We start from the raw sequence: 72,089 nt of genomic DNA on the forward strand, positions 1-72,089 counted from the left end.
GCAGTCAGGTGATAGACTTTTCAGTACAGACACAGAAGTCTATAAGGTTACCCTCGCTCCACAGAAATATAACAAAAAGATTAGTGTTTATGATTCAGGACATTGGATATGGTGGAGCTTTAACGTTCTGATACTTCAGTACAAGGTTTGCCCAATGAAAAGTAGGAATTGAGTATACTTAAATCAACAACGCTATGTAACGGGTTTGAACTCAGTAAAATCAAGTAATTTATATACAGAAGGAAGAAAGTAAAGGAAAGTACAGAACTCTGATGTTCTTTTGCATTGATGAGGAAATATGAGGAGAGGAAGGCATCCAACATGACTCTTAGTGGGCAACCAGACAGGACGTTCACAATCAAATTAAGTGGCTCGGAGGACAATCATATAATGATAGTATGCTGAGTAGCCTTTTGTGGAAAATTCGATCAAATGCTTCAGAAATGGAAAGAGTAAATGTAAACAATGTTTCCATGGCTTGAGTCCAGAAGCGGATGATAAAGGTGAGATCATCAGCTGTGTATCCAGAGTGCCAGAATCCATGCAACACGTCACTAATTAAATAGTGGATCTCCAGGTAGTGCAGAGTTTCGGCTGTGGAGAGTTTCTGAAAGAACCGAATGAGAGCAATTCAAGGGTAGTTACCCTGAATTGCCCTCATAGTCATCTTACCTATATCAGCTTCCTTTGGAATGTTTTTGATTTAGGCCTCTTTCCATATTTTAGATGGCAGCTAAATAGGATAAAATCAGGCGGTGAAATACGATATATGTTAATTCTGGAGTATGTTGTTATCACAGTGGAATGAATATATCATCTGATCCAGATGTCTTATTTGTGTCCAAGTTATTAAGAAATGTTCTGATTTCTTTTCGCGCAAGACTGAAATGGAATGAAGCGAGCAGCACTATTAAAGTGGAATGGACATTTGCTTTGTTCATCATTGGAGGAAATAAAAGAAAACAGTGATGCCATTAAGCCTGTCTTGTCTTTGCATATGTTACTATAGTGTCATCTATATGTCAGAGTACTAGAAACATACGCAGGCAAAAGTGGCGCCTAATAGCCTTGGCGAGGGACTGGAGGTGTCGACTGTCAATGCGACTGTGGACAGGTTTAGAGCATTCGGCACTTGCATAATTTTGTCTGGATCTGTCAACTTTCCTTTTAGAAATATTGCGAGTTTCTCTGTAGGCGGAATGTGCAATGAAGTGTTGGTCTTGGGCCACTAGTGCTATGGTGAGTATTTTTAAATGCCTTAGCACACCATTTTAAAACTCAAGGTTTCGATAGTGGTATATAACGTTCAGTGCAATTGTCTATGAAGGCCTTCATTCTGATGGAAATCTACACACCACTAGAATCTAAAGATTAGACGATTGAAGATTAGGCTAGAAATTACAGCAGATTCTCTATATGAAAGTCTCCAAGTTATATAGCTTTCGGTCTTAAGCGATTTAAAAGCAGGAGAAAAGTGTACTGAAATACATTTATTTGTCTTGTATCTTCTTAAAGTAAGTATCTTTGTAATTATGGTTGATTACAGTTTACCTTCAGGTAAAACGAGACCTCATTACGTGATACGGCCATGTTTGTATTTAATTCATATTCAAATAATTTATCTTTGGTGATGTATTACTAGTCATAACACGTAAGTATATACTTCCAGTGTTAAATATGGAAGGTCAGAAATTCCCGTTTTTGATTAACCTTTGGTAGAATGAAGAAATCAACCATGCTTGTAGCTTGTCCCAAATGTTTCTGTTTCATTACAATTGACCCTTCAAGGTAATAAAGAAAACGTTTGATCACTCCATTCTCTATTTTTTCCCGTGAATTACAGCAGTTATGTATTGTGCCACAGCCTAGCTTGTTGTGTGTGTTTGGGTGGGTGGGTGTAACTGACTGACTACCGTAGACTATCAATCTTGATGTGCGAGTGAACCCTATTTACATTAAGTTTCGTTACGTAATCGATTGCTTTTAATATAAGTGATTCTCCTTTTATACATACGTAATTTATACTAATTATGAATCGTTTTCTGTTCGAAATTCATTTCTAATACCCCAGTCTACAAGTGTAACGATATAATTTTCTTAAATAGAAAGAGCCAATAGGCTTCATTTCGGCGATATAAACATTATTTAAATTAAGAGGATATTAAATCCCACCTGGTTTCAAAACCGAATAAGAAACTCAAAGATTGGAATCAGAGAGTTTCCTGCCGAATATAGTATAATAAACTATAAAACTATCGGCGACTACTAGCGTGAGCTAATGCAAATAGTCGAAGTACGTAGTACAAACTCGGGCAACTCGCAGCAAAGGTGGTAAAGGTTTGATCGCTATTCTTGGTATTTTCGATAATGTAAAAACAAATTTCCAAGGAAATGTTTGTTGTTATTACACTATGGTGGGGGGTAACTATTCAGACCGGTTTCAGCCTTTCTTGAGGCTTCATCAGTGAGTACTACTTGCATTAGCTCACGCTAGTAGTCGCCAATAATTTTAGTTTACTATACTATATTCGGCATGAAACTCTCTGATTCCAATCTTTCAGTTTCTTATTCGGTTTTGAAATAATGTGGGATTTATTATCCTCTTAATTTAAATAATGTCTATATCGCCGAAATGAATCGTATTGGCTCTTTATATTTAAGTAACGTAATGGGTGCACCTTTTTGACAACTCGTATAGCAGAGTATATAAGTTCTTTTCGGTATACCCTTTGGTATTAATTTGGTCTAGCTACTCACTGATGAAGCCTCAATGAAGGCTGAAACCGGTGAGGGGCTCCGTAAGGATCTGCTTGTGGGATAGGTTTATGCTGGTCTCAGAGTGGGGCCACCGTTGAGATTATGGCTCTGCTTGGTGGTGGGGTGAGCTTGCCATTGGTTAGAGCCAATACTGAGAAGTTCTTCTCGGTGACGGGGTGAGCCTGTCATTGAGCGGAACAATGCCGATTTGGGAGATCTTTCGGAATAGTCTTATTTTCAAAGCCCGTTTCACTTTTACATTCAATAAAGGATGAAACTGGTCGGTAGTGACCTCCCACCATAATGTAATAACAGCATCATTTCCGAGGAAATGTGTTTTTACATTATGGAAAATCCCAAGAATAGCGAATAGAACTTTACCACCTTTGCTGCGAGTTGTCCCAGTTTGTACTACGTAGTTCGACTACTTGCATTAGCTCACGCTAGCAGTCGCCGATACTTTTATAGTTTATTATACTATATTCGGCATGAAACTGTCTGATTCCAATCTTTAAGTTTCTTATTCGGTTTTGAAACAATGTGGGATTTAATATCCAGTTAATTTTAGTAACGATATAATTAAATTAGTCATTTACATTTTAGTTCAGTTGTCAAGCACAATTTAGAAACTTGGAAATTGCTCTCGCAGATGACATATGTATTAAGTTTATCAATCAGAAGGAATTCTGAAATACATAGCCTGCGCTGAGAAGAGAGGAAAATTCCAAGTCCCTCTCTCTCTCTCTCTCTCTCTCTCCACAATATAAGCCTCTTCAGAAGGGCAGTTTCTTTTCAGAGTGCATTATGCAAGTCTCTCCAGATGGCAATTCCCTTATTTACTGAATTTCGACAACGTAATTTAATCATGAATTTTAAAACATGAAAATATAACGAAAGGTACATTAAAAGAAATGTGAAAGATCATAGCTTATTGTTCTTAAAATAAATCAAACCTTTAATCAATGGATCTGTTTCTTAATTTTGTAATGACCAATTCTTATACAGTTCTGCTTAGTATATCAAAATGGAAGTTCTTCAACGTGGTTCATATTTGAAAGATATATAATTTCATTATGACAAAGTCTTCAGCAAAAATTACCTTCGAGAAGTTGCCAAGAAAGTAACGCCATTTACTCCATACTCTGTACACTAGAAAGTAAAAGAAAAATAAAACGAAACTGTACGTTCTGTTTTCTACCCTCTCATTCTTCGCATACCAGATGAAAGCTTCGTTTTCCAGTGTTCTGTAGAACAGAAAGTTGCCAAACATCAAGCGACGCAAGGATTTCTGTCCATTTACTTTTCACCAGCAGGTTATTTTTAGTATTAACAACTGTAAGAGAAGGTGATAACTTCATTTTTAGTAGCAAAAACACGTACTGTACACCATGAATTACAAGCATTAATATTTGCTACTAAATAGTATATGTAACTAATGTTTACTTGTTCGAGGTCGGATGTAGGTCTGCCAGTGAAAACCGTTAGTAGCTAGAAGACAAAAACTGTATAGAGACAGTCTCAGACCAATTAACAGTGATAAAAATGCAAACAGAAGGTGAATCATATATATTGGCAAACATCGTATAACAAACAGATACATAAAAGTCACCATCGCTTTGTATCAGAAGTTCCGAAACTCCAGTTAAATCACAACTCGAAATCATCTTTCATAACTGCTAGAACTAACCGATAATTTCTAATAATTATACAAGTTACAGTCACTCCCTACACTTATTTAATCATTTATGGAATGGTCACTGAACGGATTCTGTCCGCATTTATTATAATTCTTGTTAGGTAATCATGCGAGCCAAATTACAACGTTAATCTAAGGGAACACAGGCAAACTTGTATCATGATTTCCTATCTCTTATAAGTTAAGTTCCTTTTAATTAATCATACATCCAATTCACTATTACTATATCTGAGTACTCTCCTTTTTCAATACATTTATTAGAAACCATAGAGACTAAATCTATTTCATATTTCACTATCTCCTAAACTGGACAACTTGCTAACGGTATTTCGCTTGGTGTGGATTCTATTAGTTAAACTGATGATCGTGTGAGTTGTGCCAGTAATATTATTTCTTAATTTAAATTTCCCTCTCAACGGAAGAAGCAAATATTAGCCTAATCGTAAATTAAGCTAATGACCAATTTAACCCAGGTGGAAGTGGATAGGGTTTTCCTCCCGAATATGTTTTCACTCAGTGAAACAGACAATCCTGCCAGAAGAATTAACAAACAAGCACACACAAACACAACTCAATAGCCTCCTAGTCTTAGTTGTTTCGTTATAATTCCAAACCATAATCCAATATCTTACCCAATCGCAAATACTTTAGTTCATTAATACTCAGTATTAAAATTCACTTAATGAAATTTGTTTGAATACTTTCAAATAACTCTGTTGATGATCCCAACACTGATTAATATGTTCCGCTTCACGTTATCGGCAAAGCGAGATCTATTTGACCATTAATCGCTTAGGAACTTCATACTTCTAAACGTTTCCACCTGTCTTTCTTTCCGTCGGTTTCTAATTCTCCTCTCACTAGGTAATTATCACAACCCAATTTGGCACGTTTTATTCAGTACCGTCTCAATAGGAATACTATCGGGTACGTTGCTGTAACCCAAATAAACTGCAATATAAATTACTTTAGTCTCTTCTCTTCGTTATATCATCACGAGTACCAGCACACTTATAACTGATTTTCCCTCAAAAGGAGTAAAGTCCCTATGACTGAAAAAGCAGCTGTTCTCAGGGATAACTGTGACACGCTTTAAAATTCGATGCAGACGAAATTTCCCTTTTGTTGCATCGACTTTTACAGAGATCGCAACTCGTAGACACGTTAATCTAACTTTGTATTAACGTTGCAAATAATCTTAAAATCCCATGTATGAAACCCCAAGGAATAAAGGTGGAACTACTACAGAAATCGGCATTGAATTGATGTCGAAATTTGTATATGATATAAGTAAATTTTAATGTGCTCAGAATCAGCCTAATTCCATCTTCAAGATCATTGGTGAAAGGGCGGTATGCTTCTGAAGTACTTCCACCTTTTTGAAAATAGCATTAATCCTATTTTCAAAAATAATCCTAAGATCCTAAGAAGGAACTAGGAACGGATTAAAGAAGATATGTGAGTTAATTTCATTGTGTGTGCTTATGATATATGAAACTGACTGAGACAGGCTGATACGTTTTTTTAAATGTTAATATAACTAGTCTAAAAATGGTTTGTTTACAGTTAGAGTTAGAATCACCAACAGAGCATTTCTAAGAAAATTGTCACCAACTGATAATTTTCTTAGAATGTTGATAAAATTATGTTGCATGATTCCGTGCATTTTCTAAATGATAAATCATTTAAGTTTCAAGCTTAATGTGGAGTTAAAAGAGAATCGTTCCCTATTGTATGATTTTATATAATTAGAATTTAGTGTAATAGATATGTTTGGTTTGTTTAAGTGTGACACCTGATCTTTAATCAATGCACTGTTTCGAAATAAACATGAACCTCTGAGCGAAGGGGTTCAATGTCAGCTATGACTGTTTACTTTTAAGAAGGGCTTTAAGATAATATTCAGAGAAAATTCTACTGGAAGTATTATTATATCTTATACCACAAGGAGAGCATTGTGGTGCAGTCGACTAATCTAAATATATTTCCAGAGTTCTCCCGGTGTAGGAAAAATTCTAAAAGTAGGGTAACGTTAATAAAGAATCGAAAGTTAAATTAGAGGATAAAGAGTTAAAATGGAAGTAGAGATAAAAGGAAGACTGATAAAAGGAAGAACAGAGTAGAGAAGATTAATTAATAATAGAAAATAAATCATATAGAGAAATATTATAATGGCGCAGCCAATTACGAAATAAGAATATACACATAAAAACGTTTAAAACGCTTTCTAATTAATTTTTTAATATAAACATAACACATATTCATTTATAATTCTCTAATGCGAAATTTATAACATTTATGGCTTGAAACAACTCTTTCAAACTTTTCATTCAGAACTACTATTCCGCTCTCAGAGGTTCATTAACAATGATTAAATGTGATTTGTTTAACTTCGACTTACAACAGAAAGCTACATATCAATCCTGCTTTTCACTATTTCAATTGCCAAATCATTCAAATTCCTTCCTCCTGTGGTGTCATCAGAGATATCGTGATTAAAGGAATAGTTTGGTCTTCGGTAGAGATGTACTATGGTCATAATATTTGCCTCATGAGTTTAAATACCTCAGAACTTCAGTAATTTTCCCTACGCTCTGCTTTATTTATATCATCTATTCTAGCTCTTGGTGAGGATAGTGTACTAACATTCCTATGATTTATCGTACATAAATTATTCCCAACCGCTTCTTCAAAGAAAATGCAAATAAAATAGAGCAATTAAACTGGAATACAAGTAGAAAAGGGTATGAAATCAGTGATCCAGCTTATTTTGAAACTTCATCAGCATCTGATGCAACTGCAAAGTCAGATATTTTCATTCGATTTATGATTATGTTATCTGTTTTCTGTTTCTCACCAGCAATCTCAAAACCTTTATTTTCATATAAATATAACAGGTTTTCAGCTGACGATTTTATAGATGACGTCATTCTCCTGTATCCGTTACACTTCCGGGGATTAATGGGATTAATTATTTTCGGAATTAATTTTTTTATTCTGAGAAATGATATCTACATTTGTTATATAATGTCTATTAATGTTATCTTTGTATAACTATAAGTGATTTTCTTCACAGGAAAAGTTGCACTTATTACAATACACTACTCGAGAGTTGTTTATTAATATCTGAATTTTTTTTTTTCGTTTAGAAATTTCTAAACAGTGTTTGTATATGAAACTTCTTTTCCTTATTTCCTTTTTATGAAAATCTCTGTATTTTAATTTTAATTATTTATTTTAATTATATCAGGTTTCTATTTAATGATCGTTTGAATTCATTTTTCATATAATCAACAGGATCACGAACATTTATGTGACTCGCCATTTTGAACAGTTCAAGAATACGTTGTGAGATAGCTTATGTTAGAGGAATGTCTGCGCACATCACCAAGATAATGAAAATTCTTGACTTTCAAGATACTTTAATATCCTCATCGAAAGATTTCTTCACATTTAAATTCTACATATGATAACTTATATTTGTGTTCCCTGTGATTATAAAATCGCTAAAGTTTAGTACTTTAGCGTATAAAAAACTGAGAGCCTAGTCATACAGAGCCTACTCTAAACTTCATAAATAGGGTTCACTAGGAGTGGGGCAAACAGAGAATACACTCTCAGAGCAGCAGCAATTTACTGATTGAAAGTCTGGGAAATTTACTGAGGAATGATATATGTGAGTAATATGAACTGGTGCGATATCCTGATGTTTTCTAAAACGTAACAGTATTAGTTAACATAGCCATCGATGTTAATTTGTGCACCATTTAAAAATCCTCAAAGTCTTCTGCCGCGTGTTTATCATTTATCCCCCACGTATGGTTATAAAAGTAATCAAATTATAATAACATTTATGCTGCTTGAATTTTTATAGGCTTTATAGATTTTATATATATATATATATATATATATATATATATATATATATATATATATATATATATATATATATATATATATATATATATATATAGCTCTGAAAATTAACATTTTCCTGAAATCGTTCATCTGCATATACTGAATATTCTGTAGAGTCAATGATATTTCGGTGTTTTTTTACGTTTGTTTCCTCCTGGATAGGAAGTGACTGAAACTGATATCTTGTATCGGAAATTTGTGAAGAGAGAAAAAGAAATAAAAATACAAAATTCCTGGAGCAAAAAAATAAGAAATTTTCAACTCATAAAAATGCAAAGTGCATAGATATCTAAAAGTAATCCTAAAAAAGAAATACATACACAATACAATTTACCTCCAAATACAAAAAAAAAAAAAAAAAAAACATTCAGATAAAAACATTTAACATTCGCTTAAAGTTATCTAGACCAAAATTTTATTCATGGAAGAAACCTAATTTGCAGCGCTACATCACCTACTTGTCACCTTTATTGACCATTTTATATATTTTAGATTCCCTTCACCAAAACATTAGTGCATATACCTTTCTGAGAATGGTTAATATATAATCCGTTGTTTTTACCCATCTGTAGCTCAGGATTTCCCTGCTCCATTTACTAATATTAATTTCAATTTTTCACTGGTCTCGAAACCCAAAACGATTCTGATTTCTTCATATTCCCTACACCTGGCTACCGGTATTTCCCATAACATTCTTCTCTCTCCCATTACTCTCCTTCTGTTATTTACCATTTCATCTTCCAAATACATCGGAGAGGTATCCTATACTTTTGATAACTAAGTTCACAGCCTAGTGCAACTCAATTCGTTTAAGAATATTTTTTTAATAATAATAATTACCTTTTCTCTGTACAATAGCAATTTCTTTTACGTTAAAGAAATGTATTGTTCTTTAATATATGTTAATGTATTGGTGGCTCGTTTCTCAAATAATTTTTCACATTACTTTGCGTTCTTTTTTTTTTTTCTAAATTTGAATTTCGATTAGAATTCCAGTAATTAATATTATGATAATTTCTCAGCAGTTGAACAAGAATAAGCAGGATAGCGCTGATAACTTAAAATCTTTAATATCCATTAATTTTTGTCTTGAGTCGTCGAATGTCGAACTGCCTGTTGAGAACATTTCTAATAAAATCTGTCTAGTAATATCAGTTCTACTTCTACAAAATCCAGTGCATTCTGCTAATGAGCTTTTAAAAGTGATTGTGGTTGGTTGGTATTATGTTAGAAGAATCTAAGCTAATACCTAATACTAATAACATTTCAGTTGTAATTTTTGGCCTCTACTCTGTACCATAGTACGTTGTTCAGGTAAAATAGATTTCTATTTTCTACGTTTTATCCTTTATGACCATCTTTTCATGTAGTTCAGCATAACCATACCAGTGCTCAAATTAACGCCGGCTAGATTTAATCTTGCAATTCCTGAATGTTAACTATCATTCCTTTCCGAATATCATATGAATGTGCCGCATGATCTCTGAATTTCATTTTTTTCTTCTTAAATATAAACCTTAATACTACTAAAGCAATCCTTGAATATATAATTCAGATTTCTTTCTCTTCCTATGAGCCCAGTCGCATCTCTCTCTCACCCTTCTCTTGTCAGACGAAGAGATCATTAACTTGTTTCTTCTGTATTCTTACTGTCATATTTTGCTCTCATTTTTTTTCAAAGCATGGTCTTTATTTCATTAACCAAGTATCTTTTCAGACACCGTCTGTATTAACTGCGATTTACCACACCGCATACCACATTTCTTCACTCACGCTGTCCGTTCTCCAATCACATTCAATTTCATTGAACACTTCTTTAATAACGGTTCCATCCATCTTGTCTCCTCCATATCTCTTTTCTGGATTATTAAATTGCAACCCAACTTCCATTTTTAGTTTGCCTCACATTTCAGTTATCATACAGACATTCCTATTACTAGTACTGATTTAACAGAAGAGGATTTTGCTTCTGAATGTGTTTATCTAACATATGCCATACCTCAATTTATTCATCATTTTGAAGAATGAATGGACGAACGAAAGTTCGTCCATTCATTCTTCAAATATATGGTGAATGTTATTATAAAATATATGGTGAATATTATTTAAGTAAAATATATGGTGAATGTTATTTAAGTTGAGGGATATTACGTCCCATATTGTTTCTTAGCCGAATAAGAAACTCAAAGCGTTTCGTGCCGAATATAGAAACTATATAAAGTTCAGCGAGTCCAAGCGTAAGAAATCGTTGGATAGTGCAGAAACTTACCCTTAAGGTAGTGCAAGCCTAGGCAACTCATAGCAAAGGTGGAGCAAGTTCCGATCACTATTCTTGATATTTTCCCATAATATTAACTTAGCTCCTAGGAGCTGTTCTACATTATGAGAGAAGGTCACTACTCAGAAGGGGTTTCAACTTTTACTGAAGTGTATTTAAGTAAATACCTCTCTAAAAAAATTAGGGCGATCCCTAGACCACTCCATAGTCGCCGAAAGACCGCCCATCTCAGCGTTGATCCACTCAGTGACAGACTCACTCCGTCACTAAGAAGAACTTCTCAGCGTTGGCGCTACCCAGTGGCGCCATATATATATATATATATATATATATATATATATATATATATATATATATATATATATATATATATATATATATATATATATATATATATATATATATATATATATATATATATATATATATATATATATGTTAAGCAATGAGATGAAGCCATCTGATTTCTCACATGGCTTCATCTCATTTATTGCTTAACAATATCTGACTAATATTCATTCTACAGATATTTTAATACATATTGTTTACTTATCTTGTACAATGATTCCATTACTCTTCTTATTCCATTACCTGAATTGCAATTGGCGACTATTAATTTCCAGTTCAACTTCAAATGTTTCATGCTAAGTATTCACGTTTTAGAAACTGCAAAAATTCCCTTTGGAAATGTTTAATTATAATACATAATGAACTCTTCTCAGTTTTTTGTAATTAGAATAATAGTAATAACACCCAGAATAACGACATTAAAACACAATACAAAAGGTAAGTTCAAAGTTCGTCATACTGTTTATTCTCCTGCTGATAAACCACACATTTATTTAACGAAATACGTGCACTGGGTTTCCTTGTATACTTCGTTCTGCCTTTTCATGTTATCCTTTATTCAATGCTTAAGTTTGTACTGCCTGCGTGAGTAGCTGAGTGGTTACCGTACCTGCTCTCCGCAGGCTGGAGAGCGGGTTCGAATGCCTCAATGGGCATGGATGTTTCGAATCCCTCAATGGGCATGGAAGTGTCATATTAATCTGTGTAGAAAGAGCATCTGCGACTTTACTACTAATTCTATCAGAAGACTTCCTCTCAAAACTCGGTGAGGTACAGGAGTGACCAAATGACGTCTGGAGACGTCAAATCACGTGAAATTTAAAATAAAATGTATCGGTATCATTAATCTACACTGGTGACTAATCTAAGGAAAAACTACATTTTAACAGTGTGTGCATAGAAATTTGTGCATAGAAAAAATGTGCCTAGAGAGTTTTTCCGGCATACTAAACAATTATATTAAGCAAAATATGTACGCTATAACTTTCGTATAAATTAAATTGCCATACGTGTTTACATTAATTTGTAAAGAAAGTTAAAGATTTCCCAAAGATCTGATTTAGGGACGAATGTACAGTGCTTACAGAAATCTACGAGGAGGGACAATTCCCTATGGAATCTGTGTACCCCGAACTGCGATTGTAGCTTTCTGAATGTCTTACCAAACTTAGCACCAAGTCGTCCAGGAGTTCTTGAGGCAAATTGCCCACGTGTACTCCTCCTTCAGAGCAGGAATAGGAATTTGCTTCTTTTCTGGTGGGGAATCAAGAAACAACGCGTCTCCGTATTGCTTTTCACACGTGCTAAATAGGGTTGAGATCTAGGATGCGTGCTGACCACTTGATTCAATTATCATCTTCGGTGGGCAAATATTTTTCCACCTCTCATATACGAGGTGGTGTTGAATTGTCATTAATAAAAATGAGTGCTTTTTGTACAGCACAACTGAACAATTGAACATGATGTTAAAGAAGTTCGTTGCAAATCTTTCACAGTCATAGTCCATTTTTCCAGCATTTGTATCTCGCCGTCCTTTAAGCACACGCCTCCTTACATCATGACACCAGCACCGCCGTAAACATCAACTTCAAGGACACTCTCGCTATGGCAAAGATTTACCATTGCGATAATACCACTTTCACGGAAGATTAATTGTAGTCTGCAATCGGAGAAAAGACAAAAACGACTCTCATCTATTAAAAGTGTATTATCACATTAGTATATTATCCAATTTTTATGGATTAAAACCCCATAAAAACATTTCGACTGGCAGACCTGCTTACTTCCAACAGAACTTGGTGAGTCATTATGTTTTGCTGTTATAATCAATGATCTGCCTTTATGCTCCACGGTGGAATGAGGGAGATCCCTCAGCAAATGTTTGAAACACATAGCTTGGTGTGAAATGCAACAGATTATAGATAAAAAGCAATTTGAGATTTCACACTCTCTCAGTCAATATCAGTTATTTTGTGGTCTTCTTCGAACTTTTCAATAATTTTTACCCGCGTGAAATCATCCATATGATATACATAAGATATTACAGGTGTGCAACTTTATTCCTTTAGGAAAAGAGTTGTATGTGCCTTTGCGCTTGATTCGAAACTTTCAATTTGTACCCACTTTCCACACTTAATCTTCAGTTGTACAAAATTCCACAAGGTGATTCCTCTGAATTTTCGGTTGTAATCTTCACAAATAGTGTTAGACCATATGTTACTGACACCATATGTATTTCTTAAACTTAGCTATAGAAAGAATTTCCACTTGGTTGTAAATAAATTAAACTTCCCAAGAAATTATACTGTTGTTTAATCCTTTATCCTAATGCGAACAGAGAAACTTGCACTTAACGTTTCTTCCCAATCAGACCACTTGTACATAAATGTTCCGCCAGAAAAAAATAGCAGACATTACTGCTAGTTACGTATACAGTGGTCGAGACCACTGTATAAATAAAAGGTTTCCTCAAAAAAAAAGTTGATACATCAGATCTCTATAACCTCATTGAGTGACTGAAGAATCACTTTAACTAATTAACTCTCGATCATTCAGAGAGACTCAGCGTCTGTTCTACTCAGTAACTCGAGCACACTCGGCTTGCGAGCAGAACCTCTAATCTCATAGCGAAATGCATCCATAGAAGGGCCGCGATAGAAGGCCACATCAATGACAGAATCTATATCAGAGATGATCATCTAATGGAATGCAATAATCGAGTCCTTTGTATAATTGAATGATCTCCTTCTAAACGCTATGCCATCCTTCAGATCACTCTAAACCTCAATGAGTTTTAACCTGAAGGAACTTTTAATATGTTAGACTCCATTAATAGCATCGGTAGGTTTTCCTGACGAAATCTGCAGAAGCCAGAGCTTCACCCAAGAAAAGCAAAAACCACCACAAACATATCATCAACATCCTCCAGCAGCCACCCACACCGCTCATAAACCGAGTCAGAGCGTCCATCGAAGGACTCGATAAGGTGATAGCAAAGGCAATAACATAAGCAGGTTACTAATGTAATGAAGTGGTCGAGACCACTTCAGTGTTTTCACAGTCATAGAAACCTGTTTCAGAGTAGGACCTCTTCAAATATTATGCGTTCCAGCAGATCACCCAATTTCAATACGTCATGCGAAAGGTTATTTAATTCATTAAACGTCGATCACTCAAATCATAATCAGCAGTGGTTCTTCTCACTGACATGCTCACTCTACCATCGACAAGATCCTCTCATCACAAGGGAAAAGCATTCACCAAAGCGTCCTAGCTTTAGCCTGTTTTAGTGAGGACCATTTACACAAACTGGATTGATCCATCACGTTACCCAGTCGATTAATTAACCGAAGGATCATAGCCACTCGTATCCCCGGGAAAAGTATCTACCGAAGAGAGATCACTTCAGCAGACTCTTCAATTATAGGCTTTCTCCAAAACTTGGGCGAACCCTATACTTCGGATCAACCCATAGCTGATCCATTCACCGAATGATCCAAATGATCATCTAAATCATTAAGCGGGGGTTCTACACAGTGAGAGGCTTATAAATAATACTGAATACATCCTTCAGGGTTGTCTCTACCCAGTGACAGGTCATCCCTCGCATTGAGCATACCTGCTCACATCCCAGGAAAAAGTATCGATCGAAGTGGCGAAGAGTTCGCTTCGGCAGACTTTCCATATGTGTTTTCTTCGGGAAGATTCTACAAAACTCGGGCGACCTCTCAGATCACTCATCCGCTAGTGATCCAAAGAATAATTTCGCTCATTACCCGGCGGTGAACTACACAGTGGCATGCTCACCCTGCCACCAAGCAAAACTCTCAGCAGTGGCTAATCCATCACAGAGCAGAGCCGTTCATATGTCTGCGAAAATCATCCACATTAGTGATCCCACTCCGTGGAACCCACTCAACCAATTTTTCCAATATACGCGTTATGGGAATGCTCAAAGAACCCAAGCGATCCTCCAGGTTTTTTCATTTCACGTGACCCAAATGATCATTTAACTCATAACAAGGCGGCCGTCAGACCACCTCAGCGGACTTCCAGATCTGCACAAAAGTACACCAGTGGAAATCAGACGTAAAAGAACACAAAGGTTGAAGTAATGCAGACTTCATATATATCCCACGAAAAAGTAGTGAAAGGCCTAAAAACCTATTACGAAAATATTGATAAATATTGATAAATGAAATTAAAAACATCAAGAAATATCCCTGATCCTATGTTAAACAAACGAATTTTAAAAATGAGATATGAACACCAGTAGGCTACTTTTATGAAGAGGCTGATGAATCCTTCGCCTTAAAACCCTTCCCATAATGTTTAGCATTATACTCACTGGAGGCTGTATGCCTTGTAAGGGATGCCAAGGCAATTAATGTGAATTCGTTAGCTTTATATACAATAAGGCTACTCGTTAAATCAATCACAAGCGAACGTTTCTTGCACTTGGATAAAAGATTAAACAATATTATACGTTCTTGGCTTCCTTAAATTTATTTTAGGTGCCTTTAAGTAAGAATGTTTACTTTGGAAGAATTTCTTCAGCAGGAGTGATGCATTTCCTACAGATTGGCTCTTTCAGCTTGCGGAATAGATCGAACTCTAGACAGCCATGTAAAGACTATATGGAGGGGTGAGTAATGTGAGGGATCTATTAAAAATGTCCTCATAAGACCAGATGCTCCAATTAAAACATCAGGAAAAAGGAATAGTTACCATCATAACTATACAATAATCATAATATCCATAATACTCACATAATATAGGCTTACAGATGATGTGACGATGGAAAGTTTTCCGTCATTCTCACTGGCTCATACAGATTTTTGTTTCTTGATGGAGTCACGAGTGAGAGAATATGAAAGAGCTTCCGACTTTTATAACTAACAAAAATCCTGAAACAATGTTTTGATTTATCTGATATCTACCACACTTATCGGCGCATAACATGTAGTTTGACTTCGTTATTTCGGGTAGGGCTAAATGAAAAATACAGATCGAAATATTACTCACACTGGAAAATGTGAACACAACAAATAATGCAAATATATTTTCTATGTTTGTTTTATCTTTAAAAACTGCAAACATTCTTCTTGAACTTCTTAATTTGATCACAATCAGTTAAGAGTTCTTGTCTCACAAATGATGGTCATCTCTACCAAGTGTCATGTAAACTCCTTCATTAAATAGTTCCACAGCATAAAGGAGGTTCCAAGACTGCTGCTGTAAATTACCGACCGATTAACATATCAGAAATCGTTGTCAAGCTCTTGGAGAAATTAGAGAAGAAAAGAATACAGGATTAGATACATGAAAATGGGATATTGTATGGGAGACAACATGGTTTTGTGAATGGTAGATCATGCCACAGTAACTTGCTCACATTTTATAACACAATGACGGCTGAACTGGATATAGGAAATGGGTTTACAGTGATTCTACTGGACTTGCCAAGGCCTTTGACAGGATACCACATGGAACTCTAATCAGTAAACTGGAGCAAATGGGGACGGATATAGGGTTGATGAGGTGAATACGAGGGTGGTTGATGGAGAGATACCAGAGAGTGGTTCAGTGGTTTATTCAGGAGTTGAGTCCAAAAGACGGCTTGTGACTAGTGGTGTGCCGCAGGGCTCTGTTCTTGGACTACTACTTTTCAATTTTTCCATCAATGATATAGGAAAGGATCTGAGAGGAAGTGTTTACTTGTTTGCTGATGATGCAAAGTTGGGTAGAGCAATTGTGAGTGCACAGGATATTAAAATTGTACAAGATGATTTGGATAGTTTGGAGGACTGGACTAGGGTAAATGGATGATGTCGATTTAATATGACAAAGCGTAAGGTTATGCATTTTGGAGTGAAAATAAAAGCAGCATTATATCATATTGGTGGAACCGTACTCCAGGAGATCGATGAGGCCAGTGATCTGGAAGTGTTGGTTGATCGGGAATTGAAGTTTAGGGGGAACATTGTAAAAGTGGCTAAATCAGCTAATCAAATCACTTGGTTTCTGAAAAATACTTTAGCAAGCAGAGACAAACAAGTTATTGTTCCGCTGTATTGAGCCTTGATAATACCCCCATCTAGACTACTGTTCCGAGATATGGGCGCCAGGGTTTCTTCTTAATAGGGAGGAGGTGGAGAGAATCCAGAGACGAGTCATCAAGATGATAGCAATTCTGTGGAATGAACTTTATGAGAACAGGTTGAAGATTTGTGGGTTGCAAAAATTGGTCGATAGGTGGAAAAGGGGTGATATGATTGAGACATTCAAATTACTGAAGGGTTTCTATAAGATTAATCCAGAAGATATTTTTGAGAATAGAACTGGTGGTGGGAGGACTAGGGGCCATACATGGAAGCTGGGCAAGAATGTGGTTAGCAAGGGTGTTAGAGCTAGGTTTTGTACTTGTAGAGTGGTGAATGAGTGGAATAAGTTGCCAGAGTATGTTCTGGGTGCTACGACCGTGAATGAATTCAAGGCGAGGTATGTAGATACTGTGAGAATGTCAAATAGTATTACTTGACATGATATTAGGGCCTCCCTCGATGAATCTGTCGACTCCTTGGAGTTACCCTGAATAATAATAATAATAATAATAATAATTATTATTATTATTATTATTATACTCTCTAATGTTAAACTATTTTATACTATCTCAATAAAAGCTACATACTTACCAAAAAAAGTGCAGAAATTTGATTTTGCAAAATCCAGAACGTTTGAATCCGAGCTACGAGGAAACATTCCAAAGAGGAAACACATGAAAATTATCGCTACATACATGGTTTCTTCGATACTTCTCAAAATGTGAGATATTAATTCAGCGTATTTTTACGCTTAACTCTTGAGGCCTTAGGCCTTTCTTACAACTTTCATCGTCATCATCATCGTCATCATCATTATCATCATACGTATCAAGGATTTAGGCCTAGTATGGCCTGTTCCGGCCTTAGAAGTCATCGTTGAATCGTTTAAGAGGACGTCCTGGTTTTCTTTTTCCTAATGGCTTGTACTTTAAGGCTTGTTTTGGTAATCTTTCTGTTTTCATTCTTTGAACGTGTTCCATCCATCTATGTTTATATTTTTTAATTTTTTCAATTACTGGTTCTTGGTTTAATTCTTTCATAATATCTTCGTTTCTTTTGTGATCAAATAGGGTATACTTTGCAGTTTTTCTCATAAACTTCATTTCTGCTGTTGTTAATCTTTGTTTGTCTTTTTGTTTTATTGTCCAGATTTCTCTTCCATACATTAAGACCGGTAGGGCTAATGTATTGTATACTTTTAGCCTGGTTTGTTTTTGAACTAGGTTTGGTTTAAATATAGAGTTAATTACTCCTGTTATTTTTAAATATTTTGCAATTTTTATGTTTATATCTTTTTCATTTTCATAAGTGATCATACATCCTAGGTAGTTAAATGAATTCACCTGTTCTAAGATCTTGTTATCTATTACTAGTTTAGTTCTTGCTGGATCTTGTCCTTTAAAGGCCATAGTTTTTGATTTTTCCGTTGATATTATCATACCATAATCTTTGGATATCTCATTTAGATTTTAAATAACTTTCTGTAAGTTATCTTCAGAATTTGTAATTATTATTTGGTCGTCTGCAAAGAGGAGAGTGTTTAAGTTAACTGTAGGTGAAAGTTTAATTCCTTGATGGAAATTTTTATTCCATTTTATTATTATTTCATTTAAGTAGATATTAAAAAGATTTGCTGAGAGGGGACATCCCTGTCGGACCGCTTGGTTTATCTCTCTTGTATATGATAGTTCATGATTTAATCTTATTTGTATTTGATTATTTTCATATATACTTGTGACAGCTTTTAGGATATTATTTGGTATTTGTATTTCTTTTAATATGTTAAATAATATGTTTCTTTTAACTTTGTCAAATGCTTTTTCAAAGTCAATAAATGCAATATGTGTTTCTAAATTATATTCTCTTCTTTTCTCTATTATTAATTTTAGGCAGAAGGCTGGGTCTATACATGATCGTCCTTTTCTAAATCCATTTTGTACCTCTAGAATAAAGTTATCGGAATATTTCATCAGTTTCTTATTTAAGATTCTGCTATATATTTTGTAACAGGAATTTAGTATACTGATACCTCTATAGTTTTTAGGATCATCTCTATTACCTTTCTTAAAGATAGGAATCACAATTGCTTTTTTCCATTCTATTGGGGGGATACCAGTTGAGTAAATTTTATTTAAAAATAATAAGAGTCTTCCTTTGAATCTTGTTTCTGCGTATTTATATAGTTCTGAACCTAGCTTATCTTCTCCAGGTGATTTCCGTTTCTTGTTTCTTTCAGGGTGATTTCTAATTCTTCTTCAGTTATTTCCATTTCATTTTCATTAATTGTTTGACAGATGTCTTTTTTAAAATATTTGTCTGTCCACAGTTCTGTGTAGTAGTAATTTAGAAATTCTTCTAATTTCAATTCAGTGTTTAATTTTATGTTTTCTTTGGTATCTGCATTTAGGTGTTTCAAAATCTTATATACATTGGGTCTTATTTTATATAAATCATGTTCTAAATTAGAAACAAATTTATTCCATGATTCTCTATGTCTTTTTCTGACTTCTCTTTTAGCTATGGCTCTTATTCTTTTATATTCTAATTCATCTTCTAATCTTTTACTGCTTAACCATTTGTGATAGGCTTCTTTTTTCTTTTTGATTATTTCTTTGATTGTATCATCCCAGATCTTCAGTTTTTTTCTTTTATTTAATTTTTTGGTCTTTCCTAAGCTTTCATTTGCTGCTGCATTTAGTATAGTTTTTATATTAAGCCATTCTATTTCTTCATTTTGTTTTATTTTATCTAGATACTGGTTAATTCTTTGTTCATATAGCCATTGTACATTTGTGTCATTCAATAGTCTAGTTTTATAAACAAATGTTTCAATTTTTCTTTCTGTTCTTGTTACTTGTAGCCATTTAGGTGGTAATCTTAATTTTATTTTAACAAGGAAGTGGTCACTGCTTATTTCATATCCTCTGTGAACTCTAACATCTAGTGAAAATTTTGATGTCTTTTCATTTAATATGAAGTAATCTAATATTGTTTTCCATCCTCTTGCTTCCCAAGTATATTTATGTATGTCTTTATGTTTATAGAAGGAATTCATTATTTTTAGGTTATCATAAACTACAAAGTCAATCAATTTTTTACCATTTCTGTTTAGAGTGTGTTCTCCATGTATTCCTATATTATTATTAATTTTTGTGTTTCCAATTCTTGCATTTAAGTCTCCTATGTAACTATTTTTATTTATTTTATTATATATGTTTTCTAGCTGATTATAAAAATCAATATTATCCTGTTCTCTTCCTTCTTCTGGGGCATATAAACCAATTATTGTTAAATAGCCTCTATCTATTTTTATTCTAGCTTCTATTATTCTTTCATTCCATTCTTACAACTTTATGTGGAACTAATAGCGATAAATATCCAGAGTATGCTGTTTAGTAACTTTTTTCCCACAGAAAAGATTACAAAAAAAAATGCTCCGGGGATTCCGTTATTCCACCAATGAAAACTCGACACAGTGACCTTCAATCATACATTCTTGAATATTCACCTTGAGTATCTGCGCTTTGTTCAAATGGCCTACTCAACTTACTTAAGATGCAAGATGATATTCTCCCGTCACATCTCTTCCTCATTTCTCTCCAACAAATTCGTATCTCTAATTGTGTGTATGAATAGTGAATAAAATAACACTAAACATATTTAGCAATAGGAATTGGATACAAGTTAATATAGCAACTCATTACTTCCTTACATTTATTGACAGATGGATATTAAATTTGTTTTAATGTTGATAAAGTGCTGTCGTCGTTTCCCTATAAGTTATTCATGCATCCCTGAATCTACTTTGATCTCTCTCTCTCTCTCTCTCTCTCTCTCTCTCTCTCTCTCTCTCTCTCTCTCTCTCTCCAACCATTGCTCTGCTATTAACAACAGGGGAGTAACAAAACTTCACATAAATTTTAACGCGCAACTGACTCATTAAAAGACGTAAATCTGTTTTAGTACAGTAATATCAGTACAATGAGTAGAATAACAGTTATAAAGTACATAATCAAACTCGAGAGACAAATGCGGAACGTTTTCAAGTTAATTCAGACCTCAGGTAAGTAGTTTGGAGGGGTTTAGCATATGTTAATGAAAGTCATCCAGCAACAACTAAGTTAATGATAACTTGAATAGAGCAAATATGTCTGTCGAGAACCCAGTTATTTTATCTGTTCTGAAGAAGTAGTTTTTCTCGGAAAGATCTGGTTCAGATCTCTTCTAATATAAGAAGATCATTTTAAGACTATAATTAAAGGTGAAATAACCGGTCTCCTACGGTTGGTGTTGAAGATTTTACTCATTGAATGTATGACTTTTCATCTGGAAACTGATTTAGCCATGCAGGACGATACATTCAATTTACACAGAAACAAATATGCCCTTTAGCTATAACCTCGATAATTACCATCTCCATTACAAGTATGACTTACGTTTCCTAACAAAACTCAAAGTTAAGATTCGTAAGCATGATTCATCTATGTTCATGCTAATTCCACTCTATAATTTGACTTGTATTCCTATCAAAGGTGACATTCATCACATATATGAATCTGCATATAAGGATGTTGACCCTTGCATCGCTTTCCATCTTTGCAAATGGGATTTCACTCTGTGCTGTTCTTTTCACCCCGTAACTGAATTACGCAATCTACTCACCCACCTCCTGTAGCTTTTCCATTTAATACACAGTTGTGATTGATATTACATTTCGCTTTCACATTTGTAAATCGTTCACTACACAAATCATCTAACCTTTCGAAATGTTTGTAGACGCTGATGCTCTACAAAGATGTCAGAATTCTCTACATTTTGCATTTCCAATACATTCTCTAAAGACCTGTTGACAAAATGGCTAATTTGAACTCAGTCCTTGCCAATCTATCCTATCTGCCTATATATTTTTTTTCATTTTTTCTGGGATTATTATAATCTCTAGTCTCTCTCTCTTACGGAGTAATATCACAAATATTTCATCTCTACCAGAATCCAAAGAATTAGATTTTCACAAAATTGATCATGTATTACGTAATATCTGAAAAAATCTTAAGTTTGTAAAATTCTCAAATACATTCAATCACTGACACACCCTCAGACATTTTGAGGGGTTCCCCTAATAACTCCATAAAAATTTGTACTTGATTCAGTACAAACGACAATATTATTAATGACACATATATCACCAATTCACTTCAGTGCACTCTCCTTTACCAAGACGTTTCAGTTTTCTTCTGCTTGATTTTTTTTAAATTGTTTCCGTGGTTACTGATCATCCCAAATTTATCACAATTTCTCTACAATTTTCTAAATCTCCTAATGCACGTGCAGCAGGAAAACACAATACGTATCAATTCCAAACTCATAGAACAAAGTTAACTTTCTATTTTTTGAGTTTTTCTTCTGCGATTAGGAACCGTTTTTCTTCTCCAATTGTCGATATTCGATTGGAATATCGACAATTGGAATTGTTGATATTCCAATCGATATTGGAATATCGACATGCTAATATCGATATTCCAATCGATATTGGAATGTCGATAAATCCAATGTTATCGACATTCCAACCATCCACTGTATTAATTTACTGTAGGATGACAACTACTACTGTTATTAGTGCTGTTAAAAAAATAATAATGATCTAAATTAATGCCAGCCAGAACTGAAAATCAGTACTAGCAACGATAGATCGCAAATATGTAGCGTAAACGAAATCCATTGGAGTAATATTTTAAGTAAGGCGCTAAAAAGGTATATGACCTGGAGCTCCGGTCTGAAAATCAATCCCAGAATCATAGCCTGAGATCGAGAAAGCTAATGCTGGAATTGCAAATAACCAAAAAATCTTCAGAAAGTAAAACATATTGTGATTCCTACTGTTACGAAATACATATTCGTGCCACAAAATTCCTAATCAGTTCATCTGTTTCCGAGAGACAGAAATGAGTCCTTTACACGGCAGACATAATTCCGTAAATTATCTATCCAGGAAAAATACAGGAATGCTTTTAACCATAAACCACACCATAATATTAGAGAACCAGTCACCTCAGATGTCGATCCTGAGGAATTAATAATAATAATAATAATAATAATAATAATTTAATTTTCATATTATGTGCAATGTTTTAAGCATGCATTCTCATTCATCTTGCTTTAAGAAAATTATTGCTAAGTTCTTCAGTATTTTGATATTATTTGTTAAATATGATCGAAAGTTTTTTTTTTCAGATGATCCTATCTGCAATTTCATAACACCTATTCTTAGTAACCTTCTTGAACTAAGGTTTTTTTTATTTTATTTTACTAGGTTAGGTAGCATGCGAGAGGAAAATTGCTTGACATTATTATATGAAACTTGCTTAACTCTGTCTCTATTACTTTTCTGCAAGAAATAAAGTAGTCTGAAAAAGATTGAATCTAGGACGCTAATCCTTTAATCATATTCTGTAGCACGAGTCAAGAGTACCCTAAGATTAAAGGGAACTGAATTAAAATCCTGAGACTTCTCGACTATAGACAGGAAAACCAGTGCAAGGGAGGGGCGTTCATAATGGAAGTCTGTTAACCAGTATGTTGAAGAAAGGCTTTCTTCACTGAAAAAAAAAGTATATTCGGAGTTTTATTCCGCAAAAGAGGCCTAACAATGAAGATTAAAATATACGTCATTCCGCTGCTAGGGGTTATATTAAATGAAATAAAGAAGATATAAGAGGTCACCGATCCAAAAACCTTGAAGGATTATGAAGAACCAGTTACTCAATATAGTTGCAAGAAAGAAATGTTTAGACGAAAGAGAGTAGAAGGAAGGTAGAAATGCCAGTCAAGTTGAATAGTGTACGAAATGCATCACTTCCTAGAAAAAATTAGCAAATCTGATAAATGATAATTAGAATGTGCGTCACTAAGCAAAACGATACTATGCAGCGTAACCGAAAAAAAATATTCACCCTTTAAAACTGAGATATCTTAAATGCCAAAATCTTTACGCTGAATATTTTTATCAGATTTCTATCCCAATAAGCTTAAAATTATGAATTCCAAAAAAGGAATAATTATCCCTGAATAATTGGTCTGGATATTTTGTCTTATTTTACCTTCAGAACAAATACACTAGGAATCTTCTAACATGAAATTTTAGATTTTTTCTAAAGATCTTTGAAGAAAGATCTTCAAAAGCATAAAATAGTAATTTCATCGAGACTGGAAGAATATTTTCAAGACCACTTCAGCTAATGGTGATTTAAAGAGCCTGTCAGAAACAGGTTTCTGATATATCTCCCAGGAAAACGAATTTTTAGCAAAGCTAATAAATTCATATGTGATTACACTCATTTACAAATATAATTTCACTTCCCTTGTTATTTTAGGCACCTCTCCAATAACTATAATTGTCCACTCAGGAAATATCACGCTTTTGTTTTTTAAAATGAGCGTTTTCAACTATTCATAAAACTCTCCAGAATGTATGCATTCTGGTGACCTTTTACTGCACCCTTCCCGAAGTGCTTAACGTTGTACTATGAAAACAAAATAAGGTTCACTTCATTGTAATATTTTCATAAATGCCTCTATGAGCTTTACGTACACAATAATATTCAGTATGTTCTCCGTAAAGTAATACAAAAAGCAAAACAAAAATAAGGAACCATCATCACCGCCACCACCATTCAATTCCTGATATGTTCCTACACCAGTGCTTATAACACTATGATGACATGCGGTATAAACGCTTAGACTTTTATAAACCTTCCTATCAAGGGTTTCCTCCAAAGCAGTCTGCTATGTATTATGTATACAATATTGTCTGAGCATATTTCAGTTTTCTGATACATTTTTAACTGATTCGATCCACGTAGGTCTTTCTCTTCCTATGGGTCTTGTTTCATCCTGGTATAAAACACGATTTGCTGCTTCTTCCTTCTCCCGTCCAGGCAAAATCATGATACCAAATTTGATTAGATCGGCTCACTCATCTTTTAAGTCAAACAGTGTTACGTTTCTTCCAATTATCTTCACATTTTCCATAACATTCTGTCGCTGATTTCATCTGTTCACTCCTCTATTTATTCTCAAACTAAGCAATAATCAATAATGATCGTGTATTTTCTTGATCACAGAACTAATGTAAATTACTATTTGGGAACATTGATGAAGTGTAAACGAATAAATATTTTAATTTAATACCGACTAGTTTCACCAAACATAAGCTGTTGGCATCTTCAGGGTACAAGCACTGAGGTTAAAACATATCACAAGAATAGATCTTAACTTTAAATTGTGAAAATTGTAGTTACAAAGTAAAATAGCATTGAACGTGAATAATACACCTATCGCCCATGTACATGATTTACTAGTTGTTGCTAAGGAACGTTCTATAGTTAGCATTAAAGTTCATTTCCTGTGTGTTCAGAGATCTAATTAGGGTTTTCCATATATCTGGAAGTATTAAACCTTGGTTCCGGTTAAGGTTATCCGTAGTGCGTGCGACAGTGGCTGCTTCTTTAAACATTCGAGAGTGGTAGTCTTCTTCTATAATGGGTACAACTTTTGTACCACTCAATGATATGGTTTGTTATGGAGAAATGTGATGACAAGCCTGATATGTCTTGTCTGTTGTTTTTAACATAACCAATGTGTTCCTTCTGTCTAATTTCGAGGCTTCTCGAAGTCTGGCCGATGTAACTTGAACCACACGTGCATTGGATATTATAGACCCCGGCATACTTATAGAAAGGATCCGTATCTTTTGGAGATCGTAGTAGTTTTTGAATTGTTTCTATGGGTTTGAATGTCACTATTATTTTGTGTAATTTGAGGAGATTAGCGACCTTTTTAGAGATACTTCTCACATACGGAACAGCGATTGTTTTAATATATTAAGTGTCTTCTTGTTCTCTTTGTGGTAGCTCAGAGAAAAGGATTTTGTTGAGGAGTCTTCGTGGGTAGTCATTCAAGGCGACGTTATTAGATATCAATGTTAATTTGTCATGGAGGTCCTTTTTATCTGTTGTAATGCGGACAGCTCTCTTCTTTAGTATGTGTACTATGCTGAGTTTGTGAGAAATGTAGATTTGCAGAAGAAAATGTAGAAGAAAAGGAGCTGAAGTGTAGAGAACGTCCTGTATTCGTAGGTTTCCTGTAGACTGATAGGTTCATAATGCCAGTAACTTGCTTCTTATTTAAGATGTTTAAGAATGGTAGTTGTTTTACGCGTTTTAGTGAAATATGTTTGTCGAGGAGTATTTCCTTTAAAATTATGATGTTTAGGTTGAGCACATTGCATATAGGTTTTTGTAAATTGTCTATTGGTTTTTAGTGAGTATACTTGAGGAAACTGTAGTGGTAGAGAATGTGCGAGCAACAAAGCCTAATTTGAGTAGGAGCTTATTATAGTACTTGGTTGCATGCAACTGCTAAAGGAATTCTGTCGCTAGTACTATGCTGCTCAATTTAGTTAATGAATCCTAATATAAGGGGAGGGTTAGCGAGGGGCCAACTACCCTTCCTGTGAAAACCCTATTGGTTACGAAACAAGCACCACAGAAGCATTGAAATTCGGGCGCCTTTGCGACAATCATTATTAATCGTTTTGGGACCTGGAATATACGTAATTTGGTGAAAGAAAGAGCTCTTTGTAATGTGACGAATGTCTTACGGCAGTATAAAATTGGACTTTGTGCTGTACAAGAGGCGCGATGGCCGGGACATCGCTCGACCCGTTCTCTTTTGTCCTCTGTCGTGGTGACGACAGAGGACCAAAAGTACTCGGAACTTCGTTTTTAGTTAGTGATAAATTTTTGTGTAATATTTTATATTTTAAACCTGTTAACAATCTGCTGTGTACTATTAGAGTTAAGGGACGTTTTCAAAATGTGTCTATTGTCAACTGTTATGCGCCTACTGAAGAGAGCTCGGAGGAAGCTAAAGATTGTTTCTACGAAGTGCTTGAGCGTACTTGTGCTAATCTACCGTCATATGACGTCAAGCTAGTAGTGAGAGATTTCAACGCGAAGCTGGCGGAGAGCGCGTGTGTGGCGGCCTTTCTTGGGTAGTTAGAGATTACATGAGGAGTGCAATGATAACGGGATCCGACTTGCGAGTTTTGCCGCCGCTACGGGATGCTTTGTAAAGAGCACTGTGTTTGCGCATAAAGAGGTCCACAAGCAGATCTGGAGATAAACGGACGGTAGAACAGCTAATCAAATAAATCATGTATTAGCGTATTGACATCAGCACACCTCCGAGATGGAGGTGTGCTGATGTCGGATGTGAGAAGTTTCAGAGGAGCAGATGGATATAGCGACACTATCTGGTAGTCTACGATTTCAGGCATAGAATTGTGGTTCAGATGCTCGCGTGTCCAGTTCCCATGCCGATAGTATGGCATGGGAACTGGACAAGTTGAAAACAGCGGAAGGCAAACGGACTGTCCATTTAGAGTTGCAGAATCGTTTTGGGGAGTTGCAGGAGGAAGAGGATGGTCTGGATGGGATGTGGGACACCATCAAAACTACGGTCGCGTTAACTGCCTCGAGAACTGTGGGAAAGAGAAAGAGGAGGAGAAAAGCATGGTTTAATAGAGAGCGTGAAGAAGCTGTAGCGAAACGAAGGGAAGCACTATTGAACTACCAAGTGGATAGTAGGAAGAAAGCTGCATATGAGAGGGTGAGAAGAGTGGTGAATACATGTCTACGTAGGGAGAAGCGGAAGTATCTTAATGAGAAAGTGGTTAGTATAGAGAGACATAGGGTGACGAATAATGAACGGGAGATGTACCGGACGATGAAATCCATGCGAGGTGCCCAGACACAAGCGGCAACCATAAGAGATGAGAGTGGAAATTAACAAAGTCAAAAGATGCTCTCACTCGGTGGCGTAGATATTTCGCGAACTTGCTGAATGTCAATGCTGGAACGTCAATATCCGAGGATTATACTCCTTATCAAACTGCTGAATCATTTATTGAAGAGCCGACATTTAGTGAGATTACTCGTGCTATCCGCATGCTGGAAAATAATAAGGGTCCAGGAGTGGACTGTATACCGGCGGAGCTCCTGAGGAATGATGGAGACGTCCTGCTGGAGCAGCTGCACCTGCTCATCTTGATGATCTGGCCAGAACAATGGCTGCCGGACGAATGAAAGGAGTCGCTGATCACCCCCGTATATACGAAAAGAGATAATACTCAACGTGGCAACTATATGGGTATCTCACTGCTGTCGACTGGCTACAAGGTGCTGTCTAACATCATGCTAATGCGCCTCACACCATATGAAGAAGAGTGCCTTGGTGACTACCAGACGGGCTTCAGGAGGAACCGTTCTACAATAGATCAACTCTTCAGACTGCGCCAAGTTTTGAAAAGTGCTGGGAATATAACCGGGAAGTTCATAATATTTTCATAGACGTTTCTAAACCCTATGCCTCAATAATACGCCCAAACATATGGCAGGTGTTAGAAGAGCTGGGAATTCGTCGAAAACTCCGAAAAATGGTGCAGGTGTGCGTAACTGGTTCGAGAGCAAGAGTAAAAGCAGAAAGTGACCTGTCGGACATGTTTCACGTATAGACCGGTGTGAAACAGGGTGATGGGCATTCTCCGATTCTCTTCCATCTAGTGTTGGAAAAAGTAATTAGAAACACAAGTGGCAGGTGGAGTTAACATGGGGGTGCAAGTTAGAATTCTTGGCTACGCGGACGACCTGAAAGTCATGGCGCATCAACGGGACGACGCAGTGGCATTGGTTACTGCTATTGAAGAAGATGCAGAAGACGTTGGCCTGAAGATAAACACCGAGAAGACAAAATACATTTTTATGAATCGTCATGCTGCTCAAGTTCCAGAGGCAGCTGCACCGTTTGAGAGGGTGAAGGTACTTAGGTACTTGGGTTCTTTCGTGACTGAAGACAACAAAGTTGAGGCTGATATCCAGAGTCCGGTAAATGCTGCGAATGTCGCCTACTATCAGATGCGTCCCCTTTTCGCTTCGCGCTTGCTGTTTTGGACTAAAAAGATGAGACTATACAAAACTTTGATCAGGCCTGTTCTCCTTTACGGTGCTAAAGGGTGGACTCTCACGGCGAGACAAGCCGATCACCTGAGAATATTCGAGAACAAGATCCTACGACGTATCTATGGAGGTCATGGTAGACGGACTCTGGAGAAGGCGGTTCAATGCTACCATACACGCTTTATACACGTCGGCAGCCGTCTTGATCGAACTGTGAGCCCAGCGTCTTCAGTGGTTGGGGCACCTGTACCGTATGGGCCCTGAAAGGACTGTGAGACAAGTGTGAGAGGCCCGACCCCGATCAGAGAGGCAGCTAGGGAGATCGAGAAGGAGATAGGCGAATTAGGAAAAGGAAGACCTGCAGGCTGCAGACCAGAAAGTGGTGGACAGTCGCAGAAGACCGTGTCCAGTGGCGACACGGTCCTCTGCGATGTGGCCCCCCCGGGCTGATAGCGCCTGGGTAACGTAAGGTGATGTATGAACAGTAGTTTGTCTTTTTCAAGTTCTAGAGTAAATTTAATAGAATGGTGAAAAAAGTTGATTTTATTAAGAAAATCAATTAGGTCATCTTTGTTGTGGTTCCATACAATGAAGATATCATCTACATATCGCCACCAAATTATTGGTTTAAGATTTATTTGAGATAGAATTTTATTTTCGAGATCCTCCACAAATAGGATAGCACGAGAAGGTGAAAGTGGGCTACTCATTGCCAGGCCAGTTAATTGTTGGTAAATAGTTTTCTTCCAAGAAAGATAGTTTGAATTTAGGCAATGATTGTACAGTGTAGTTATATCTTGCGGAAATAAAGTGCCTAAGATGTTGATAACTTACACCACTGGAAAGTTTGTAAAAAGAGAAGTGACATCTAAGCTTACAAGTAGATCGTTTTCAGATATAGTAATGTTTTTTAATTTATCCACAAAATGTTGTGAATTTCGGACACAACTCTCTGAATTATGGATATGTTGTTGTAAGAGTGTAGAGTGATGTTTAGACAATAAGTAGGTAGTTTGATTAACGCCATCTACAATGGGGCATAAAGGAATACGATCTTTGTGAACTTCTGAAACCTCATAAAGTCTTGGAGTTAGAGGGTGCATCGATTATAATTTTTTAATTAGATCTGTTGGCCAGTTGATCATATCGCGTAGAAATTTGTTTGTGTCACTGTGGTTTTTTAATGTAGGATCTTTCCTTAAGATATGGTAAACAGACATGTCCGACAGTAGATTGTTCACTTTATCCTTCCTCGTAGTCCTTGGTGTTTAATATCACAGCACTGTTACCCTTGTCTGCCTTGAGTATTATGTTATATTTCTTTCTCTTCAAATTATGAATGGTTCTTTTATCTAGAGATATTCAGACCTATAGAAACAATTCGTAAACTACTACGATCTCCAAAAGATACCGATCCTTTCTATAAGTATGCCGGGGTCTATAATATCCAATGCTCGTGTGGTTCAAGTTACATCGGCCAGACTTCGAAAAGCCTCGAGATTAGACAGAAGGAACACATTGGTTATGTTAAAAACAACAGACAAGACAAATCATGCCTGTCATCATATTTCTCCATAACAACCCATATCATTGAGTGGGACAAAAATTGTACCCCTTACACAGAGGGCGACTACCACTCTCGAATGTTTAAAGAAGCAGCCACTGTCGCACGCACTACAGATAACCTTAACAGAAACCAAGGTTTAATACTTCCAGATATATGGAAAACCCTAATTAGATCTCTGAACACACAGGAAATGAACTTTAATGCTAACTATAGAGCGCTCCTTAGCAACAACTAGTAAATTATGTACACGCGATAGGTGTATTATTCACATTCGATGCTATTTTAGTTTGCAATTACAATTTTTAGAATTTACAGTTGAGATCTATTTTTGTGATATGTTTTAACCTCAGTGCTTGTATCCTGACGACGCCATGAGATTAAGTTTGGTGAAACTAGTCGGTATTAAAAATACTTATCCGTTTACACTTGATCAATGTTAACAAATAGTTATTTACATTAAGCAATAATCAAGTTTCTGATCAAAGTTACTTAGCCATGAACAGGCGACTGAGCGTAACACAGAAGAAATATGGTACAGGAACAACTGAAGTTCTCCATTGAGAATGCAGTGGATGATTTACTGTATTTGTCTTTGTACTGCTGGTTTCATGCCACATCTGGACAGCAGTTATATAATTTAATTAAAGGATACTTGAGAACTGTATTTAAGAGTACAGCATGATAGAATGTTTGCACGTTTCAGGTCAGTATAGTACCAGTTCTCTGAAAAACGTAATCTATATGAGTGATATGTAGAAGCTGTAATAGAATACACCAAGTGTTACATCTGATTTTACTACAAACCGTCACAATTCTTCCTGCACTCTTTTACTTCTAACTCCTGATCCACAACTTAAATATAGATTATGTACTGCTTTGATATCTAATTTACACCATAGAACCGTAGCGCTTTTCAGAGTATTTCTCTTAGTGCCCATATCTTGTACTTTTGCAGAACGAAAAGAACGAAAAATCTTAAATCCCGATCCATGGTTATATTCTAAAGTGTTTTCAACTGCTTGTTCTAATGTGAGCATCTGATCCTTACAACCCTTATTTTTGATGGCCCCAGCTTTTTTTTTAAACAACTTATTATTCTATGATTTATTTAAGTTAAGGGATATTACATCCCATAGCGTTTCTTAGCCGAATAAGAAACTCAAAGAGTTTCATGCCGAATATAGTAGAAACTATATAAAGTTCGGCGATTCCAAGCGTAAGCAAATACCTGGATACTGCAGCAACTGACCCTTAAGGTAGTGCAAGCTGAGGCAACTCATGTCAAAGGTGGAGCAAGATCCGATCATTATTCTTGATATTTACCCATAATCTTTGAGTTTCTTATTCGGCTAAGAAACGATTTGGGATGTAATATCCCTTAACTTAAACAAGTTATATGTCGCCGAATGAAGCATTTGGCTCTTCACATATCTAATAGTATTCTATGATTTCTCTTATTCCTGGCATATATCAGTGCAAAAATATTATTGTATGATTTTTCTTATTCCTGGCATATATCAGTGCAAAAATATGATCTATTGCACCAGAGAAAATTACTCTATAATATTCACATTGATTATATTTTTCTTCTTAAAGATGGGCACTATGAGAGTTCCACTCCAATCCTCACTACTCCGACCTTCTCATCCGGCCTTTTAAATTTTGAAGTCGGTCACTTAAAAAATTTACCCATTCATGTTCAAATACGTCTACATAATTATTATCTACTCTAGCTAAATTTCAAGATTTCAATTTGTTAACGGCTTTATCTTCTACAGATACTACTATGGTCACCTGACTGTATTCCTCTTGAATATTTTCTGCCATTATTCTCTTACTTGTTTCATGTAGCGGTCTTTTAAATTAATTATCGAAACATTCAGAATATCGTCGTCCTCACTTTAAGAATTTCAGCTTTACAAAATATATTTATTCATCATCAGCATCACCAAATTCCTGACATATGCCACCAAGGGATGTACAGGATATGATAGTACTACATGAAAAATTTACATCGTTACTAACTTCCTATCTACAATTTTCCTCCAAATTAGTCTTTTACCTCTGAAAACTTCAAAATTTTCAGATCTTATATTGCTAACTTCTAAGGCAATTTTGTACCGTATTAATCGACCTATATCTTGATCTTCCTCTGGATCGTTTTCCTGCCAACTTGGCAGCGAACACTTGTTTTGCTAATCTTTTCTCTCCCATTCTGTTTAAGCGACCATATCACGTGAGATTAGCTCTGCTAGCGCATTCCTGGATGCTGACAATGTGAAGTTCTTTCCTAATATCCTCGTTTTCAATATGATATTGCTATTGATCCTATCTGTTCATGCCTCTAATCTTTCTCGGGACTCTCATATCTGCATTCTCTAGTCTTTGGTAGTGTTCCATTTCTTATTTAGCTCTGAGATCCATAAGTAAAAATTGGTTTGAACACTTCTTTGTATACAGCTAATTTTGTATTTTTGCTAATTTCTCTCTTATTTCATAAAATATTATTCAGTTGACTTCCTAGCAACATATTAATCAACCAGATTTTGTTGATTAATATGTTGTCTATTTCCATATTTAATTTGCCATCTTCTTTAAACATCGTGCCTGAGTAGCTGAAATGTTTTGTCCAAAATGGTTTAATATTACATCTGGTGTCAAACAAGAATGTACATTATCTTTATAGATAACAATATGAAGGAAAGTTGTATTAAACCTCATATCAAAATTGGAAATGTTAATCTCAGCTCTTTGCTTTATGAGGACGATGTTGTACTTCTAAATAAATCCGCTACAAATCTGCAATATTTCCTGATTATACTGAATCGTGATTCCTATCTTTCAGAAAGGTAATAGAGATTACCCTAAAAACTTATATAAGAATTCTAAATTCCTGTTACAAAATATATAGTAAAATTTTAAATATCAAACTAATGAAATATTCTGAAAACTTTATTTTAGAAGAACAGAGTGAGTTTAGAAGAGGACGGTTATCTATAGACCCAGCAGTTTGCCTAAAATTAATAAGAGAGAAAAGAAGAGAATACAATTTAGAAACACATATCACATTTATTGACTTTGAAAAAGAATTTGAGAAAGTTAAAAGAAGCATTTTATTTAACATATTAAATGAAAGCAAATACCAAATAATATCCTAAAAGCTATCACAAGTATATATGAAAATAATCAAATACAAATAAGATTAAATCATGAGCTATCATATACGAGAGAGATAAACCAAGGGGTCCGACAGGGATGTCCCCTCTCAGCAACTCTTTTTAATATTTACTTAAATGAAATAATAATAAAATGGAATAAAAATTTCCATCAAGGTAAACTTTCTCCTACTGTGAACTTAAACACTCTCCTTTTTGCCGACGACAAAATAATAATTACAAATTCTGATGATAACGTAAAGAAAGCTATTTTAGATCTAAATGCGATAGCCAAAGATTATGGTATGATAATATCAATGGAAAAATCAAAAACTATGGCCTTTAAAGGACAAGATCCATCAAGAACTAAAATAGTAATAAATAACAAGATTCTTAGAAGGGAGTGAATTCATTTAACTACCTACGATGTTTGATCACATATGAAAATGAAAAAGATATAAATGTAAAAATTGCAAAATATTTAAAAATAACAGGAGTAATTAACTCTATATTTAAACCAAACCTAGTTCAAAAACTGAATTGAATGTCATCAAAGATAGGAATGGATCATTACTAACAGAGGAGTTGGAAATCAAAAACAGATGGAAAGAATACTGTGAGGAACTGTACAGCAGAGTGGATAAAGAAAATGTGGAGTCCTCCCACCAAGATAATTTTGATTTGGAACCTTCTCCACTTAGGCATGAAGTTGAAAGAGCAGGTAAGCAGCTCAACAGCAATAAGGCCCCAGGTGCAGATGAAATCCCAGCAGAGTTAATTAAGGCCACAGGAGATGGAGCGATAAGAGTGTTTCATAGATTGATTACAAGGATATAGGAGACAGGATCATGGCCTATAGACTGGAAGAATTCAGTTTTCATACCACTACACAAGAAAGGTGATATGAAGGCATGCAATAATTATAGAACTATTAGTTTGATATCTCATGCAAGCAAAATTTTATTAAAGATCATGCTAAATAAGATTGAGGCCAAAGTTGAGGCAGAGATGCCTGAGGAACAAGCAGGTTTTAGGAAAGGTAGGGGCACCAGACATCAGATCCTTTGCCTTAGACAGATCATAGAAAAATATAAAGAATTCAGACTCCCTCTGGTAATGTGTTTCTTAGACTACTCTAAAGCTTTTGACTGTGTTGAGCATGTGAAACTGTGGGAGGTATTGAAAAGAATGGGTTTTCCTTAACACACTATCAGGTTGATAGCCAACTTGTATAAGTAGCAAGAAGCCACAGTAAGAACAGGTGTTGGATTGACTGACTGGCTTAAAGTTGGAAAAGGAGTTAGGCAAGGATGTTTACTTTCTCCTCACTTGTTTAGTATATATGCAGAGGACATCATGCGTGAAGCATTGGATGAGCTCAAGACAGCAATTACGATAGGAGGTAGATTGATCAGTAATCTGAGGTACGCTGATGATACAGTACCCCTTTGTATTGAAATGGAAGAAATAGGACTAATTCTTGACAAAGTTAACAAGATCAGTAATAACAGAGGACTTCAACTCAATTCTAGCAAGACAAAGATCATGGTTCTCAAAGGAAAAACAAATAGAGAAGCTCTTGAGAAAAAAATGTATCTTAATGGAAAAAGAATTGAGGAAGTCAGCAAGTTTGAGTACCTGAGATCCATTATTAATGTGAAGAATTGCTGTTCAGAAGATGTCAGAAAAACGTTAGGAATGGCTAAAACAACAGTCAGAGACCTGTCTAAAATCTGGAAGGATGGATCTATCTCCATGGGAACCAAGTTGAGGATTTTGGATGCAGTTGTGTTTCCAACAGCAACTTATGGATGCGAGAATTGGAACCTAAAGAAGTCAGATAAGAAACGGATATCTGCTTTTGAGATGTGGTGTTACAGAAGGCTGTTGAGGATATCATACATTGAAAGGTGTTCAAATGAATGGGTGTTATAAAATATTAGTAGAACTTTAAGGCTCCTTAAGGATATTGACAGAAGAAAATTAAAATATTTTGAACACATAGAAAGGATGGAAGGAGGACTTCTCAGAACAGTAATAGAAGGTAAAGTTCCTGGAAAAAGAGGCAGAGGTAGACCATCAATGAGATGGATGGATGGCATGTGTGGAGTGACTGATCTTCAGAGAGTTGAGGCTGCCAGAAGGGCAAACAATAGGACTACATGGCGAGGCTTAGTGTGGAACATCATCGAGCATCAGAGTGACCATACGGCATATGTAGATGCCCAGTGAACACAGAGAGAGAGTTCAAAAACAAACCAGACTAAAAGTATACAATACATTGGCCCTACCAGTCTTATTGTATGGAAGTGAAATCTGGACAGTCAGCAAAAGACAAACAAAGTTTAATAACAGCAGAAATGAAGTTTATGAGAAAAAGTACAAAGTGTACTCTATTTGATCACAAAAGAAACGAAGAAATTATGAAAGAATTAAACCAAAAATCAGTAATAGAAAAAATTAAAAAATATAAACATAAATGGATGGAAAACGTTCAAAGAATGAAAATGGAAAGATTCCCAAAATAAGCCTTAAAATACAAGCCATCAGGAAAAAGAAAACCAGGACATCCTCTTAAATGATTCAAAGATAACTTCTAAGGCCTACCGGCCTTAGACGTCATCTTTGAATCGTTTAAGAGGATGTCCTGGGGTTTGCGTCTGTAGGCCTAAATCCTTGATATGGATGATGATGAATTCTTATAATCTTAGTTGCGTCGGTCATAATGCAAAACAACCCAACCCACCACTAATTAGCAATTCCATCGACATTTCGTATTTCCAAAAATGTAATAATAAGAATTAGTCTACCACCACCAAAACAACTAACAACTATACTGTATCTTCCAATTGCATGCTTTTCCGAATATTAAATAGGTTTACGTGAGGCAACCGATAAGGAATAAATCTTTACTTCTGCACTGGTTGTGTAATTTAGGGTAAAAACCAACGTTTTGGTTTATGTGTGAGTGTAAATTTGCATTGTATTTCATGTTAAATGTTTGTTTGATTAGTCGAATGCTGTCATATAATCGCAAGTAATTTACTACTCAGGGCAGGCTTTGAGATATATATTCTGTTGTCATGATTATCAACAACATGAAAAAACCAACAAATATCCGTACTGCTATACGGGAAGGTACTTCATTCTTTTAGGAATCTGAAAATATATCGAAAAGAATATTTTAAGAAAATACAAGTACATATTTTACTGTTGATAAAATAAATCGAAGCCTTAAATAAATTCATGTAGTCACTACCCATTTCTAAAATAGATCTAGTTCATATACCAAAAGTACATTGGATTTCAAAAATAAAACAGAACAATGAAATTAGTGAATAATGAAATCATTTAGTAACATACATCTGTAAGATAACCTGAATTGATTTTACAAGATTTTCCCCCATAAAGAGGTGGAAGAGTTTCTTAACCCCAGAAGAACGAGTTTTTCATCAACAAAATAGGCAAACTTCACAGACGCGTGTACACGTAGTATTAAATATGCAGCTTTCATACTGTTTCAATTTGTAATTCAATTTTGTTATGAAGGATATCAAAATTAATTCTACAATAAGTTGAAAGATCTCCCGAAAACGTCTGTTTACAATACTTTGGCAAACTATTTTGAACTACATCTATCCTGCAATATTCATCATAAGCCTTCCATGTGGTACACATCTGAGAAATTTATCACTGCAGTATGGCAAGGCATGAAACCTAAAGTAGTTCTGAGAAATCACTTCTTTTTTGGACCTGTCCTTTGTACACGAACTATATCTTCGTTTAGTACTGTAACCAAAACTAAACACACACACACACACACACACACACACACACACACACACACACACACACACACACACACACACACACACACACACACACACACACACACACACACACACACACACACACACACACACACACAGTTCAAGCCAAACAAGAAGGGATATGAGGATTTTCTTCCTTTAGCTGCATCATGATTGATCCTCAGTCGAATGTCATTAACAACTGGTAGCATCGCGTACGCAATGTGTTGTCCAAATATATAGTTGTGCCTGAATAGGATATATAACTGCGGTTATAGGTAGGCTAGATCGGCTTTTATATTTTTCGGAGAGAAAAAATATTAAGTAACCGGAAAACTCCCAACACTACAGATACAGCACGATCTAAAAGCAGGTTCATTCATTCATTCATTTCGTATTGTGATTCAACGGCTGTAGCCACTTTAATGGGGAGATAGGGCACCACCTCAATCTCCCCTGCTTTTATCCGGCTCGGGACCGGCATAGCTGACAAGACAGACCTGTCGCTGGAGGATTGTCTTAGGTCTTCCTGGTTATATTATCCGAGTATGTTCACGCCACCTCAGTATATATATATATATATATATATATATATATATATATATATATATATATAATATTCATCAAACCTTGATTTTCTTCCTCAGTAAACGGCTGGTATATTCCACTGATTCGAGCCCTACCCAAGGGCCTATGAGTTGTGGAAATACTTTCTGAAAATGAATGCTGAGCCTAACAAAGCAGCCTTTTGCAGCTGCTCAATTTTTAATCCATCTAACTCGAGTGCATCTAGATGTGTTTTAAATTTTTTAGGGATGGCGCCTAAAGCACCTATTATTATGGGAACAACTTTTGTTTTCTTTTGCCAGATTCGTTCAACTTCGAATCTGGAAAATGAATGCTGAGCCTAACAAAGCAGCCTTTTGCAGCTGCTCAATTTTTAATCCATCTAACTCGAGTGCATCTAGATGTGTTTTAAATTTTTTAGGGATGGCGCCTAAAGCACCTATTATTATGGGAACAACTTTTGTTTTCTTTTGCCAGATTCGTTCAACTTCGAATCTGGAAAATCGCGATACTTTGTAATTTTTTCATTTTCTTTGTCGTCAATCCGACTATCTCCTGGTACTGATATTTCGATATATAACAGTCCGGGCTAAAGTTCTGTTGTCAGGCATCTGCGAGAGTGTGACTTCACGAGTGCGCCAGTATCTGATAGCAGAGCTAAACGAGTCCGGCAAATTGTAACTAAGGTTACTGTTATGTGATGATTTGCCAGATTCGAAGTTGAACGAATCTGGCAAAAGAAAACAAAAGTTGTTCCCATAATAACAGGTGCTTTAGGCGCCATTTAGGTTTGCTTAGAATTGATCTGAATAGATCTCTGCCTTTTTTAAACAACGCTGAAACACAGGACAACCCCAAAGGTAATATATCTCTTTACCGTACATCAGCTAGCTCTCCCAGAAACTAAGAAAACGTTTGAAAAAATTTAACATAAAAACGTGCTTTTCTACTCTTCCTAAACTCAGATCAATTCTTAGAAAACACAAACAGGCTAACAACCATCTTCAGTTTCCAGGCTGTATAAAATTACATGTGAGTGCGGGAAACCATATTATGGCCAAACTGAGAAGTCGATCCTCCTACGTAAAATAATGGTAAAAGAAAAAAAAGTTACTTAAATTATTAGGAATGTCATTGAAAGATCGACGTCTAGATAGTAGTGCGAAGATTGAAAGATCCGCGTTTAATTAATGTCTAGCTCTCAGGATCTTGGAGAGAACTAGAGGAAATAATAACTTTAAATGCTACATGTATTAATTAAAGCGGTTTACAAGTCTTGATGGAAATATAACAGATATGCTGAATTTACTTGAAGAAATATGCAAAATTGTTAATTGCGCCAATACCCTGGTTATTTATCTGGACTTTCATACACAAACTTTCCAATGAATAGAGAAGGAACTTAAACATTTGAACGGGACCACTGTACGTAAATTATTTAATAAGTAAATATTTCGTCCTACATAACTTAGGACCTCGTGAGTATCATAATTTCAAACAATACTAGGAATGGCATGTAGTTAATGTTCATGTTTACAATGGAATCCCACTATGTATGCAGTATATAGAATTAATTAATGCTATATTAATTAAATAATATATACATAAATTTATTGATTTATTTATGTATATATTTAATACATACATAAAAACATACATACATTTATTTTAGACGATTAAGGATGCCAATTTCCCAAACTTTAGGGATAGTAGGGCTTCAGCACTTTCTTTATATAAACGCTCATGTTTATATAAGGATCGGTGTAGAAGTTTTATGCTTTTCCACTGGATCAAAGGATTCAAAAGCATCTCCGAACATCTTTGAAAAATTATGAAGAAATACTTGTTGCTGCTTACAAACCAATCAACCAGATGTATAATTTGATACCTTCTCCTAAAGACAAACTCTCACCTTTGATGTTATCTGGCGTTTACGAAGTTCCATGTTCCTGTAAGTTGCATTAATACGGACAGATAGGGAGATCTATTAACAAACGCATCTCGGAACTCAAGACCATATCCCGCTTATCAAACCGCACAAATCAGGCGTAGCACAGCACGGTGTTAAAAACCCAAACCATAGGATCCAGTGGGAAAACACCACTCCTCTACATAGATCCTTATATAAACATGAGCATTTATATAAAGAAAATGCTGAAGCTCTACGTCACAGACCCAATTTGAACCTTAATTACGTTCTTACTATTCCTAAAGTTTGGGAATTTGTCATCGTAAATTTTGTAAAATAAATTTACGTATGTTATTTATTTTAATTTAATATAATTTATTTTTTTTATCAGGTATATTTTAATTTAATTCTATATCACGCTTTTGCACGCATAGTGGTATTCAATTGTGAATATGCGCTCTAACTGTATGTTAATCCTAGTATCGTTTGAAATTACTATACTGACGGTGTCCTAAGATAAGTAGGACGAAATATTTACTTATTAAATACTTTAAGTACTGTGGTCACGAGTTTATATTTAAGTTATGAATACGCTACAGGTTTTACTACATAATAAAGAGAAGATGGAAATAATTCCATTATATGTACAAGGTAAGACTAAGATTATTTCGCATCGCTCAAGCATTCATATTCATTGTGTGCATTTTGAACATTTAAATTAAATTTATGTTATTTTGAAAAACAGTTTGTCTATTTCGGCTTTAAAATTGATCAATAAAATTGAAAGTGTATATCGTGTTTATAAATTATAATTTTTTAAAGTGCCTATACATAATTTTATAACTCCTATGGTATCTTCAGTATACTGCTTTTGCCACCAGGAGGGCTGCTGCTGATTTTCTTTAAAAATGGCTTCAAGACAGTAAAAAGTCCAATGTCTTCTGTGGCTAGCAGAAACAAAATTTTCAGTTATAGTGCAGGGAATATTTAGGGCACAGTATGGAAAGAATCCACCTGATGTCAAGCTCATTAAATCAAGGAAGACAAATGTTTTAGAAACAGGTTCAGTTCATAAGGGTACAAGCAGTGGCAGACCATCGGTTTCCGAGGAGACAGTTGAGATAGTTCAAACTGCCTTCATCCGGTCACCGCAGAAGTCAATCAAAAGAGACTAGAACATCAAATGCCAAGGAGTACAGTCCACAAAGTGGTACGCAAACGTTTGAAATTCTTTGCGTACAAAGTGAAAATTGTCCAAGAGATAAAGCCAGATGATCGTCCAAGGCGATCTGAAAATCCACATGCCATAAGAGAGCACATTCGAGCTAGTCTAAATTTCAATGTGTGGTGTGCACTAATGCATCATCGAGTGATTGGCTCTTTCTTCTCTCTTGAAAAAGAAATTAATGGAAATGTGTACTTAGACATGCTCAATAATCATGCTATTCCCAAGCTACAGGAGAAGCAACCAAATGTTATCTTTCAACAGGATGGAGCCCCCACCCCCATTGGTCTCGTGAAGTTCGCCATCGTCTTAATCGAGAATTCTCGAATCACTGGATTGGCACAGATGGCCTAATCCCATGCTCCCCGAGGTCACAGGACATTACACCCCTAGAAGTTTACTGACGGTGCACATCTTGAAGTTGTTCGTTGACTTTTGTTTTTTTTTCTCCATGTCATGATTTGAAGTCTAACTTTGTGTTCTATTTCAAGTATCCACTCAAGAGTTATAACATATTATAATCAGGGTAAACATTTGTGGACGCCCTGTATAATCTTCTTATCTTGCCAAAAACTAATATGACATAAGACATAAATTTTAATCATTATAGTATTTTAGTCATTAGATTGAAATGTTTGTTTAGATTAGAAAGATTAGAACATACATGTATAACCAGTTTTATAGAATAAATGTTTCATATGTTTAAAAAAATATCTTGCAGCCTTTTCGTACATAACATAATAAACAGGTTGTTACGGTGGACAGTTAGTTCTGGATAGCTTAAGATTAGGATGTTGTATAAGTCACACTACAGCAATTTTCCTGTAGCGTAGCATGGCATATAATGGATGGTTTAAAACACCACAGAAAACATCACTTTAGACAACTCTATTGGAAGCTATTTATAATATTGTTCCTGAAGTGACGATCTAAAAACCTCAGATTCCTGTTGTTGTTGTTTTTTTCAGTCGAAAGGTTTTCGAGGAAGTGAATGATAACTTAAATCCTACATTAAAGATACTTTGCCTCCTTGGTACAGAGAAAAATTCCGTTTATCTCTCTCTCTCTCTCTCTCTCTCTCTCTCTCTCTCTCTCTCTCTCTCTCTCTCTCTCTCTCTCTCTCTCTCCACAAGATAAGTCTGTTCAGAAGAGGGAAGTTTCTTTTCAAAGGGCATTATCTAAGTCTCTCCAGAAGGCAATTGCTTCTTCGCCGACTTTTAATCATGAATTTCAAAAAAAAACAAACAAGTTATTTAATAAATATCAACAGGTTTACAAGATGAGTTCCCCTCCATAAATGTCAGTCTTGGATAAACCACTGAATAGCGATTATTAAATAAACCACTGATCAGTTGTTTATTAGATGCCCCTTCATGCATTTACTAAACATATAATGATGGTTGCGAAGATCTTACACTGAAGAAATCGATTCATCAAGTAAAGACTTTCACAAATATTTATACCTGAAATGATATTCTGATGGATTCACAGCTTGTTTAGTGCGAAGACATCAATTGGTATGTCTCTGAAACTCAGTCGGTAATGGCAATACACTCTAGTTGGAAAGATCTGTCTTTCCTGCTGAGAATATTTATAAGGCCTGTAGAAAGTTTTTTTCCTTGGATATATACTATGTTAAAGATACCAAACAATTTTATAAGCTAGGTTTAATCCTTTTTCCCAAGAAAGCAAACAGACAAGTAAGTCACGTTTGCGCCTGAACATAGTTCAAGTCTAAAGCAACTCGTGATAAAGGTGGACTAAGGGCCAATCACTTTCCTTAGTATTTTCCCCTAATGCAAAGCACATCCCCTTGTCGAGATGTATGATGCTATGCATTTAAGACAAGGCCACTACGCAGAAAGGTTTTGACCTCTATTAAGGTCTCGTCAGTGGGAGCCAGACACATAAAATGCCAAAGTTGAAGTAATGCAGAGCTTATAAATTTTACCTAAACACGTTGCCACAAGGTGCTTTGACCTTACAGTTTTTTACATTAGGTATACACCTTGGCATTTTTTGGGTCTGGTCCCAACTGACGAGATCACAATAAAGGTCGAAACCTGTCTGGGTAGTGGCCCTTGCCTTTAATGCAGAGCATCATACATCTCCGCAAGGGGATACGCTTTGCATTAGAGGAAAATACTAAGGAAAGTGATCGGACTTACTCCACCTTTACTATGAGTTACCTCAGACATGAGGATTAAAACCTAGCTTATAAAATTGCTTCGTATCTTTAACAAAATTTATAAGGCCTTTTCAACTAAAGTGAATTATTCAGTCCAATACAGAGGTGCAAATGTGGACATTAGGCCGGCCTCACAGCTTTAGTTCCGTCGGCGGTAATTCAGAACAACCCAACTCTAATTAACCAAAGCAGCTAACATTTATGAAACCAAAATATTCTTCTAATTCCTTGGGTTCTCCAGTTGTTTTCATGTTTGTGGAATTTAAAAGGATTTTCTGCGAACAAAAATTAACTACCAACCTCTATATAATTAAGACTAAGTAATTAATCTTTCGTTTTTCTAATTGGCGAAAATATAAAAATGAAAATGAGAAACAAATGGTCAATCATTTTATATAAAACAAAATAATTTGTCTTTATCTGTGTTAAGCATTACTAATTTTGTAATACCAAAAGTATTAGTAATAAATCTGCACTCATTAATGTAAAGGGTCATAGAAATAGCCTTTTTCCGTAAGATTGAAATTTCTTATTTTATTTTCAATATTGGTCTCATTAGTCCAATGCTGTTATACAATCTCAAGTTCGAGAGAAGCAGGTTTTGAAGCATACACGACTGATTTGGTGTGATCCCATAAGTAAAAGTCTAACGGCTTCAGGTCAGGTGACCGAGGTGGCCACGCAAGATTACCTCCTCTAGCGATGCAGCTGTCTGCGTGTCATCCAGAAAAATTTTCGTACCTGTGTCGCATAGTGACATGGTTCCCCATCCTGTTGGAAAATGTTTTTTTTCATAAGATTTAATCTCTTTAATTCGGAAATAAAAAACATTCTGAAGTATTACTAAATAAGATTCACCCCTGACAGTGAGCTCATCGAAAAAGAATGGCCCAATAACGCAGCAACTCCTAACCACGCACCGCACATTAACTATTAGTGAGTCTCTTTCGTGGTACCACATTTCCTGAGGCTTCTCTGCATCCCAAATGCGGCAATTGTAACGGTTAACGTTCCCACTTATGTGGAATGTTGCTTCGTCTGAAAACGTTATCATGTCAATAACATCTGTGACATTTTCCATTTTTGTCTTGATCAATTGATAGAAATCCAACCTGGCATGATAATTCTCTTCTTGTAGCATTTGAACAGTCGTAATGTTGTAAGCATGTTTATGGAGTTGTTTTGTTAGAATTCTGTGCAATGTGGTTGTTGGTACATTTAACTCAGTAGCAGTAGCAGCACTTCGCACTGATTTCTTGGGACTTTTATCAAATGCCTTTTCGATTTTGAGCACATTCGCTTTTCTTGATGAACGCCTCCCTGATCCAGTTTTTTTTTTAATTTTTTCATCCAGTTATTAAATTACTGTGGGGAGCCTCCTTATTATAATGGGCAGAGTATTTTTTTCTTATTGCTATTATGGACTTGAGTTTAGCAATAAACAGGAAGCAATTGACATTTTCTTCAACATTTTCCATGTTCAATCACACTAGTCTAAAAACATTAACAAAATGTAATAAAATAATAATATTCATTCATTAAAATTTGTAATAGTTGTACTCTCAAATGATATTTATTGCAAATCTCTAACGGTGATACTTTTTAAGCATCACAATTACAGATTCACAATAAATATCGTTTGAAAGCATAACTATTAGAATTTTTGACCCAAGAATGTTATATTATTTTCAGGCTGGTGCAATATATTTGCTGACTCCCTTTGTTCATCTGACTTGCTAGCCTGTTTTGTAGGATGAAAAAAATTGAATTTCGGAAAGAGAAATCGTAAAATACTTGTTAACTAATCTTTAGTGGAAAAGTCTTTCTTAAAGTTCTTCCCGTCATTGAAGGAATTAGATTCGAATCAAATTCTATCCAAGCAGCATCATCCGAACCGACTGAGAACAAAGCAAATATAGAATCGTGAATTCAGATTGAGAGTAGTTTGTCTGATTATAGCAAAAGTTCTTATTAAAATATATTAATATATCCATATTTCTTTTAAAAAGTATAAAAATCAACATGAAAATCAATCAGAAAAACAGGCTGAACAACATCATCATCATAATCATTATCATGACAAGGGAACCGCTGTCCATCTTTGGCTTCTGACACTTTATTGCAATCATCGATTTACCTAGGCAATGATGAATACTATTTAATTATTCTTATTTTAATTAAGATTGGATTTTTTAATATAAGATATTTTATTTAATAGAAAAATGTCTCTCTCTCGCTCGCTCTTCATCTAGTTGCTCATGCTACCGTAAAATAAAGAAAAGGTTTTCTTTTTTTAAAGATGAGAGACAAACATGAAGTATATCAATATTTCAAGGTAGGATTTATCAGTTTCTCATCGGAATAAAGCTGTAGACACTCAGTAACAGCGTAAGTGTCTATAGCAGGAAAAATAAAAAAAATAAAAAAATGAGGAAAATAAAACTAAAATCCCGCACGCACATCAGAGAAGATTCGGAAGGCCATTTTCCATTAATAAATATTCTTCAAACTGGTTCTTGTAGATGTTTCGAAACAGAAACCGCTCCCAGAATTAGTCTGATAGTACTTCTCAATGGCAAAATTAATTAGTTGAATATCATTATCACTTCAAATTGATATGAAAAAATATCTTTGTCTTCTCCTTATTATTATTATTATTATTATTATTATTATTATTATGTGATACTTCCAGGAGTCCAAATAAATGTATGTGTGTGTGTGTGTGTGTGTGTGTGTGTGTGTATGTGTGTGTGTGTGTTGGCAAATTCTTTTTCCTCAGGCGATTTCACCATGTGCCATTTTAAGATAAAACTCTGCGAAATTGTGTGAACAGAAGATGCAGTAATTTAACTTCTAAAACTGCAAAATTAGGAAATTCAGGAAATCTGCTTTAAAGAAAAAACATGGAACTTTTTCAAGGTACATTTGATAGACAGAGATCAAGATGATGAGCTTATTTCTTTCTTTCTTTTTTTCTTTCGTGAGAAATAGATAAAAAAATAACTAGATTGGTTGTGTGAGTGAATACCATCTCGGTGCACCATCTAAAAACCGGTGGGATTATAGCGATTTTCGTTAAACCGTCTACATTACAGGCCTGCTTATTCGAGTTCTGAATTGGTTAAATTAAGAACTCCAATATTACTGTCATTTATTCCCTTATGAATGTGTTCTGAACCTTGTTTACTGGGCACTTGTGTTGTTTTTTTGTAACAGCACTATCCGTCATTAAAGACTTCAAAACGTGCAGTTGAGAAATCAAAGAAGAAATATTATTAATGCCATTATTAACATTTATTTAATAATATAAAACAGTAATTCAATTTTGAAAACAAAACCCAGTTACTTTTTGTAACTAAAAAAATCAAATCAAATATAGTCGAACAAAATAGTAGGAAGGTAACTTGCTTCTAATATGCTGACACTAAGAAATTTAAGATCAACAGTTGACAGAAAAATACTTAAGATCTAACACATTTTGGGAATTATTAGACTAAAACCCAACCGGCCAACACGTATACTGTATGTACGTCTAGGTTACCATGGATGCGAAATGCATATTACAACCTAAAATTTTAATACCACTGATATTACATTGAAATATATGATGGATACGAAATGTAGAGTAGTGATGTATTTTGTCGATATTGACGGCGACGTGGTTAAATCTGGTTTTTATTAACTGGAAAATAGAACATCACTATTCGTTTTAGAATTAATCGTAAATAAGAAATCAATTAATATATCTTGTGTCAACATCGTTAACATAGTAAATAATCTTATCCGTTTTCTAGCAAACAGGTTGTGGGTTGAATTTTTTACCATGGCATGGGTGTTTGTGAATGTATTAAAAAACCAGCACTATTTCCTCATCTCTTGAGGAAATTCAACTACCACGTTTAAGACAACTGCCTTTGGTGGGATTCCGGGTGAAAAAACGCCCATCCTTTGTATGAGACCGGTTAACTCACCTATCGCTGAAAGAGACCAGATAAAGGTTCCTCAGGTGTCACGGACGGGAATCGAACTCCGAACTTTCCGATCAAAGAGTTTTGTCTATACCGACCGAGCTTCAGAGACTCATCAATTTCAGTAAATTCCTACTCTCCAAATATTCTTCTTGGGGTTTCTAGCAATTTGATTTACATATCTCTAAAACAGCTTTTAGAGTTTGGACAAATTAATCGATAAATTTCCTGAGATAAAATTGTTTTGCAATTTTCTTTTCAGTTATTGAAGAATTTTCAAAGTGAATCCGTTTACAAGAATCGTAAAGGTTCTTTTATTCATCTTAAATCACACTGTCATACTTATTAAATATCACTTGCATTGAATAATTACTGAGAAATACCAGTGGCAGTTAATAAGAATAACTATAAGATTAGAAAAAAAAATTATATATTACGTTACTGTAAATTGTTTCCATTATTAGCTTCAAGGGGATAAAGAAGCTGTGAAAAGAAGAGTTACATAGATTATATCGGGATTATGGAATTCAGATTATGAGGAAAGATTGAAAGTATGTGAATTACAGACTCTGGTTAATAAGAGAAAGATGGGTGATATGATAGAGGTCCATAAACCTTTGAATGGGCGTTATAGGATATCGTATGATGAACCTTTTAGTAATATAGAAGGTGGGGAGAGAACAAGAGGCATCCATGGAAGTTAAGTTTGTTCGCAGTGAAGAAAAGGATAAGAGCTAGAATTTTCTCACTGAGCAGTGAGTGAGTGAGTGCATTCATTGCCTTTAGGGATAGTGGGGCATCTAGTGTGAACGAAATTAAGATAATATATGGCAGTTGCACACTTAATGCTCGGATATGTTCTGCGAACCATGCTTGCATAAATAATGTCATACGGGGCGTTGCCGTGCTTTACAGATCACTCTGGCCACATAGTAATCCTGTAGAACAATATATTTTCTGGAACAATCACCAGGTAAGAATTGAGAGTAAAGGTGTGTTCAATGGGAATACGAGGTCCCAGTGATGTCCCATAGACATCACTAGGACCTCATATCCCCCGTATGAAATTCTCAGAATTCTATTCTGAGAAAAAAAAACAATTAATCAGGTGGATAACAGATTCAGGAGAATGAAGTTATTTAGAGAATTCGTAGTTTAATAGCAGTTATATTTATCAGAGAATAAGTGTTTCAGGATTGTAAGTGAGAAACAGAGGATAGATAATTAAAATCATAATTCGAATGAAAATATTGGACTTTGAGATTTAATCAGTTTCTCACGAGAATTCAAAATAAAGTGCGTCATCGTTTTGACGGCCTTTTCTACTTGGATCAGATTTAAGTCTTGTATTAAAATTGCAATTCTTTGTAAGAGGAGGTTGGGAATATTTTATGTAATAAATCATGTTACTACAATGTCATTTCCCACAGCTACAGTAAGTGATATAAATAAAGCAGAACATAAGGAAAATTACTGAAGTTCTGAGGTGCCTAAATGCATGACGAAATATTATGATCGAGCCTCTCTAATGAATAGCAAAATATTGCTTTTAATTACGATCTCTCTCTCTCTCTCTCTCTCTCTCTCTAATGACACCACAGGAAGAAGGAAGTTAAATACTTTAACAGCCTGCACAGTGATAAGTCGGGGTGATAAGTATCCTGGTGTTGTAAGCAGATCAAGGTCAGGGTTAAAGAAACCACATTTAATCATCGTCACTTCAATGCAGCACTACTCAGCAAATACTAAACGTTTTTCGGAAAATGCATCGCACAAGATGGCGGTCAAGGTGAGCACTGATAAGAAAAAAATCATTATACATAAAATTTAACCACATACTCATTAAGCTATTAATAAACAACTTTTTCTTGCTATAAAATGCATATTTTCCTTTGTGAATTCTTTCTTTTATTTCCATGTCACATTTTCCATTTTCTTGTATTATACTACCAAGGTATTTGTATTGTCTCAGTTGCTCTACACTTTCTCCATTCATCATCACCTTGATACTTCCTGGTGTCCTCGAGACTCTCATCACTTTTTTTTCTTTTTGTTTTCTTTGTTTGACCTGGACATACAGGACAGCAAAACTAGAAATTTAATGACTATGCATCATGCATTACATCCCCGAAGGGATGATGAGAACAGGTGGGCGGGGTCTGCTGCAAGTGAGACATACTGAAAAAACATAATTCAGTATGAAACATAAGTGAGAACACCATGCCAGCCATTTTTGATAGCTATAGAACCTATGTAGAAGATATGTTTCTAACAGGATACGCTGGAGATGTAGGTCAATTGAAGAAAAGAAATCATGTCATATTCGGATATGTGGATGTTATAGAAACTTAAAGAAGAAACATGAGCTCTTTCTTGCTAGGGAACAGTCAGGATCGACTTTTCAGCACACACACACACACACACACACACACACACACACACACACACACACACACACACACACACACACACACACTGAAGTCTATAAGGTTGCCCTCACCCCACTAAATATATACCAAAGAGATTGCGGCTTATGATTCAAGACATTCGTTATGGTAGATCTTCAAGGGTCTAATACTTGAGCAGTACAAGTTATGTTCAACGAAAATTAGAAATTGAGCACTGTAATCAGCAGAGCCATGGATCGAATTTGAAGTCAGTAACAGGAAGTCATTTATATACAGAAGGACGAAAATAGAATAAATTACAGGACTCTGGGGTACGTTTTCATTAATGGGGAAATATGAGAAGAGGAAGCCATCCGACATGACTCATAGTGGGGACCATTTGGCAATCAAATTTCAGTATCTGGAAAGACAATGATATACTGATCGTAAGCCGTGTAGGCTTCTATGACAAATCGGATCAAATGTTTTAGAAATGTATAGAGAAACCACATGTGCTTGCCCAAAATGTTTCCAAGGCTTGAGTCCAGAAGCAGATGCTAAAGATCAGAACATCAGCTGTATATCGAGCGTAGCAAAATCCATGTTATTCGTCAAGAATTAAATTTTGGATCTCCAGGTATTGCAGAGGTTGGCTGTAAATAGTTTTTGAAAGAACGAAGTGACAGTATTTCAAAGGTATTAAAAATTATAGTTTATTTTGTCTATTTTCTTTTGAATGTGTTCGATTCATGCCTATTTCCATATTTCAGGGTACATGAAAGCTGAAAAGGTAAATTGAGGAGGCAATATTTGTTAATTATTTAGCCTGTTCTTAACACACTTCATGGGACACCATCTGGTTTAGATGCCTTGTTTGTGTGCAAGTTCGTAATAAATCTTCCAATTACTTTTCGCAAATGACCGAGATGGAGTGAAGTGAGCAGTGCTATTAGTGTAAAGTTGAATGGAATTTTGCCTTTTTCATCATTGCAGGAAAACAGAAGAAAACCGTGATGCCAGTAAGTATGCCTTGTGTTTGCAGTATGTGACTATAGTAATATCTGAAAGTGAGATGTTAGAATAGTAGAAATATAGGTGGATAAAATTGGGTACATATGGCCTTGGCAAGAGGCTAGAGGACAAGACTGTCAATACAACTCTGGACAGCTTTACAGCATTTGGCCCTTTCAGAATGCGGTCTGAATCTGTCAGCTTTCTTTTGAGAACTATTGCAAACAGCAACGTAGGCTGAATGTACAGTGATGTTTTGGTCTTGGACCATTACTGCTATGGTGGGTATTTTTTAATGCGTTGGCACATTACTTTAATACCAAGATTTTGATGTGGTAGATAATTTTCGGTGTAATTGTGTATGAAGGCCTTCATTCCAGATGGAAATCTACTGAGGAGCACACACACACCACAAGAATCTGAAGGTTAGACGAAGGAACATTAGGCTAGAAATTATAGCGGATTCTCTCCTTCTTTGAAGACTATATGAAAGTTTCCAAGTTATATAGCTTTCAGCCTTCAGCGATCTCAGAGGAGGAGAAAGATATACCGAGATACATTTATTTGTCTTGTATCTTCTTAAAGAAAATATTTTAATAATTATGGTTGGTTACAATTTATCTTCCAGCAAAACCAGACATCTTTACGTGATAATGTCATTTCTTCTTATTTAAAATAATTTACAAATTTTCGTGATGTGTTGCTTGTTATTACAACTTAGGTATATACTTGCAATGTCAGAAACTGAAGGTCAGAAATTTCCGTTTTTGACTAATCTTTGGTAGTATGAGGATTTTTGTGAAGCTATTTTCTCATGAATTTAAGCAGGGTAATATGAAAAGTGGAAACAATGTTTATAGCTTGGCCAAAATTTTCATAACGGAGTTAATCCGGAATACAAGTAAAAAAGACCGTCAAGCGAGAGATTCCGTTTATTTTGAATCTTCATCAGAATCTGATTCAACCTCAAAGTTAGATATTTTCATTCTAATTATGATTCTAATTATCTATCCTCTTAACTAAAAGGTCTGTTCTTTGACAGATATAACTGCTATGACGCTGAGAATACCCTAGATAACCTCATTCCCCTTCCGAATAATTTTCTTTTTTTTATGTGAAATGATTTCTACATTATGTGATATGCTGTCGAATAAAATGATCTCTGAATAATTGTCTGTAATTTCCTTCACAGAAAAACTTGCACTTATTAAAATACACTATTCCAGAGTTATCTATTAATATCTGTAATTTGTTTACATTTACAAAATTTCTAAGCAGTGTGTGCAAATAAAACTTCTATTTCCTATGTAAAGTTCACATTTTATATGGTCCAAATAAATCCACACGTGACAATATCGCACTCCGGTCAGAGCGCTTCTTACCCAAATTTTACGTTTTCTTTAATAGCAGCTTAAATTTCCTACAATTCTGACCGAGGAAAATAAAAAGTTCAGATTCTAATTTGAACATAAATACAAGGTCTAATGTGGTTATAAGTCTCTTGACCTCTAGTGTATGAGATCACTATAAAAAAGAAACTAAGAGCCTTTAGTTTTCGTTGGCTTCATATAAGCTCCACCTATACTTTCATCCTTGTTGTTTTATTGTAAGAAGAAACATAAATAAAAATCTATCTACTTTATTTTTATTTACGTATTTGAATGATTTCAGTTTTCTATTTAATGATCTTATGAATTCAGTTTTCATTTAATCAACAGGGTCACGAACATTTTTCTGGCTCCACCATTTTGAACAATTCATGAAGAGGTTGTGAGATAGCTTATGTTAGAGGAATCTCTGAGCGCATCATCAAGATAATGAAAATTTTGACTTTCAAGATACTTCAACATCCTTGTAGAAAGCTGTCTTCAAATTTAAGTTCTGCATATGATAATCCCCTATAATTGTATTTCTTGTGATTATAAAATCGCTTACTACGCTTTGGCGAATGCAGGAGAACTGATTACTGTCAGCATTGAATGTGCTCTTCTGTCGAAAACAGTTGGCTTCGAATCCCCTCCAGGAGTTGAGATCGTTGATGAGTGTGTTTTCATCGGAAGATGAGTTAGCTGATCGAGTATGAAGAAGACAGGGATTTCTTTCTGGAAACTGGAGTTTTTCTTACTGCCAGAAGAATACGTGCAGCTTACATATATAATTCATTGACTTCACTGCATTATCTGCTTTGCCATAATTTCTTAAACATCTCAACCAATAAGACACCGTTCGTCGCGAAGCATACCAGAAATACAATTAAATATCTTAAACTGAGAGCCCAGTCATAACGCACCTACTCTAAACTTCACAGATAGGGTTCACTAGGGAAAATACACTCCTAGGGCAGCAGCAGTTTACTGATTAAAATCTGTATAAGGAAATTTTCCAAGAATTAATATAACGGAGTAATCTGAACTGATCCTATTTCCTCGAGTTATCGAAATGTACTAGTATTGTGTACCATATCCATCGACGTTAATTTGTGTACCTTTAAAAGTCCCCACAGTCTTATGCTGCGTGTTAGTTATTTGCAAAAGTGTATATATATATATATATATATATATATATATATATATATATATATATATATATATATATATATATATATATATATATATATATCCACTTTTCAATGTGTTTTTGAAATGTTCAGTTTGCTTCTGCATATACTTTGATTTCTTTTTTTATTGTATATATATATATATATATATATATATATATATATATATATATATATATATATATAAAGATAAGCCGAAATTTGAAACGTTTTTATGACACGTTTTTTGTATAGTGGGGTTGGGCACCGTAGGCGACAGGGGGAAAAAGCCCCCTAGTATATGTATGTATATATACAGGGTGTTCGGGATAAATTTGACAGTTTCGTAAGGAAAAAGAAAATCTTCTTTGTATCTATTAAATTTAATGAATTGACAAAAAAACATTACAGGCAGAGTTAATTACAATACTATCAACAGGATTTACTCAAAATAACCACCATTAGCATCGATCACAGCTTCAATTCTGCTTCGGAACCTCGAACAAGCTGATGCTACAGTCTCCCTGGGAAGGGCCGCAAAAACTGTTTTAATTTTATCCATTAACTGGGCTTTTGTATTACTGGAAGTGCGATTGGTGTCTTTTTCAACTGCGCCCCATACAAAATAATCCATGGGGTTAAGGTCTGGGGAGTTTGGAGGCCAAACATTTGGACTGGTGCAGTCGTAGAAATTTTCAGACAACAATTTTTGACTTTTCCCAGAGGTGTGGCAAGGGGCCGAATCCTGCTGCCATACATACGGCCTACCATTGGCTACCCTTGTTATCCAGGGCTTGACTACAGTTAGCAACTCCACGAACAAAGCCCGAATTCCAATGCCAGGGTTCTTCAACACCTGTTCCTGCAGATTTGCGAGGAATTCTGCTGTACGAACGCAATCAGATCGTCTGCTAGGGATCTTTCTTCTTGCTACATCTTCTTAGTCACCATTGCAAGTCTCTAGTTCATGCCTGATTGTTTTTACTGTATTCAGGGAGCATTGGGCAGCAGTCGTAATATCCTTATTTTGATGGCGGGCACGAATCATCATGATACAAGTTATTCTCTTCCATGATTCAGGTGGGTTCCAGCTATCCATCCTTTCTGACATCTTGTATATGAATGAAGAAGGGTCCAAACTTTTAAATGAAGAGAAGTGTGTGTTAATACATGTAACTTACGGAAAAATATAATTAATTATAAATATGTCAAATTTATCCCGAACACCCTGTATATATATATATATATATATATATATGAAGATTGATTTACTCGGTTGTACATTTTTATAAAAAAATTGAATGACTAAAACCGAGAAAAATGAAAACAAATGTGCACCTGACGAAGGCTGACACAAGATGAAACTGGTTGTGTAGTATTAATAAACTTTGTTTTCATTTTTCTCGGTTCTAATCATTCAATCTTTTTATAAAGATATAATCATATACATATATATGTATATATACATATATGCATATATTGATGTTAGCAATTGCATGAGTAACAGACAACAAATGTTAACAATTAATGATAAAGGAGAGTTTTAAGCTTTCTGAATTTCTATAAAAAAAGAATAATTTAAACTATTGCGACGGTAAGCATTACCTTTCGGGATGTTTTTTGCATGTACTCAAATTCTTTATAAATGTAATAACATTTATAAAAAACAGGTTCCTTGGGGATTAGTGTTCAGACCGCAGGCCTAAAAGATAGTAAATATGAAAACAAAAATTTAAATAGACATTGCTTTTTCTTAACAGTGGTGTATATAATACAAAAATAACTTATATAGGGGGAAATTCTTATATACTTTAAATGAGTTAGATAGTAAGATCGTTTAACGTTTCTTATTTTAAGAGGGCTGATCATCAATTAAAAAAAAAAACATTTTTATTTATTTCACATTTTTATGGTTTGTGAAATTTCAACCGTATTATCTGCTTCAGTTGAAACAACCTCCACTTTTCAATGTGTTTTTGAAATGTTCAGTTTGCTTCTGCATATACTTTGATTTCTTTTTTTATTGTTATACACCTTTATTCAGAAGTTAGCGGGCTTTTCAACAAGTAAGATTAGGCATCATATTTCCTCTTTTTTATCTCTGAAAATTAACAGTCCCCTAAAATCGTTCATCTCCATAAACTGAACATTTTTAGACTCAATGATGTGGTTTTTTTAAGTTTATTTGCTCCTCGATAATATAATTTTTATTATAATTTTTGTATAGATATGTGTTTTGGAATTATGTAATTTATTTTTGGTATTGTCATAGTTAAAAGAGTGGCATTTTACATGGAAAATTAATTGGCGTCTCGTTCAGATTTATAAAATGTATAAAGCAACTCAAAATGTAACACACAAATGTATAAAGTAACAATTACCATAAATACGTCTTCTTCTTCTTCTTCTTCTGCAGCTTCTCCCACTTAAGTGGGGTCACTGTTTATTATGAGTCTCCTCCACACCTTCCTGTCTTGGGCTGTCACCACATCTAAGTTCTTCATCTTCAAGTCCTCTTCTACCAGCTCCCTCCATCTCTTCTTTGGCCGCCCACGCTTCCGCCTTCCTTGCACATCCATCTGCATGACACTTCTTCCCACATATTCGTCCTCCCTCCTCATCACATGACCAAACCATCTCAACCTTGCCTCCTGTATTTTCGCTCCTAAGTTCGTAACTTTCACTGTTCCCCTCACATAGTCATTTCTCAGATGATCCTTTCTGGTCACACCGCACATCCACCTAAGCATTCTCATCTCTGCTACTTCCATCCTGCTAATGTTATTTTTCCTCAGGGCCACAGTTTCTATAGCATATGTCATAGCTGGCCTCACTACTGACCTATAAATTTTGCCTTTCAGATTGATCGGCACCCTCTTATCACATAACACTCCAGCCATCTCCCTCCAGTTCCTCCAACCTGCTTGTATCCTGCATCCCACTTCCTTCTCACCTCCTCCATCTTCTTCCACTGTCGAACCTAAGTATCTAAAGTCTCTCACCTTCCTTATGACATTTCCTTCCAGCTCCAGGTCTGTCTCGTGGCCACCGCCCACTGCGCAACACATATACTCTGTCTTACTTCTGCTCAGTCTCATACCTCTCTTTTCCAGTACTTTTCTCCATCTTTCCAGTTTAGTTTCCGCTTCTTCTCTTGAATCTACACACAGCAAGATGTCATCTGCATACAACATTGTCCAAGGTGCATCTTCTCTCACCTCCTCTGTCACCACCTCCATCACAATATTAAACAGCAACGGACTTAATGCTGACCCTTGATGCAAGCCAACTGTTACTTGAAAACTTTCTGTCTGTCCCAAACAGGTCCGAACACTTGTCTTCAAATTTCTGTACATTTCCTGCACCAACCTGACATATTTCTCCGGCACCTTCTTCTCCCTCAGACACCTCCAGACTTCTTGCCTTGGCACTCTATCGTATGCTTTCTCCAGATCAATAAATACCAGATGTAGCTCCCTTTGTTTCTCTCGATATTTTTCCATCATCTATCGTAACCCAAAGATAGCATCTGTTGTTGATCTGCCAGGCATGAAGCCAAATAGTTCCTTTGCAATCTCCACCTCCTCCCTCAATCTACCATCAAGAACCCTTTCTAGGATCTTCATTGTGTGGGACATCAACTTTATTCCTCTGTAATTTTTACAGTCTTGTACATCCCCTTTACCCTTGTAGATGGGAACAAGAGTACTCTCCCTCCATTCCTCGGGTATATTTTCCTGTTGGCAAACTTTCATGAACAGGTCCCACAGCAGGTCAATGCCCTCTTCCCCCAGTGCTTTCCATGCCTCCACTGGAATTCTGTCGGGGCCCACCGCTTTTCCATTCCTCATCCTCTTCATGGCCTCCATCACTTCCATTCTACTGATGTTCTGCACCATCCCCTCAGAAGGCTGCCCATCTCCTCTGTGAGTCCTTGCATTTTCCTCATTCAGAAGTCCCTCAAAGTATATTTTCCATCTGTTTCTTATGTCCACATCCCTCCATAATACTCTTCCTTCAGCATCTTTGATCTGCCTCACATGTAAGATGTCCTTAGCTGCTTTATTTCTACATTTCGCTAGTTGGTAAATTTTTCTCTGTCCTTCCTTTGTTTCTAATTGATCATACAGATCTTGATATGCCATGGCCTTCGCCTGTGCCACAACTCTCTTGGCTTCTTGCTTTCTCTCTTTGTACACCTCTCTGTCCTCATCCACTCTTGACTCATCCCACTTCTGCTTTGCCTTCCTCTTAGCTGTCACTGCCACTTGTACATCATTATTCCACCACCAACCCTCCTTCTGCTCTCTAATCTTTCCAGATGTCTCACCAAGCACCTCGATTGCACAGCTCAGGATTACTTTTGAATTATGTTTCCATCAATCTTGTACACTTTCCAGTCCATCCGAAATCCTCTCTAACACTCTCTCCCTAAAATGATTCCTCACACTCTCTTCTTTTAAGAGAGTGTGAGGAATTTATTTAATTACTTTTATTTAATTACCATAAATACGTAATAATCCTAAAATGGATAACACATAAAGCATAAAATACAAAATTCATAAAGCCTAAAAATACGAAATGTTTATATCATAAAAATGCGAAGTGCACAATTATCGAAAACCTAATCCTAACAAAAAAGACATACCCAGCACAATTCATCTTCAAATACAAAATCATGCCAGAATCCTCATGAAAGACTCATTTTCTCGTTAAGTTTAACAACATCGTTGGCATAAACACTAGCATAAATGACAATACCTCACATCTTACAGTTATCTACGCCAGACGTTTATTCGTGACAGAAGCCTAAATTGCAGCTACTATGCAACTTTATTATCGATTTTATACACTTACAATTCCTTTCTACGAAAAGGCAATGCGTCTGCTTTTCTGAGAATGGCTAATTTAGAATCTCCTACTTTTATTCATTTCTAGCTCAAGATTTTCTTTCTTCATTTAATAACATTCATTTGCAATATTCGCTGGTCTGGAAACACAAAACCAATCTGATCTCTTCATCTTCCTCTTACTCTCTATGAAGCTTGACTACCTGCAGTACAGCTATCCAAATAGTAAAATACCCTTTCCAGGATGAACTTAACGTGACACCTTCGGCTGGCTACAGTTTTCTAACACGGCAGACAAAACAAGCTGGTTGAGATGCGAACGAAGTGCGTTACGTCATCTGCCTGTTCGAATTCCTCACCTCTCCCATTACTCTCCATCTCTTATTTACCATTTTCCCTTCCAGATACATCAGAGACGTCACCTGTCCTCATGATAACTAAGACTACAGTCTCGGGAAAATCACTTCATTTGAGAATATTTTTTTTAATAATAATAATTACTTTTTGACTGTGGAATAACAATTTTATTAAGTAAAGAAATATAATGCTTCTTTAATGCATGATTGGCGCTGGCTTTCTTTTCTCAACAGACGATTCTCCACTTTACTTTGCATACTCGTTCCAAAATTTGAATTTGGATTAGAATTCCTGTAATTATTATTTGTGATGATTTTTAGCAGCTGCACAAGAATACGCTGGATAGCACTGAATAACTGAATGATCTCTAATATGAATTCATTGTTAGTTTGAGTTGTCGAACATCGAACTGCCTGTTTAAAACATTGCTTACAATAGCTGTACGAGTATATTAATATCATTTCTACTTCTAAAACAACCAACGAATTCTGCCAATGAATTTTGTAAAGTGATGACGTTGGTTGTTATCAAGTTAGAAGAAGCAACTAAACCTATGAGGCAAGATATTATGTCTGTTAACTGACAGTGTGTTCTGACCCGACGTGTTCGGAAAGTGTGAGTTGAGTGTTTGCTCTTGTCAGTCTTACCGAATCTTCAGGAGAGAAGCCCCTGCCATTTCGATACAATAGACTCTCACCTTCAGTTCATAAGAGCTTGAAAGGTCAGGTTATATGACCAAATATGTGTTTTCTTCATTAAATCAATTATTTAATGTGCATAACAGTTATAAAGGATCATCCCTGTAAAGGTGAGTTTGTCCAACTCAATATAATGCTTCATATTACTGTCTAAACAGTAATATGAACTGTCGCACTCCTGAATTTCAGAAAATCTCCTAAACCTCTAAAAGCCTTTACCAAAACTAATTTACTATCTTCGTGTTAATTATTCTTATGCAATGGCTCTGTATTATCCTATTGCCAAATTTTTGGTACTTTCTAATTAGGTCTGAGATTTAAAGTAATCAATACATTTTTTTTTAATTATAATTTATATTTATTTAATTCTTCTCATTTATTGCTTTCATTCACCATGACATTAATTCGGTTACACTGCTACGTTATGTGAAATATCATCTAAGATTCGGAAATACCTTCAATATTTCTAGGTCAGCTTTCTCCATTCTCTTATCTGCTGTTTCCTTTACATCAGTTTAAAATGTAAAATTATACACTTTCTTCTTGATGATATACAGTTCAATACGGGTTATTCAACTAATACAGTTTTTCTTGCAGGTGAATTCTTCCCAGTTACTTTTAAAAGAAAGTATTTTTCCCTAATTTTCGTTTATTTGACAAGTAACAAAGGAATTTCTTGGATTTTATTTATATTTCTGATTATAAAATTTGCTATCGGAAAACGATTTGCTTTTAATAATTGTAATTTTAGCCTGTACTTAGTACATCGTACAGGCTAAAACATCGCTCACTCTCATCTTTCTACATTTTTATCCTTTATCAACTTCTTTTCATGTAATTCAGTATAACCATGTCATATATCAATTTATCGCCGGCTAGATTTAATCTTCTAATCCTGAATGTAGTCTAGCATTTCTTTCCTAATATCGTGAGGACGTGTCGTATGAGCTCTTCATTAGATTTGTTCCTTCTTCAATATTAACCGTAATGCTACTAAAGCAATCGTAGCATATGAAATTCAAATTTCTTTATCTTCCTATGAGCACAGGCGCATCTCTCTCTCTCTCTCTCTCTCTCTCTCTCTCTCTCTCTCTCTCTCTCTCACTTCCCTTGTCGGATGAACATGTCTTTAACTCGTTTCTTCTGCATTCTTACTGCCACGTTTTGCTCTCATTAAGCAGAACACGATTTGATCGTTGTTTCATTAACCACGTATCTCTTTTCAGAGTATTCACTGCAATATACCACAACGTATATTGTGGTATATTCGCCACATTTCTTCCAACACGCTTTCTGTTCTCCAATCACTTTCAATTTTTAATATTTAATTATATTTTTACATTAGAAGATTTATCCTTTTCATTCACCACTTCTTCAATAACGGTTCCGTCTATCTTATCTCCTCCACACAGCTTTTCTGGTTTATTCCAATGCTACCCAACTTCCATTTTTTTGTTTGCCTCACCTTTCAGTTATGACACGGACATTCCTATTACTGTACTGATTTGAAAGAAGAGGATTTTGTTCCCGAATATGTTTATCTAACATATCCCATACATTGTCAATGAGGTTCTGATCACGGCTTTCTGGGAGACAGCGAAGATGATAGAAGTCGCTATCATGCTCGCAGAACCAGTTACATGGCCTTAATTTTAATAGGAAACTTGTAGCTCGCATGGCACTGTACTATGGACCTGAACCATTAAACAAAGAAAATCGATTCTGAGAAGTATTCCATCCTGTGAACGAATGTGATGCAGAGTGTGATGTAACCTTTTTATGCCGCGGTTGCTCCATAATCTGCACATTTCTTCCGCATCATAGAAGTGTCAGGGTATTGAACATGCCTGGAGAACAAACGTCCGAATCTAAGTCGGTACTAAAGAAACTTACAAACTCGTAGAATCCTTTTCGGCTAAAGCTGATTTAACTGATCTCAAAAAGTGATTAATAGTATTTATTTTTTTTTTATCATATTAGAAAATCGAGTTTTTCCTTCGGTGAAAGGAACATATTTTCCCAGGAGAACTCAAGAACTTAAATTATAAAATACACAGCCACCAGTGTTCCTTTGTCCTTAGTGTAAACAATCCGATCCAGTCTGAACAATTCTTTATAGGCTGTTTTTCATTGCTGTAAATGTTGAACTTAGGAATACATATGGATATAGTAGTGTTTTAATTTAGACATTATAAGATAAAAGTGTGAAATGGCTGATGCCGGTTTCTGCATTATTCTTTTTGGATTTGATTTGATTTTTTATGATACAAAGACATCAAATATCATACTGCGCCCAGAACACAGGTTTACAGCAGCACATATAGTCGGTTAGTAGGGCAAGCACAAACATTTATACCTTTGGTGGGATTAGAAACCGCATCCTCCCTGACAGGATAGCGGATACGCTAACCAATCGGCCAACTTGGCCGGCGGTGTGTGTGTGTGTGTGTGTGTGTGTGTGTGTGTGTGTGTGTGTGTGTGTGTGTGTGTGTGTGTGTGTGTGTGTGTGTGTGTGTGTGTGTGTGTGTGTGTGTGTGTGTGTGTGTGTGTGTGTGTGTGTGTGTGTGTGTGTGTGTGTGTGTGTGTTGCAAAAAAACTACAAACTACATTTTCCGAAATCTACAGCGTCGTTTTCGGAAAGATGAACACCGACAATTATATTCATATTCTGAACAATTTCAGAATGTGAACAATTCAGAACATATTGTGTACTTTTTGATAGTTCAGTGGACATAATCCAGATGAATAACCATGACCGTGGATAGGTTCACTTGTCATATCTTACGGTAAGGGTTCTAGTAACATTTGAGGAAACAGAAATGCCATGTTTAAATTACAAGTTAAGAGACATTAAATCTGAACACTAAAGTGTGCTTTTGTGATAAGAAAATTAGAAGAGGGTAACAGTTGAACTTCAATTTAACCAACATTTTGACGAATGAATGGACTCACTTTCGTTCATGAACATTCAGTGTGTAAAACAGACCCGTATATGGAGTGTGTTATTTATTACTGTGCTCTTATACTCTGCAATTTCAAATACCGGTACAATTCAATACGATACTTACCCTGCTGATCTCCAATGTCCTTTTAAAGAATTCCTCTTGATTTTCAGATGGAATGGCTTTTTTCATCCAACACTTGTAGACCTCTTGATTTTCCTATTAAGGAAGACATCTCATAATAATCATTTTATTTATCGACGTTTTGTGTTTTCCAGGTCAATAAATTATGAATTTTAATAATCCTCCATTTTGAAATTGTAATACAGGTAAGAAGTAACAACAAACAAAGAGAAAGAGAGAGAGAGAGAGAGAGAGAGAGAGAGAGAGAGAGAGAGAGAGAGAGAGAGAAAGAGAGAGATTGTGTGTGTAGATTCTATCGAACACAGTTACCTACCGCACCAATATATCCGCATCTGCAGTCCTTCCAAATCCCTGTGCAAAGATATTTGCCTATAACTCTAAGAGGAGGAGAGTCTGTTGTGACATTCCTTTCAACCATACACCTTCCAAGAGGTGGTATATACTAAAATTGATAAAAGTAAATCCACCATTACAGTTAATAAAAAGACACTCTAAATATTATATAAAGTGTGTTGATGTTATATAAGTATATTAGCTTATTTAAAACTGACAATATATAAGAAAAGGAATAATTATTGATTCTTTCATTACAAAATTATTGAATCGTGCAGTTACTTCTTTAATAATGACGAACTCAGTCAGCACTGGGAGAAGAGTTTAAATAGATTAACATTTCATTTTATTCAAAAATGCAAGGTTTAAGAACCGTATAATAAATGAAATATATGAGCTCATTGCATATGCTCTTGAGTATTAAAATTCTCTTCTTTAATTCTTTTGTTATGAAACATTTTTCTGAACAAGAAGGATGTTGCACGGAATATAAGTTTGTTCTTGATAGAACTATTACATCCATTTCTGTGTGCTTTCTTCTCTACTCCAGCGATTACCTCTCATCTAGTCAATTTTTTATAATCCTGTTTATAACCTTGAATCATGTCCTCATATACTAGTTTCTCACAAAATATTCAAATTCTGTTTGTTTATTGGTTATGAGTTAGAGTGAACTGAATTCTCACATGGCCTCATCTCATTTATTGCCTAACAATATCTGACTCATATTCATTCTACAGATATTTTAATACATATTGTTTACTTATCTTGTACAATGATTCCATTACTCCTCTTATTCCACTTCCTGAATAACAATTGTTGAATAGCAAATGTTTAATTATAATTCATAGTGAACTCATGTCATTTTCTTGTAATTAGAATAACAGTAATAACAGAATAACGATATTAAAATTCAATGCAAAAAGTAATTTCAAAGTTCTTCATACTGATTAATCTCCAGGCTGATAAAACAAACATTTATTTAACGAAATACATTCGCTGGCATTCATTATATACTTCCTTCTGCGTTTTCAATATTATCCGTTTTTTTTTTGCAAATTTTTACATCCTTCATGGTTAGCTGAGTGGTTAGCTAACCACGTATTCCTTCTCCACCCAAGTGGCTGTGGGTTCGAATCCCACCATGGATGTTTGTAAGTGCCATATTAACTCTTTAGTAGAAAGAGCATCTGTGACTTTACTACTAATTCTAGCAGAGGCTTCCTCTCAAAACTCGGTGAGGTACAGAATTGACTATACCGCGTCTACAAATGTCAAAGGACGTGAAATGTAAAAAACGGTATTCCTATCAACAATATACACCGATGACCAACAGCTAAGGAAGAACAACTTTTTTACCAGTACATAAAATCATTTCATGGCTACAGAGAAATGTGCATAGAATTTTTTGCCAGAATACTAAATAAATATATTAAGCAAAAAACGTGTGCCCTAAATTTCGTATAAATTAAATTGCAATACGTTTTTTACGTTAATTTTTAAGGAAAGTTACAAATTTCCCAAAGACGTGATTAAGGAATGAATGTACAGTACTTAGAGAAAAGTATGCGGATGGACATTTCTCTATGGAATATGTGTACCCCGAACTGCGATTCAGCTCTCTCAATGTCTTATCAAATTTCGCACCAAGTGATTCAGAAGTTCTTGAGACAAACTTGCCCATGTCTCCTCCTCCTTCAAAGCAAGAATAAGAACGTGTTTGTTTTCTGGAGGAGAATCAAGAAACTATGCGTCTCCATATTGCGTCTCAAGCGTGCTCCATAGAGTTGAGATCTAGGATGCGTGCTGCCCACTTGATTCAATTATTACCTTCGGTGGCCAGAAATATTTCCACTGCTCGTATACGAGGTGGTGCGGAATTGTCATTAATAAAAATCAATTCTTTGCCTACAGCACAACGGAACAATTGAACATGACGTTGAAAAACTTCGTTGCAATATCGTTCAACAGTCATAGTCCCTTTAACGAGAACTCGTATCTCGTTGCGTTCCTTAACCATACGCCTGCTTACACCATGACACGAGCACCTCCGTAAACATTCATTTCAGGAACACTCTCGTAATGGCAATCAGTACCACTTTCATGGTAGATTAAGTATAATCTAGAATCGGAAGAAAGACAAAAATGACTCTCATCTATAAAAACTGCATTTTCACATTAGAATATTGTCCGATTTTTATTGATAAAAAACCACTAAAAATATGTAGACGGGCGGACCAGCTTACTTCCAACTGACCGGCCTTGGTGCGTCGATTATGTTTTGCTGTTATAATCAAAGATCAGCCTTCATGCTCCACGCTAGAGTGAGGGCGACCTATTAGCAAACGTCTGAAACACATACCATTGGTATGAAATGCTGCCCAGATTATAGATACAAAGCAATGTGAGACTCTACACTTTCTCTGTCAATATCAGTCATTCTGCGGTCTTCTTCAAGCTTTCCAATAATTCTTACCCTCGTGAAATCATCCATATGATATATATAAGATATTACAATTGTGCTCAATTATTCCTTCAGGAAAAGAGCTTGACCCATTAGCGCTCGATTCGACACTTTCAATTTGTACCCACTTTGCACTCGTAATCGTCAGTTGTACAAATTGCTACGAGGTGATTCCTCTGAATTTTCGGTTGTAATCATCTTCAAAAATAGTGTTAGCCCGTATGTTAGGGACGCCAGTGAATTTCACAAAATTAGCTATAGAAAGATTTTTCACTTGGTTTTAAGTTAAGTTAAACTTCCTGAGAAATTGTATTCTTGTTTAATCCTTTATTTAAATGTGAGCAGAGAATGTTGCACTTAAGGTTTATTCCCGACTAGACTACTTGTACACAGATGTTCCCCCTCCCCCCAAAATAGCAGAAGCCACAGTTCTGCTCAGCGAGAATCGAAACCAGATTACTAAGCAAAGCATCTACATCTGCAAGCCGACAGCCAGAACTACTTAGTTTCCTGTGCAAGCCATTCACCGAAGGGCCCGATAAAGGCCACTTCAATAGAAAATATACCATAGCCAGGCTTGTTAAAATGCAGTGATCAAAACCACTGTATAATTAAAAGGTCTTTTCCAATAACCTCCTTGAGTGACCTGAAGGATCAATTTAACTCATTAACTCTCGATCATTCAGACATACTCAGCGCTGTTCTACTCATTAACTCGAGCACACCCGGCTAGCGAGCAGATCCGCTTATCTCCCAGGGAAATGCATCCACAGAACGGTCCCGGTAAAAGGCCACATCAATAGCAGAATCTATATCAGAGATGAACAGCTAATGGAATGCAGTAATCGAGACCTTTGTATAATTCAATGATCTTCTTCTAAACTCCATGCGATCCTTCAGATCACTCTATCCTCAAAGAGTTATATCTCGAAGTATCTTATAACTTATTAAACTCCATTAATCTCATCGTTGGGACCAAACTATGCCACGCTACTCGGACATAGTTTGTTCCCGTATGCCATGCAATTTTACTTCTTCAAGGTCAGTCTCGACCTTGTCGAGACTGACCTTGAAGTAATCGACATACGAGTATATTCGTAGTTGGCTTGTGCGGCTTATATACCATATACGAGTATACACACTTTTGCTGCTAGCTCCACAAACCGAGCATTTTCACTTCTTCAAGGTCAGTACGGGTAATCTCGTTGCCGGCTTACCGCCGGCAACGAGTTTATTCGTAGCTGGCTTGTGAGGCTGATATACCAACTACGAGTATATTCTTAGTTGGCAGCAAACGTGTTAATCTTATCGGTGGATCCTACAGAGAAACCCTGCAGACGCCTCCGCTTCACCCATGGCAGGCAAAAACTAGCACAAGCATGTCATCAACACCGCTCATATCCAGCGACAGAGCGTCCACCGAAGGACTCGATAAAATGACAGCAAAGGCAATAACATATGCATGAGTCTGATTTAAGGCAGTGATCGGGACCACATCCATAGAGACCTGTTTCAGAGTAGTTCTTCAAAAACTAATGCGTTTCCTTTGATCGTCCAATCTCAATTCTCAATGAGTCACCAGGGAACATTTAACTCATTAAATGTCGTCAATCAAATCATACCCAGCAGTGGTTCTACTCAATGACATGCTCGCTCTACTAACGAAAAGATCCGCTCATCGCAGGGAAAAGCATTCACCTAAGCGGCCTAACGTAGCCTGTCTAAGTGGGGATAGTTCCACAAACTCGAGTGATCACTGTATAATCACATCACCTAGTCGATTAATTACCCAAACGATTATAGCCACTCATATCCCTAGGAAAAGCATCCACCGAAGATAGACCACTTCAGCGGACTGTTCAATTACAGGCTTTCTCCAAACCTCGGGCGATCCCGTAACTGACCCATTCAGCAAGTGATCCAAAGGATCATTTAACACATTACGCGGGGGTTTGCTCAATGAGAGGCTAACCATAATACTGAATAGATCCCCTCAGCGTTGACTCTACACAGTGACAGGCCCACCCTGCCACTGCGCATAGCCGCTCACATCCCAGGAAAAAGCATCCAACGAAGCTGCGGAGAGTTCACTTCAGCAGACTTTCCATAAGTGTTTTGTGCGGAAGATTCTACAAAACTCGGTGAATCTCTTAGATCACTCATCCGTTAGTGACCCGAAAAATCATTTCTCTCATTACTCGCGGTGGTTATACTCAGTGACATGCTCACCTTGCCACCAAGCAAAACTCTCAGCAGTGGCCAATCCATCACAGAGCAGAGCCGTTCAAATGTCAGGGAAAAGTGTCGACTTCAGTGATCCCTACTCCATGGAACCCACCCAGCAAATTTTCCCACTATACATATTAAGGGAATTCTCCAAAACCTCAGGCGATCCTCCAGGTTATTTTTATTTCAAGTGACCCAAAGAATCATTTAACTCATAACAAGGCGGCCGCAAGATCCACTCAGCAGACTTCCACATCTGCTAAAAAGTACATCAGTAGAAATCAGACGTAAAAGAACACCAAAGTTGAAGTAATGCAGAATTCATATACATCCCACGAAAAAGTAGTGAAAGGTGTAAAAACCTATTACTAAAATACTGATAAATATTGATAAATGAAATTAAAAACTTGTAGAAATTATATTCTAGTTATATTATCATTTATCCAATGGCAAACTAACAAACATACTTTAAACATGAAATATCCGCATCAGTAGGTTACTTCTATGCAGAGGCTAATGACCCCTTCGCCTTAAAAACCTTCCCATAATGTGTAGCTTTATACACATCCATAGGATATAAGTATATCCTATGGATGTGTATAAAGTATGGGATGCCAAGGCAATTAATGTGAATTCATTAGCTGTACATACAAGTACGTTAGCCGTTAAATCTAGTCACAAGCAAACTTTTCATGCACTTGGATAAAAGATTAAACTAGAATATATGTTCTGGGCTTTCTTAAATTTATTTTTAGGTGCATTTAATAAGAATGTTCACTTTGGAGAAATTTCTTCAGCAGCAGCGATGCATTTCCTACAGAATGGCTCTTTCAGCTTGCGGAATAGATCGAACTCTAGACAGCCCTGTAAAGACTATATGGAGAGGTGAGTGGTGTGAGAGATCTATCAATAATTTTCCAATAAGATCAGATACTGCAATAAAAACATGAGAAAAAAAGATTACTCACCATCTTAACAGAGGCTTACAAATGATGTGACGCAGAATATCTTCCGTCATTCTCACTGGCCATACATGAGCAATATACAGATTTTTGTTTCTTAATAGAGTCACAAGTGAAAGAATATGAAAGTGCTTCCGCGTTTTATAACTAACAAAAATCCTGAAACATTGTTTTCATTTACCTGATAATCACCCAACATATCGACGCAAAACATAAAGTTCGACTTGGTTATTTCGGGTAGGGCTAAGTGAAAAATACAGATCAAAATGTTAATCAAACTGGAAAGTGTGAACACAACAAATACTGAAAATATAGTTTCTATATATGAGATATTTTCCTTTTGGATTTATTAGTAGACCATAGTTATTCATAAATATACAGTTGTCGACAAGTTTCTTCAGGACAAGAAAATAGGTACACTAACGTTTACTTGTAAAAAACTAATGGAGTAACAACAGTTATATTAACTAAAATTGAACAAAGACGCGTAACATCAAGAGCATGGAGTGTGGCGGCTTAGTCATTGTTTGTTTATCGCTTTTTATAGTTTTCAGCGAAATTAAATTATGCTAAGCTGAGTGAATTTATTGAGCTTTTCCAAATGTCTCTTAGTATCATGTTTTGATTTCTGTTTAGATTATCTTTTGTTCGGTGTACCACTGCAGCTTCTTGAAAGTCTCTACATCTGAAATCTTCTTCAATCTAAGGCATGGAGCTGTTGTCCCAATCTATGGAGTGGTTCGAAATCGAGAAATGATCGGATAATCCTAAGGTATTTGTTCTGTTGTTGTTGACATTCCCTTATATGTTCTTTTTTTCAGATTTCTAGGCTTCTTGATCTTTGGCATATAAAATTCAGTCCACAGGAACATGGGATGTTATATATACCTGCCTACTTGTAGAAGTACGCAGGTTTATGTACGCAGAAGTTGAAAGTGAGCCAGCATAAGGTATGACGATGGACGATGCGTACTGCGTGATCGCAGGTTGTTGTTATGGGTTGTTTCTGTGGAGAATTTTTTGGATTATATTTTTGGGTAACCATTGCTGACTAGAGTTTAAGATATGCGAGAGAGTTCATCAAGAAGATCTTTTTCTTCTGTGATAATATTTGTTGCTCTATTTCTAAGCATATTATACGTATAATGCTAAGTTTTTGCGCATGATTGGAAGACGATTTTAAGTTGAGATAACGTCCAGTGTCTGTAGGTTTGCGGTAGCTTGTGAGCTTGATTTGTCCATTCACTTGTTTTTTTATTAGTGTGTCTAGAAAAGGTAATTAATTATTATTTTCCAGCTATAACGTAAATTTGATTTTTTGGTGGAAAGAATTAATTTTTTAAGGAAGTCATGTAAGATATTTTCTGTACCTTTCCAAATAATGAAAACAACGTATACGTATCTCCACCAGACTAATGGATTCGGATTTATTTTGTAGAGGATATCAGTTTCTAGTTTTTCCATGAACAAATCCGTTGGAAAAAATGTTGGAAAATTTCTACTGTCGACGATCGGGTGGAGCGGAACTCCAACTTTGTGAACTTTTGGTGCACCATATAAGCGTGGTGATAATGGGTGTAGAGATTTTAGATTTCGGTGTAATTGCAAAAGCCACCTAGTCATATTTACGAATTTGGAGATTAGTCATTTTTTTGGTTTTTCATGGTTAGATCTACATCTAGTACGTGATAGGTAGACGTGTCAGAAACTAAATCACAGTTCTTCGTTATGTAATCTTTAGTATCATAATAACTGTTGAGTTGCCTTTGTCTGAATTTTAGGATGATAATATCTTTGTTTGTTCTTTCTTAAGTTTGAGAGGGCTCTTCTTCAGAAAGGTATAATTACATTTCGATGGTTTTGAAGTAGAAAGGATGATGGTGCTTTTTAATCTTATATCATTTGCTACTCTTTCTGAGAGTGAATAAAGTTCTTTTTCAATGTTGCTTATGAAATCTATTTTGGGGATGTGATTTGGAGCTATGGCGAAGTTGAAACCTTTTTTAATATGTGCGATTCCTATTTAGAAAGAGTGTGATCCAAAAGGTTGAAATCACTTTATCATCCGGGAGACATAGTCTAGAGTTGCATTTTCTTTGATATATTCTATCGAATTTTTTAATTTGCGATTCTTTACTGGATTGAAAAAATTTGTTGTAACTGTTTTGCCTCATGCAATCAAGTACAGTATGTTCCAAATGTTATTATCTATGTTGTTAGAGATGTCATCGAACAGGTCTAAGCACTTGAGGTCTATTTTACTAATTATATACGCCAAACATCAAGAAGCGTTGAAATTCGAAAAAAAGAACATATAGCGAATGTCAACAACAACAGAACAAATACCTCAGGAATAACCGATCATTTCTCGATTTGAACAAATCTATAGATTGGGACAGCAGCTCCATAGCTTACATTGAAGAAGATTTCAGATGTAAAAACTTTAAAGAAGCTGCAATGGTACTCCGAACAGGAGATAATCTAAACAAAAATCAAGGCATGATACTAAAAGAAGTTTGGAAAAGCATAATAAATTCACTAAGCTTAGCAGAATTTAATTTCGCGGGAAACTATAAAACGCGATCAAAAAACAATGATTAAGATTCCACACTCCATGCTCTTGATGTTATCGTCTTTCTGTTTCAATTTTAATTAATTTAACTGTTGTTACTCCATTCCTTTTTACAAGTAAAGGTTAGTATACCTATTTTCTTGTCCCGGAGAAGCAAGACCGAATTAGCTGGCAAAACGTGTCGACAACCCTATATTTATGAATAACTGTGGTCTGTTATAGCTATTATAACTATATGGTATATTTTAGCTATTATAACTATTAGTGTTCCTATTTTCGTGTCCTGAAGAAGCCAGACAGAATTAGCTGGCGAAACCTATCAACACCTATATATTTACGAATAACTATGGTCTGCTAATACATTCAAAATGAAAATATCTCGTACGTATTATCAAGGGACCAAATATAAAAGTTACAATATATTTTCTATATTTTTCCATATTTATAAAAACAGCAAACATTCTTTTTGAACTTCTTAATTTTAAAACAATCATTTAAGAGTTCTTGTCTCACAAATAACAGTCATCTGTACTAAGTGACACGTAAACTACTTCATTATACTCTGTAATGTTAAACTATTTTATTCTATCTCAATAAAAGCTATATACTTACCACAAAACGTGCACAAAGTTGATCTTGCGTATTCCAGAAAGTTTGAATCCGAGCTATGAGGAAACATTCCAAACAGGAAAAACATGAAAATTACCGCCACATACATGGTTTCTCTGCGATACTTCTCAAATTGCGAAATATTAATTCAGCTTTTTCTTAAGCTTAACTCTTGAAGCCTTTGGGACTTTCGTGCAATCACACGTGAAACTATCAGGGTTAAATATCCAGGGGTATATATAACTAATTAAATATCCGATAAATATATAGTTGCGAAATATGCATTCCCACGGAAATATTACAAAAAGAAATGTTCCCGGGATTCCACCAATGAAAACTCGACACAGTGACCTTCAATCACACGTTCTTGTATTTTCACCTTGTGTATCTGCGCTTTGTTCAAATGGCCTTCCCAACTTACTCGAGATGCAAAATGATATTCTCCCGGCACATCTCTTCCTCATTTCTCTCCAACCTTTTCGTAATCTCTAATTG

At 35.6% G+C, this 72,089-nt stretch overlaps 1 protein-coding gene across 1 annotated transcript; it reads left to right on the forward strand.

The window, feature by feature from the left end:
• The first annotated feature begins 26,799 nt into the window (after nt 1–26,799).
• Nucleotides 26,800–27,156, forward strand: LOC150110401 (protein CFDP2-like). Its single transcript, XM_090397447.1, has one exon. It carries the CDS (start codon nt 26,800–26,802, stop codon nt 27,154–27,156), a length of 357 nt encoding a protein of 118 aa, XP_090253573.1.
• The last annotated feature ends 44,933 nt before the right edge of the window (nt 27,157–72,089 follow it).

The sequence above is a fragment of the Typopeltis vanoorti genome, chromosome 1 (genome assembly GCF_054136105.1).
Source record: "Typopeltis vanoorti isolate ZY-2024b chromosome 1, IOZ_Tvanoo_1.0, whole genome shotgun sequence".
NCBI lineage: Eukaryota > Metazoa > Arthropoda > Arachnida > Uropygi > Thelyphonidae > Typopeltis > Typopeltis vanoorti.

Bases quoted from the DNA above. Each gene is read 5' to 3' on its own strand.
- LOC150110401 (XM_090397447.1), top strand. From the start codon at position 26,800: ATGGCCGGGACATCGCTCGACCCGTTCTCTTTTGTCCTCTGTCGTGGT.